At 39.3% G+C, this 72,089-nt stretch overlaps 2 protein-coding genes across 2 annotated transcripts; one reads left to right on the top strand and one right to left on the bottom strand.

Annotated features, from left to right (window-relative positions):
- Positions 1-13,038: 13,038 nt before the first annotated feature.
- On the bottom strand, positions 13,039-19,216 carry LOC124777732 (60S ribosomal protein L30). Its single transcript, XM_047253231.1, has 3 exons — positions 19,036-19,216; positions 18,805-18,950; positions 13,039-13,267 (listed from the first exon to the last, which is right to left on the bottom strand). Exons 1-3 carry the CDS (start codon positions 19,054-19,056, stop codon positions 13,090-13,092), a joined length of 345 nt encoding a protein of 114 aa, XP_047109187.1. The 5' UTR covers positions 19,057-19,216; the 3' UTR covers positions 13,039-13,089.
- A 246-nt stretch (positions 19,217-19,462) lies between these two features.
- LOC124777731 (YTH domain-containing family protein 3) lies at positions 19,463-71,790 on the top strand. The gene is made up of 5 exons (XM_047253230.1): positions 19,463-19,685; positions 19,823-19,847; positions 21,051-21,121; positions 22,739-24,517; positions 67,671-71,790. Exons 1-5 carry the CDS (start codon positions 19,662-19,664, stop codon positions 67,719-67,721), a joined length of 1,950 nt encoding a protein of 649 aa, XP_047109186.1. The 5' UTR covers positions 19,463-19,661; the 3' UTR covers positions 67,722-71,790.
- The last annotated feature ends 299 nt before the right edge of the window (positions 71,791-72,089 follow it).

Raw genomic sequence — 72,089 nt, 5'->3', positions numbered from 1 at the left:
GGTGCCACCCGACAAGGGGGTTATGGGCGTTGAAAATTTTAGGGAGTTGATCAATCAGTGCAACAAATGTGTTCAAGGGTACTGCACCATCTGGAGGAAGATATATGTTGCAGACAGTTACTTCCTGCGTGGTCAAAATCCTGACAGCCACAGCTTCAAGAGGGGTTTGAAGGGGCACAGGTTCATGGCATACTGAGTTTAAGACATAAACACAAACTCCACCTGACACTATTATAGTTGCTACGGTTCCTGTAATATCCCCTATAGCCGCAGAGCGCAGGGTCAGCATTGCCGGGAACCAGGTCTCCTGGACGGCAACACAGAAAGCAGGTGTAAAGCTTAACAGTTGCCATAGCTGGGCCAGGCGGTGGAAAAAACTGCTGCAATTCCACTGGATAACGACATCGTTCTGAGACTGGGAAGGCATGGAACACTCAGTGAGACAGTTAACACCTCAGGATCACCTGCTGCCACCGACTTATTGCCTGAGCATTCAAAATCCATTGTATCTGAGGGTCAGGTGAGATCTAGGTTCTCAGCGGACACCAGACTCTCCACCTCATCCTCAGACGCAGAGCTTGTAGGAAGCACTGGTGTGGTACCACCACAGTGCCTTGGCTCCTGGGGGTCTTTTGCTTTTTTGGTTTCTCTCGCTGCACCTTAGGTTTGTCCCACTGGGACGGCTTACCTGATCCAGTCTCAGGGACTGAGGAGGACCGTGAAGCCCTACGACCAGCTACCTGTGGTTGCTTCGGCCCCTGGTGGGTGTCAGCTGTACCACTGGTAAGAACCTGGGAAGGCAGTTACCCAAGGGGCCCCTTTCTATCAAGAGCAGCTGAAGAAGTTGTACGCTTCTCTGGTTGCAAAGTGGGGTTGGATGTCCCCGATGGTTGGGGGGGGTGGGGGTGTTGCTCCCAAAGTAGGTGGTGCAGGAGCAACAGGGAGGGTAGTGCCCCACAGTCAAGGGGGCAGGTGTAGTCTTACAGCTCAGAGCCGACCAGAAATCGCTGAACTGATTGGGCTATCATTGGTGTCGTAGCGGCGGCATAAGAGGTGGTCATTTGCACAGGATGGAGTCGTTCAAATTTCCTCTTAGCCTCAGTGTAGGTCAGTTGGTCCAGGATCTTGTACTCCATAATTTTTCTTTCTGTAAGATCCTGCAGTCTGGCGAGCAAGGGGAATGATGCTCTCAGCATTTAACACAGATAGGAGGCAGGGCACATGGAGTATTGAGATGAGAAGATCTGCTATATGGACATGTGATGCTGGAAGTCCCCAGGAAGACACAGTCAAACTTCCAGCATTTAAAACACCGCATTGTATGAGGGATGTATGGCTTGACATCATGGCGGTAGACTATTATCTTGACCCTTTCGGGTAAGATGAAGGCACTGGTGGCATCCTGATTATCCCTAGGACCCCGATGGACATGCTGGACAAAGTAAACACCTCGTCATTCTAAATTGGCACGCAGATCGTCAGACTGTAAAAGAATATCCCTGTGGAATATGAGACCCTGAACCGTATAGAAATGGAAACATCCCCAGCTTTTCGCAGGTGAGTAGTGCCCATGACTGGGCAGAGGATGCTGTTTTGATCAAGACTGACCCAGAACGAATTTTGGACAAGCCCACCACCTCCCCAAACTTGTCCTCTAAATGCTCAACAAAAAAAAAAAAAACTGATGCTTCATTGACAAAGGATTCCAAATCAGCTCTCAAACAGACAAGGTACCGGGGTGAATAAGCTTCACTGCAATCCTTAGCCTGGTGTTCCTCCCATGGAGTGTCCAGGGAGGGGAACTATTTGGGTCATACTTCTGCGCATTGAATTGAGACCTGGAACACTTAGAGACTGCTGGAGGTTGGCCAGCAGCAAGAGATGATGTACCATGCTTCATGGCATCTCATCCGCCCTGATGCCACCCACTACAACCAAGGCTCTCCCCAAGGGCACCACCCAGCCTCAGCGAGGGCCACCTGGCAGGACAGTCATTGCCAGGAGTCTCAATGCCCCAGGTTGATGGGCATCTACTCCTTGGCATACGTGTGGAGTTAACAGCACTGGCATCAGCAGAGCGATCCCTGTTTTGTCAGGGGGCTACAACCAACAGGGTACATAGCGGCCCCACCACAACAGAATGGCTACCGTACTGGATATGAGGTGCAATGAAGTCCATGGACAGTATCAGAGCATGATGGAAAACTCATTCAGGAAGGTGTCCTTGCCCAGGAGAGAGACAATGGGCGGGACTGCTATGCGACGATGAGAAAGTGGATTAAAGATCTCAATGCACGATGGACACTATGCACCATGTAAGGCGCCCTTACCCAATTGGCTCTCTGTTTGGGAAAATTTTGAAATATGTAGGTCAAACCATACAGAGGACCATCACATAAATGCTGAAACATCTGAGACTCCTTTAAGTCGCCTCTTATGACAGGCAGGAGTATCTCAGGCCTAAACCTACCCTCGGACCCACAGGATGGGGAGCTGGCAAAGGACAACTGATTTTCTGCGAGAGGCCTGGATGGCAGACTTCCACACACTCGTAGTCTCCTTATTGGGGCACAGTTTGTTGTGTGTACTGGTATGCCATTCCATCTCCCAAAGCCGAAAAACGCAGGTCAGGTTCACAGATGTCCATCTCCAGAAGCCGTTTGTGCGTAGCCTGTTTGGCCAGCTTTTGGAAAGTTTGTTGCCTGGGATGCCGACCTGTCCTGTGGTCCGCACAAACACCACTGAATGACAGGACCAGTCCAGGGCACAGATGGACTCCTGGATGGACGCCACCAAAGGATGACAAGGGTAGCACTGGTTGATTGCTTGTAGGCTGCTCGAGGAGTCAGTACACAGAAGAAATGATTCCTCAGGCCACAAACGGATATACTGTAGTGCATGAGAGATGGCCATCAGCTCTGCAGTGAATAGACTGCAGCCATTTGGTAACGAATGCTGTTCAATATGGCCTCTGAGGACAAAGGCAAAGCCAACATTACCATCTGCAATCGAGCCGTCAGTGTAAACCACTTCAGAGCCCCGGAACACTTCATGAATCGAGAGGAAGTGACAGCGGAGAGCCACAGGATTAATGGAGTCCTTAGGCCACGTAATATGTCCAGGCAAAGCTTCAGCCTACAGCTACACCACAGAGGTGTATGTGAATGGATCTCGAGGAGAGGTGGTGAAAGGAAGGACTCCAGTTTAGACAAGCGATCACACACGAATCTCAATCATTAGCCCTGACCTGGGCCGCCTATCCAGGAGGTGAACCGCCATGGTTGGCAAAAGAAGACAGTAACTAGGACGTTCAGGAGAGCTATAAAGCGAACGATGTTAACTGGCTAGCAGTTGTGCGCATCTGATCTTCAATTGAATCTTCTCCACCAGTACACTTTTCACTGGACTCATCCTAAAAGCTCCTCTCACTAGTCAAACTCCGCAATGGGTCAAGCAAATGCAATGCTGAGGGCGCCACTGAACCATACATCACACTCCCATAGTCAAGGTAGGATTGAACAAGGGCTCTATTGAGTTGCAACAGCGTGGAGCTATCTGCACCCAAGTTGGTGTTGCTCAGGCAGCAGGGGGCATTGAGATGCTACCAACATTTCCATTTAAGGTGATGAAGATGAGGAAGCAAAGTCAAACGAGCATTGAAAACCAGACCTAAGAATTGGTATATCTCCACTACAGTGAGTGGATCATCATTAAGGTAAAGTGCTGGTTCCGAATGAACGGTACCACGCCGACAATTGCATGACACACATCTTCACAGCTGAAAACTGGCAGTCATGGGCTAGAGCCCTGACTGTACTTTGTGGATGGCTCACTGTAGGCGACACTCAACACCAGAACTATAACAGCAGTACAAAATGCAGAAGTTGTCTGCATACAGAGAAGGTGAGACTGAGTGCTTGAAAGTTTCTGCTAGACTGTTAGTGGCCACTAAAAACACACACACACACACACACACACACACACACACACACACACACACACACACAAATACAGAGCCCTGCAGGACTGCATTCTCTTGGATACGGATGGAACTATGGGAGCACTAACTTGGACACGGAAATTATGGGGCGACACGAAGTTATGGATAAAAATAGGGAGCGGGCCCCGGAGACCCCACTCATACAATGTGGCAAGGATATATCACCAGGTCGTGTCATATGCTTTACGTAAGTCAAAAAAGATGGCAACCAGGTGTTGTTGTCTGGAAAAAGCTGTTTGGATGGCAGATTTGAGGTACACAAGATTATCAGTGGTAGAGCGACCATGCCGGAATCCACCCTGACACAGAGCCAGTATTCCATGTGACACCAAGACCTAATCCAACCGCCGACACAACATACATTCCAGCAGCTTACAAAGAATGTTGGTGAGGCTGATGGGCCAATAGCTATCCACACCAAGTGGGTTTTCACTGGGTTTGGGCACCGGAATGATTGTGCTCTCTCGCCATTGCGATGGAAATACGCCATTGCACCAGATCCAGTTGAAGATGACGAGGATATGTCTCTTAGATGCGAGATGTTTAATCATCTGGCTGTGGAGCTGATCAGGTCAAAGAGCTGTGTCAGGGCAATGTGCAAGGGCACTGACGAGCACCCATTCTGTAAATGGTGCATTATAGGATTCACTGTGGTGTGTAGTGAATGAGAGGACTTTGGGATGGCCTTACACTGGGACACCCTAAAGAGCGAGGGATCACGTTTTCCGCCACAGAAACAATTATTGTAGTCACCTGCTCAACCATCACATTGATGTTCCCGTGTGCGGGAGATTCAATGGTGACTGCAGAGGTGAAAGTTTCCCAGTGCAGCCTTGTTTAAAGCCCATCTGGACAGGCGTCCGTAGACTTGAAGCTGGGGCAGTGACAGGAAGACGGGGAAGTTGTCACTACCACACAGGTCATCATGTGCTCTCCAGTGGATATATGGGAGAAGTCCTGGGTTGCAAATTGATAAATCAGTGGACCAGTAACTACCATGAGCCACACTGAAATGTGTGGCGACCCCAATATTTAACAGGCAGAGATCGAGCCGAGACAGGTAAGTTTCGACATCTTTGCCTCGGCCAGTACACACTGCGCCATCCCACTACGGGTTATAGGCATTAAAATCTCCTGTAAGTAGGAAAGGTTTAGGGAGTTGATCAATCTGTGCAGCTGATACGTTAGGGGTACTGCACCATCTAGAGGAAGATACACATTGCAGACAGTTATTTCGACACTACAGACTGGGTTTAGGACAAAAGTGAACTCCACCTGGCACTTTATTATAGTTGCTACGGTTCCTGTAATATCCCTTATAGCCACGGAGGGCAGGGGTCAGCAGTGCTAGGAACCAGGTTTCCTGGAAGGCAATGCACATAGCAGGTGAAAAGTCTAACAGTTGCTGTAGCTCAGCCAGGTAGTGGAAAAAACCACCGCAATTCCACTGGAGGATAACATCGTCAGAATGGGAAGGCATGGAACATTCAATTAGGCAGTTTATGCCTCAGGGTCACCTGCTGCCACCGACGTTTTGCCTGAGCAGTCTATATCCAGTGCATCTGAGAGTCTGGCGAGATCTAGGTCCTCAGCAGACGCCAGAATCTCCACCCCATCCTCAGATGCAGAGCTTGTACGTAGCGGAGCCACTGCAGTTTCCTTGGTGTTAAGCGTCTTTTTAGATTTCTCTCGCTGCTCCTTGGGTTTCCCTGGCTGGGAGGACTTCACTGGCTCAGCCTCCAGGACTGAGGAAGAGCGTGAAGCCCTACAACCAGCTGTGTTTGAGCTCCTCAGCCACTGGTGGGTGTCATCTTTCACACTAGCAGAAACCTGGGTAGGAAGTGACCCAAGGGACCCCTTCCTAGTGAGAGCAACAGGGAGGGAAATGTCCCCCACCAACAAGGGGGCAGGTGTAGTCTTCCAGCTGAAAGGTGATGGGGGTTGGCAGAGCTGATGGTGCCGGAACTGTTGTAGCAGCGGCATAAGACAACGTCATACATACGTCTTGTACTCCATGCTTTTCCTTTCTTTCTGGAGAATCCTGCAGTCTGGCGAGCTATGTGAATGATGTTCTTCGCAGTTGACACTGATGGGAGGCAGGGCATATGGAGTATCAGGATGCGATGGACGTCCACAGTCTCGACAGGTTGGGCTGGAAGCACAGCGGAAAGTACAGTATCTGGGGAGGGATATATGGCTCAACGTCACAGTGGTAGACCATCACTTGACCTTCTCGGGCAATGTGTCACCCGCAAAGGCCAAGATGAAAGCACCGGTGGCAACCTGGTTATCCCTTGGACACCCCAAGGGATGCACCGGATGAAATTAACACTTCGCCGTTCTAAATTGGCACACAGCTTGTCGACAGACTGCAAAAGAAGGTCCCGGTGGAATATAATACCCTGGACCATATTTAAGGTCGTATGAGGGGTGATGATAACAAGTGAGTAATGCCCATGACTGGGCAGAGGATGCTGTTTTTATCAAAACTGACCCAGAGCAAATTTTGGACAAGCCCCCCAACCTCCCCAAACTTGTCCTCCAAGTGCTCCACAAAAAACGGAGGCTTAATGGACATGAAAGATTCCCCACCAACTCTCATATATACGAGGTACTGGGGCAAATAAGCTTCACTGCCATCCTTAGCCTGGCATTCCTCCCATGGTGTGGCCAGGGAGGGGAACAACTTTGGGTAATATTTCTTAGCATTAAAGTTAGACTTTGCTCACTTGGAGACCGCTGGCAGCAGCCCACCAGCAAGAGATGACGTACTACGCTTCATGGCGTGTCATCCACCCTGATGCCACCCACTCCGACCAGGGGCCCTCCCCACGGGCGCGACCCAGCCGCAGCAAGGTCCACTTGGCAGGATGGCCATTGCTGGGAGTCCGATGCCACAGGGTGATTGGCACCTACTCCTTGGTGTAAGTGGGGGGCGGGGGGGAGGGGGGGGGGGGGCGGTTAACGGCGCAGACATCAACAGTGTGATTCCTTCGTTGTCAGGGTGTTATGAGCAACAGGGTACACGGTGGCCCCACCACAATGGACTGGCTACCGGGTGCAGAAAGTGACACTGTGTAGTGCATGGTGGAAAATGCACCCAGAAAGGTGTCCACGCCCAAGACGGAGAATGGGAAAGACTGCAATGCGACGACGAGAAAGTGGGTTAAAGATCTCAATGCACGATGCACCATGTAAGGCGCCCTCTTTAAGTGGCTCGTTCTTCAGGAAAATTTTGAAAAATGGAATTCAAACCCTACAGGAGACCAGCACATAAAGGCCGAAAAATGTGAGAATTCTTTTAGTCACCTTACGACAGGCAGGAATACCTCGGACCTATTCTAACCCTGAGAGCCCAACTTTTAGAGCTGAATTTGAGGTCCCATGTCTGTGTGGCCATGTCCTTCATGGAACAAGGGGTAACAAGAACAGAACTTTATGTGGAAGACGGGAGAACACAGGGTTTGCGACTAGCCAATAACTTGTGAGTGACTAGGTAGGGCACTTTTTGCTGTACCTGGATCTCTTTGACAGCCCGCTCATCAAGATACATGGACAATCCCAAGGCGGCGGCCGCCGGCATGACCGCCATTGCAGCTCATACAGTGGGGAGGAGGAGGCAGACAATCGCCCTCATGCGCATCCCTAAGACAGGAAGAGATGTTCTAGTGTGGTTGAAACTGACACTGGTAGCAGCACATCAGGTTTGGATTGTACGGCTGGACTGTGATTATTTCACAGCCTGCTTTAATCCTGGATGGCAGCTCCACTATCAAAGGCAAGGAAAAGAGTGTGGGTGGGCACTAAGGAGCAACTGCCTTTTTCATCACTCGATGGATGGCAGTGATTGGATTTCAGCCTTGGTTAGACCGTCGAGCAGCCTAGTGTAAATAACACGACAGGAAGAACTCACAGTTCTATGGGCCTCGACATGAACAGGGTAGCCATGGCGAAGCTAGGTGGCAAGCAACAGTTCTGCCTGAGAATCAGAAGTAGTCTCCAAAAGCAAAGTGCAACTCCATAAACGAGAACAGGATTTCATAGGGCCAGCTGTTGCATCAACATCTTTCTGAATAATAAATGTACTGTGGCGAAGGACTAACTATCTTCAGTAAATGAGACCACGAGAACCCGTGGTGCAGTGGGAAGGGTCTTTGAATCATTAGCCTCATTACATTTACATTTCATAGATGTTGTTTGGGCAGATAATTGGCAAATCTCAAGATAATGCCTCGTGACTGCCAGCATCTCCGATTGTGCGCTTCTTCCATCTGGGAAGCCTCTTCACAAGGGGGCACATCTGCCTTAGGTTATTTTTCACACCTCAGGTCACACGTCCCGAACACCTGACAGAGGGACTATCGGCCATTTGTGAAGGTTGCACCTCAGGCAGTCACCCCTCCCTGGGCCTGGACTGTACTGTACCAGGGGGTACATGCGAACCCTACCTGTTGACCAGAGGCGGGGAATTATGTATTACCCAGTCACCTGTTACACAGCAGACACATGGGCCAGCCTTCAGGAGTGTACAGGGAGGAACAAGAAAAAAGAGGAACCTCAAATGCCAGAGTGGAGAAGGGAAAGAACGGAAAAGGGAAAGTGTGGTGAGACTGTTCGTCTGTCAGTGACAGATGATGCAGAACATTCCCAAAAACACCCCAGAAATGTTCCCCAAGGGAGGGGAAAAAGAATAGCAAGTGTATAGACATGCAACAAGGTAGGGTAAAGATGCAGCAAAGACTGGGGCACCCAAGCATGAACCTGCCAGAGTAGCAAGCCTCCTTGGGTTGGTGGTAGAATGTATGGGACTGGTCTTGCATGCAAGTCTATTACAGGGATATGAGCCATGAGGCAAAGGATTGGGAGCAGAAGTTGTGTGGTGGGAGGATGTATGAGACAGGTCTTGCATCTGGGTCTATTAAGGGGACAGGACCCATGACACAAGGGGTTGGGAGCAGGAGTTGTGTGCAGATGGACAGTAACTCCTCTTCCCAACCCCCTTCCCTCAGATCCCTGTAATAGACCTAGATGCAAGACCTGTCCCATACCATCACCACCACCTATTACAATCCGATGACAATGACTTATCCCACCACAGACAGGGCTACCTGTGAAAACAATAATGATCTACTAGCAAAGTTGTAACTACTGTGCTACACTCTACATGGGCATGACAATCAAGCTGTCTGGCCACATGAATGCGCACTGACAAACTGTGGCCAAGAAACAGGACCTTGCTGAGCACGCCTTCCAACACGATGGTCTTCATATCAATAACTATTCCAGTAATGCACCCAGTCTTCTTACTTCTCTCCTTTCCTGCTAATCCCCCTCCATCTAACCTCTCAACTGCACGTAGCTGTCCTACCCTCTCTGCACCTCATGCCTGCACACTCCCACTAGCAAACTTTACCATCCACAACCCTACCCTGCTATGCTTCCCCTCCTGGCACCAGCTTCTTCCTTACCCATACCTGGTTGCCTATCCCATCATATCTTGCTCTTTGTTCTCTGGTTTCAGCTGCCAGATACTGGTCATTTGCTTGAGAGTTTCCCTGACAGACACACGTATTTTCAACATAAATCTTGTTGGCTGAGAGCTTTATTTTTGCGAGTCTTCCTGTAGTGCCTATTTGCGACTCAGCATCTCCGCCGTATGGTGAGTAGCAACTATCCATTTCACAATATTATTACAAAGACTTATAATACAGACAGTATCCAGGATGCAAAAGTAGTTCTAAAAATGCTTAGGAATCTCAGTGATTAAAATTGTATCCACAGTGAAATAAATTGAGCAGATGAACTGGCTTTATTTATCCACCATACAATAGAAATGATTCCGATTGTTATGCTGCTCCTAGTGACAATAAAAGACTTGTCAGTTTCAATGACACCAGTAAAGAATTTCTTTTGTAACCAATGGAAGTACATGCCGTTTCAAAAGGGAACGGACAATTTTACACAGCTCGTGATACATGGTAACACTGGAAATGACAACGTACCAGAGCAATCAAAATCTAAAAAAATACCATGCAAGTAGATGAAAAGGAACTGAATACCACAAATGTTGGCAGTCAAGCAGAGCCTTTTCGTGTGGCTGAAGCACTCCCTTAAGAGGACCACACCCTGCGTATCTAACCCATGTTAAATTAGGCACGTATTTGACCCATTGCTGAAAAAAACTATTTGATGCAGGACCTTATATTTTCACTGTATGTTACTTGATGCTAATAGAGTCAAATGTACTAAAATCTACTTTATTCATTTTATAGTTTTTAAGAAAAAATATTTTTGTTAATAAATTTAAAAAAGTAAGTTTTTTCTGCAGAAAATATTTTTGTGAACTTCCTAATGGGGGAATATTAATGAATGTAGTACCAGAGGTGGCTTTTTATATTATGCAGAGAGTCTGAAAATTTCATTCATTTATCTATGATAGTTTCTGATATAAAGGGGCATGTGTACTGAAAATTTTAGTTTGCAGGAAACTGACTTTAAAGAAAACTTTTGAAATTTGTTACTTACAGTTACTTAAAACTGTCCTGCTGCATATGATGGCCCTTCTTTGGCCTCTAGCAGGTCTTCCAGCTTTTTTTTCACCTTCCTGGATGTTTGTCTTGCTTTCTTGTCCATATTAGATACAGAACTGTCTGCATCGGCTAACCTCATTTTATTGCAATGTTGCAACCCAGTGGTCATATTTTCACCAGGATTAATTCCCAGCTTTTTCAGTATCCATCACTTTCCAATATTACCACAGTTGAATGTAATAACAGCATCACGAACTCCTAGTTTCATTGTATGCATGCCTACAAATACAGTTTTAGGAAGGCGGTTCCAAGTTATGCTGTTGTAACATTCATTTCGGATCTGTGCCTGCCCACGCAGGCATTTCCTTACAAGGCCAGGATGAGCCAAGTCTCTGAAAATCGGTTTAATTGCTGTAATAACAGCAGCAGGAAGAGAATGCTGGTGAGATAAGATTTCCAGTTTCCAGAGCTCTATTGTATTTGCACCACGAATTTTCTCCATGGACACACTCCATGACGGATTATCATCAGTAGAGGACTTGTGGAAGAATATGGCCCAAACACCTCTCTTCATTGCCTCCAGATTCTCTTTATTTCTCCTAATTGCCTGCCCATAGTATACCTGCAAGTTTTCTGTAACAAATACTCGCAATCACACTTGAACAAAACTAACAGCGTGTTGTTTACAAACACCAGAAACAAAATACCGACCGTTGCATTCCAAGGATAGCCAACACACCTGGGAATAAAAAAAATCCCTAACGTGCAAGGTAGGGGATATAAAGATCTAAAATATGTGCAGAAAATCGGGTAACAAAAGTAGGCGTGGCACAAACACACATGGTAGGATATTGCTCTTTAAATGCTCGAAACAAAAATTTTTCAGCAAAATCCTTTTCAGAGTACTTAAATAAAACAATCTATCGAAATATTATGAAAATCTATTTTTTCGATCTGAACCACGGTGTGGTCCCCTTAAGATGCATGTAATCATGCCGCAACTAACCTTAGTACAGCTCTACAACACAGTGATGGGAGGTGGTGTTTTTGACAAACTGCAAAGTCTGCACAGGACCAGCATCCACCCCCAATATAATGGTAATTATCTCTTGTTAGAGTCTGCCTTGACAGTAGTCTTGTCAGTATTTGGATGCTGTACAAAAAACTGAAGAACATAAATCTGTTGGAGTTTTGACGAAGTATTGTACTAACTACTGAGATCTCCATAAATGGTTAAACCTCGAGGGCCCATGCTAAAATCCAGGAAAGGTGTACCATACAATATCTGCATGATAATGTTAGACACCTGGCAAAAAAATTCACACAAATGTAAAAATTGTGAAAAATTTCACTGTATAAAACTTAATGTTGGTCTTTTGCAATACCACAGGTACAAACTATGCAAAATACAGAAAACTTCGCTTATATGTGATGTTAAGCATCCTTCAGACTTCTTCAATACCATTAATGACTTGAATTATAAAGGGGGGAAAATAGTAACATCAGTTTTTATGACTAAAATGATTAACATTATTTCCTTAGTACACAGAGTTTTTGGCATTCATCAGTTGACATGATGTTGACTAATGCCCAAACCTGCAGCAATATACCTGAATAAAATCTTCAGGGGTTCCTAACAGTAATGTGGCTATATAAGATTTGCTGATTTAACAGGATAGCTTTTGTTACTAGTATGCATAATCATTTATTAGGTATGAACAATACAACAGTTTGCTAATGATGATGCTGCAATTCTTGCACTATTCCAGTGCATTTACTCAGTTTCTGTAACTACCAATGTTTCAGCTGAAATGATAACTACAATCACAGCGCAAGAATTTCCATGCAGGCTGTCTGCATCTACAGATCAAAATTGAGTTGACTGGGGCAAAAATGTGTTCAACAACTTTTCACATTAATAAAGTAAGGGAATGGGCAGCCAACAAATTCAAAAGAAAAATGAAAACTACCCCTTCAGCAAATAAAAATTATATGAATATCTAAGAGTCACACCTTGAAAATACTTGCTAGCTGCATCGCAAGCAGCAGTGTTCATTTTAAAACATGAGAAGTAGCACATTCACATCTCCTGTGTGTATTTTCTTTTAATAATGTGAATGTCTTCAAGCAATTATGTGACTACTGTCACTTTTTGTGAATGATTCAACATACATTCATTAAGAAAATATTCACAGCAGTTAACCTGTATCAAAACATGTCACCAATTTCATTTTAAAGATACTAATAATTATGGAAGTTTTATAGTATCAACTGGCAGCTTGAAACACACACACACACACACACACACACACACACACACACACACACTCTCTCTCTCTCTCTCTCTCTCAAACTGCCAGATCACTGTGTTCACTTCAAAATTACCACACTTTTAGTTCACCAGTGCTCATGCTATTGAAGTAAATGGTCATGGGTGACTTGCTGTATTCAGGAGTGCAAATGTGGTATCCAAGGCTGCCAGAGTAACAAAATTCACAAAGACATTTATAAGAACTTTAAATATTAAACACTTTATTCACACACAATTGCATTATAACATTACTGTCCATCAGCAGTTGGCATCGAACGAATGATATCCGAGTCTCCTGGGTCTGTGATGGATAGTGTGCAAACCCTGAAATATTTTCCACATGCTGTTCCAAGTTCAATGTTATTACCAGAATAGTGATGAACTCCAGTCTTTGCCAACATGGCATAGTATTCAATTTCTGATTTCCTGTAACAGAAAGAAATTGTCAAATTAAGGTGTACTAGTACAACGAAATACAAATGTCAATTGTTGTTTAAAATAGTTTATGTATCTCACACAATCTGCAAACTTCGGTCACAATAGTGTTTGTAAACTGAACAAAAATTTGTGCATACTTCTAGGTTATGTACTGGTACTGGTCACTTTAAAGAGTTCATTGTAGGCAATGTAAGATGCTAGTGTAAGACAATTATTACAGCAAAATAAAGGGGCAATGATAGCTCTGAACAAACTGTGGGCACTGGCTAAAGTACTACCATTGTTCACAGAGACATCACAACCCTGGATGGAAATAAAAGCAGTGCCTGAGAGAGAAATTTTTTCCACAATGCGCTCATGTCAGTTTAAATACAGACTAAACCTTCATGAATAATTACTGTTGGTGGATCTTTCCATATGTGACCACAATGTGTGTTTTAGAGCTCCTGGAATTACACATTCTGAGGACTACAAATTTATCAACATAGGCAATTCACACGATAGTCCCTAGTACAAGAGAAGCTCCCTGACAAAATGTGCTTGGCACGGCTGCCTTTTATGAACAATTACATAACATGATTTTGTTTGCATTTATATTGCAATTCCTCAGTGCTACCACTGTCGCAGGAGACAATTTTATTAGGCAGCATTAACAACAACCTTTGTAACATGTAAATGAAAGCTATAACTTGACTGTAGGGATGGAATGGTGAGCTGCACCAACTGGGTCGACTGAAGCGTCCGATCCCACCCGTCTGCTTTGACCCGTGACTTAAGGCTGTTGTGGCGTGTGACGTCATGATTGCGCGGAATTTAGTTTGTGAGAGTGGTGTATTTGTAGGTGTTGTTTTGATGCGATCGGTGGTGCTCTCTGGTGGTGTGTTAGGTGATGTTTTTGGTTTAGTTTGCGAGTGTGGCATCGTGTGTGAATTTTGGTAAATTGCTTTTTTTATGTCTTTGGCAGGTATGGATATAACCGACAGGGTCAACAGTTTTCGGTTGTCTGCTATGATGAGGGACAGTGTGTTGTCTCTAATAAAATTTCTTCAACTATTCGGATTTTTGGATGAAGTCGTGAAGTGTTCAGTATGTCGTGAAGAAATGAGGCTTACTTAAAGTTCCGGCGCCTTGGACCATGGGCGGCTGTGTGTGGAGATGTCGTAGCGATAACAGGTCAAGGGAAGTGTTCGGTCCCAATGTGTGGCTGTGAATGATGGCATTATTATCATGAGATATTTTTGAGCTATATAGGTCGAGGGAAGTGTTAGGTCCTAATTTATGGGATCGGGAGCTGCTGTTGAGCTATATAGGTCACGGGAAGTGTCCGACTCCAGATGATATTGTGTTTAGTGGTATTTGCGGAGTTTTATGATGTCGGTTTTTTCGTTGTTTTGCATGGTTTTATATAGGGGTGGGTGTCTAAATTTGTTTATATTTAGTTTTCCCCCACCCAAGAACCCCCTATTTCCCACACTTGTCCCATTAGTGTCAATAGGCTGTTTGTGGAACGTCTGTAACAGACGGGCGGGATCGGACACTTCCGTATTTCCCACAGACTCTAGCGCACTGAGAATTCCTCGAGCTTCTAGTTCTCAAGAAACAGTGTGGCGGCATATGATGATTGGTTTGTGGGGTGCTCAACTGCAGGGCCATCAGCACCCATACAAAGTCCCAATTTTTACACACAGTCCAGTCAAACAACTGTCACAAATTATGATAACACAAACACCTAGGCCCCAGAAAGATAAAATCCCCAACCCAGACGAGAATCGAACCTGTGATCCTGAGGCAGCAATGCTGGCCACTAAGACCACGAGCTGCAGATGTGGCAATGTATGTTGCTGCCTGCTAGTCAACTGCGTCAACATGCACTGCAGCACTGGCGTTATTTGACGCGAATGTTGACACTAGACAGACACACTTGTGCCCCACTGTGCTCATAACACTTACGCCTCAGGTTTCATTCGAGTAAAGCTGAGTTTCGAATCAGTAAGGCTACACCAAGACTAAAGTCGTAGAGCTGGCAATACTTTGTGGAGGATGGAGACAACTTTTGTTGCAATATCTGTTTTAAAAAGCTCTGTAATATATCAAAAAATAAAACAGGCATGATTGGACATCTTAAATTACACAATTTACTGAGCAACACACCGCGATGTCTACAGATATGGAGGTTAATTCTTCTTATATTGCGAGTCAGGCAAAATACCCAGGTATGCATATAATCCTTCAAACTGCACAGAAAGGGCATTCAGTACAAAAGTAAATCCTGAAGTAGTCCATCAAAATAAGATTTTTAAATCTAAGTCCATTAACATATCCCAAAATCAAAACTTTCCAAGCTTTTGCACAGTATGGTATGTAATTTTACTGGACTAGTTTTTGAGGGTGCAAACATCTCCTTGCAGGAGCACTAATCTAAATCTTATGTTTTGTTTCACGGAGGGGAGGTAAATGGTAGCAAGAACTAGATGCAGCACTCGTGGCCATCATCAATGATTTTCAACCACTTTGAATCATAGAGGACACATCCTGTTGCACTGTAGGACACAGAATAATAGATATGAAAAAATGCTGCCAAAGATACCATAAACTTTGAAGTGACAGACTACCTGTGTGTCTAATGATTTTTACTTGTATTGTGAAGCATATATAGCTATAACTGATCTTTTCATTAACAGTGACTGGTGCCTGAAAGCTTTTGCTCTAAAGGCATTCTGTTTCCCATAGATACATACAATGCTAAATATTAACGATGTGTTACATAAGTTTCAAAATGGTACATCAAAAACAAAGCTGTAAGCATCACAACTAATAAAGCCAGTAACAGTATCACAGCTGTACAGCTTATTACAGTGGCAGCATAGACATGCAACAGGTGTCTTGCTTAGTACACAATATCCATTTGGTCACAAAAAGTTCTTTGAACAGCAACAATAAGTTCCGCACCATGAAGGAAAACATCAGAAAAATGTCCAGTCATTTTAAAACAAGTTGCAATGCTAATGAGAAACACCATGAGATCCACGTTCTGCTGAAAAAACTTTTATATAGTTAATTCAGGAAACCTGAACTCCTTAGGACAGTACATTTCATATACTGCAATGCCTACTGGAGCAAAAGCAGTGCATCTGTAACCTGTTTAACATATTTTTAGTCAGGAGTTCAGAACCTCACAGCTGACAAAAGGTGAATTTTGAACAAATGGTTAAGTGTTACTGGAGCCTTTGGAATGGATAAGTCTCAACCTGAAACTATACCTCCCTTTCGAAAGCTATAATCAGACAGCTGATCCCAACCATATACAAAGGAAAGTGGGCTACCATGATAGCACAAAGAGTTACAGCAACATCTGGACAACTAACAACTTCACTACTATTAATAGAGACAGTGTATGAAGTTGCTGCCTTGCTTGATCTACTCATTCACCTGCTAATGACCTTAGCCACAAGTACCATTTTGAACAAAATGGCAGTAGCTCAAAATGGGCTTCTTTTGATGAAGTTTCCAATAAAACTCCAATGAAAGCGGCCATGATATATTCGACCTATAGGGTCCCAGTGAGCAAATATTTTCTAGACCAGAATTACTTAGCACTTTATTAATACATTCATTTCTAAACAAAAATTGACTGCACTATGGTAACAGGAAGGAAAGACGCATTCTGATTAACAGTTTGATTTCTTCAATTGGTAAACGGATGTAAGTAGTTTCTGGGTAGACAATGAAATCCCTATTTTATGTTTTCGAGCAGTCCAGATTTGAATAATGCAAAATTGATGTATGCAGAATCGAGAACAATGTTAAAAAATCCCCTAAATACAAGCACAAAGACTTACTTGACATTTATGATTAAAAGACTGCAACTGCCCCCAATACTTTGTATAAAATCTAAGTGAATGAAATTACATGTACACTACATGTTTGCACAATAACTTTTGGTAATGAATTTCATCAGATATGAAAAAATCGTAGATGCGTAACAGCAAGTAAAAAGTCACAAAAAATTGAAATTGGTATCTGGGTACAAGGTAATCTAGCTACTTTCTGATATGCTACAACCACAAATTGTATGTTTAAAACAAGGGTTTTTGGAGATCATCCTTTGTGCTCACCAACAAAAAAGCAAAGGCCAATGAAAGTGTTGAATTAAACCAAAAGCATCACGACAGCTGCATAGTTAAACCGTAAGCATAAATGCTGACACCTGCTCAATGGCTAACTTTGTTACCACTGCTGTTAATGTTTAAATGCTTTTCTCATGAGCCGCATTTCATATGCTTGCCACCTGAAAGTGTTATTTTAGGCTTGAGAGAAAGACGAGAAAAATGGATTTACTTCCACAGTTGACATTATGAGCTTGTAAGGAGTCAACTCAGTGAATTTCTGTACACTGTGTAGAATGCAAATTTGAAAGACAGTTCTGGCACTACAGTTTCGTTTTATGCCCTCTGTCACTGCTTCCAATCTTTACGATCCACAGTGTGTGCCGCAAAGTACGTATGTGCGTAGTATATGTAGTCATGACAGATTTAACACAGAAGTCTTTACTGGCTACTGGGCGACTTAACAAGTTGCCAGCCAATAACAGTTCACTAGCCAGGAAAGTGCAATGTTTCGACAATTATGACCAAGCATATTCTTCGAGATTCAGTGTTTGAATTTAAAAGGCTGATTATTGATATTCTTGCTGAATACAGTGCATCAGAATTACAAGCAAAGAGATGAGACAATCACATGTGGCACAAGGAAATGTGGCGACTGGGCTCCTTCGTCGCTTATTAGCTCAACTTTGCGTTGACTTGTTTTTCCATTAGCCCTACAACGTAGCAGTAGTTTTATCACAATTGTGTGGTGAAGCTAAATGTTACAATTTGTGCTGGCAACACAGATTACGCGTTGTCAGCATTTCCTCTGTTTAATTACGGAAACATTTGAACTTAAAACACAAATAAACCCTAGTTCTTTCATGTCTGACACTTTCCACAGTATAGACCCTGTTCATCTCAAATGAATAAATATGATTAATCGTGACAACAAGAGCGACAAAAAATTGCAAATTACATTTCATACACAAAGATTGCCGAATGTTGAACAGGAAAAATCATCGGGGATTAAGGAAGTACGTCCTCAACGTTATACTTTATTCCTTCTTCATAAACTTGAAGGTAGAACATACAGAGCAACATTTACAACTGAACTTCGCGAACTACGCTGTATAACTAATGAGATGCGGTTCCCACTATTGCCTAATGCACGTTTGGGCGAAAAATATTTTGCGCCTGCCCTCCCAGCCGAAATCATGGTTGTGGTGACCCTGATCTGAAGCAAAGACTGAGACCTGGGTAAAGTTCGAAGGACCGGTTATGTTTATATCCGCGCCATATTGAAAAGTACAAGCGGGGGGGGGGGGGGGGGGGGGGGGGGGTCAAATACATAACTTCTAGCGCACTTTAGGCATCAGAGTTCGCAAAGTCAGTTAATAGAAAGGCATTCGTATATATAATTGTTATAATTTCACTTACCGTAATGGTGGTGTATTGTTTGCAATTATTACCAACTTCGCCTTTCCCTGCCTCAGGGATTTCAGAGTTTGCTTCAGGCCAAGAACATATTTTCCCGACTTCATGACAAGAGCCAGGCGGGAGTTTATGCTCTCCATTGCCTTTTTCTAAAATACATAAGACATATTAAAAATTTACATTCTGGAATAAGACACATGTTTACACATGATACCACGTGTTAAAGAAATTTACCTGTTTCTTTTGCGCAACCATTGTGGCCGGTAGAAGAACGACTTTTTAAGTGCGAAATAGAAACTGTCTTTTCTGAAAAAACACAACCTCGATGCAATAAATAACTCCCTTATTCCTTCCACTGCACTGCGTCCACGTATTTCTCAACCTACACCATACCTCAAAAGACCACTTCAATGAACTTCAGAAATCAAAGAGCCTCATGGTATAGACTGCAAAGATATTACACTAAACAAAAAAGGGAAAAATAATTTAATAGAGGATGTTAATTTTGAGAATAAAAGCTACGATGAGAAAAGTGAGCACGTGTATCAATAGTTCTCCAGAAATATTTTCAAAAAAATGAAAATCAAAATTGGTGGAAATCCGAAGTGGATGACACCTATCTGGAACATATGACGTACTCAAATCTATATGCGCATGCGCACTTGCCCAACTTTTCGGAGTTAGGATCAGCCGCCATTGTTTCTTAATGAAGTGATTTGTGTGTGGAGTTTTGTATTATTTTAGGAAGTTGTTTGTATATTTTGTGCCAGAAAGACTTTTGACTAATTATCCCTTGTCGATTGACAGTTTTATTTTAAGGACTTTGCATCATTTAAAGAACAGAGTGCAGAAATTAGGTGATGTCAGCAGGCGTGTCAGATCAGGTAAAGGAAGAATTGCTATCCTAGGGCGTAGTAAATTGAGATGCAGTCTTTGAAAAGAGAATAAAGAGTGCGATAACTGTGCTGTAATTAATGCTTGTGTCCTCTTTCGTATGTTACCTGGACGTGAACCTGCGCAGCGGATGAAAGGACAAGGGAATCAAGGTAATACGAACAACTTGTCTTTTTTGCGTATTGTCATATGACATCCCATTGCTACACAATTCCTAGATCGAAGAGAGGTACAGACTTTGTTAACACAGTGTTAACATTTGTTCTGATAGTCTGTTGGGAAAAGTAGACTTGCATATGAATGTTGTTATGTCGTGTCGCCTCGTAAGCAGTTCAGTAAGAAGTGACGTGCAGTCTTGAGTGTTACTGGTCTACCAGTATTCATCTGTATCCAAGTGTCACTAATCTTAAACGTAAAAATTTTGACGTGTGTTGGCCTATAGAAATTTTTAGTAGGTATTATGTAAGTTTGAAGAAAACAGATATGATCTTAATTACACTAAGGGTGACATAAATTGTATGTTGATTGACTTTCCAGCTCGATATTGTGGTAAACAGGAACTACTCAATGTAAATTGGAGCCCATGGCTAGTTTTTCGTTAAGTCAGTATTTGTGATTATTTAGGTAATCAGATTTGTTGTTCCCATGATAGATACAGTTTACAAATTAATATGGCATAGGGAATATGTAGATTTTGATTGCGATTGTTTTGAAAACTCTGTACACTTTATTGCAGAAAACGGTTATGCATAATGAATGAGTCATTCAGCATGAGTGTGTTGTTTAGTCTGTCACAGTAGTTTGCTAATTTCGAAAGATTTTGTAAACGTGCAAGCATCTCTAAGCCTGAAGTAAAAGTGTAAACAACAGTATGTTGTGTGAAATAATTATTGATATTTGCGAGTATTATTGTATATACTATGTTCATCGTAAAGTTTGATAAACATGCTGTAATGTAAGTTCAGTGCCATACACAGGGAAATGTAATATCTTCTTTTAAATGGTTTGCATTTTATAGAAGTGAAATGATGAAAGAAGTTGCTTACTCTGATGTCAGTAGTAATTTTCATAATTTTGTGTACATATCTGGAATAAGGACAGCAGTTACATTCTAGACTAGGTTGTGGAAATAGCTAATGAAGTTATAGCCCGTGAAATTAATTACATAAACAAGCTGCACTATGTGATGGTAGGTGATGTTACATTGACAAACAAACAACCAAGATGACAATTAGATTAGATTAAAATGATTGCACTAATCTGGGACCATGAAGACTACTCTTAGGGCTGTCACTTTTCTCTACTTTATAATTTTGTTCACTGTTAATCTAAATACTTTTATTTTTTATTTTCAGTGTCAAATGGCCCAAAGGACCACGTGAATGAACATGAAGATTTTGATTCATGGCGAACCCAGCATCATCAGGTAACTTTTCCCATCCTTTAAGTGATATTGTATGATCTAGCCTGCCTTTTAGATTTACTCAAATTTTGTTGTAAACAACATTATAATTTATTGCATCCTTGTGTTGGTGAAGGCTGCCCATGTATGTTATTGACAATCCCAATAAGGATCAAATTTTGAAGTCTTAAAGACTGTATATAATTTTTATTTATTTATGTTTTGTGCTAATACCATTTGGGTACAACAGTGTGTAGGACATGTCAGATACAAAAATAATACATGCATATATAAAGTGTATACAAATTAGGATCAGATTAGTTAATGACAGGGCAAATGGTTGCCCATTTCCTTTTCAGTTTATAAAGCTTCACACATGGAATTTTAACTCCTTAAAGTGTAGTCTGAGGGAAGGAAGAGTGAAGAGAGATTTAAAATATGTTGCTGGCAGTTTATAGTCAATGTAATTGTGATCCGAAGGTAATAGGGCCCTCGGGTTTTAACCCATATTTGAGTATTTGTGAAGCATTAACCTTCAATATTGTTGTTTCATCTGTGTGCAACCACTCATTTTCATTATGTTAAATTTGATATGCATGGTTTGAAATGAAATGATACACTTGTAAACAGATTATTATAGTAATTTATACAAGGACCCATGTCAGCACTGTGGCACAAATGTGAAAACATGTACTTAAAAGTAGTTTAAGATAATTAATGTCCTGACATAGTCTGAAATGTAGTTTAGTTGTAGGCCTAGACATGACTTTATACAAACTACCCACTTCTTTAATGAAGTCTCTTATAGGACAGATTGAAAGTTATAAGTAGTGAATAAATGTGTGTGTGTGTGTGTGTGTGTGTGTGTGTGTGTGTTTGTGTGTGTGTGTGAGAAAATTATTTTGTATGTGTTCTTAGCTGGCAAACCAGTGAGTTCTGAAAATTTATAATAAATTTCCATGAATTTTGAGCACAAATTTTGAAAGCACCTACAAATCTATGGAAATTATCCTTCATATTTATTTTATTATTTTAATTTTTTTCAGCTATATTGACTGTGCTAGCTGTGAGATGAACATATGTTGTTATTGATGGTATTTTGTAATGGAATACGTTTAGGTTTTTTGTATAGCTTATTGCAACTACTGTCACACGGAAAAATGTTTTGGGCCATCATTCCTGATTATGGCAATTGTAATCGCTAGAGTTGAGCATTTTGAAGTACCTGCTGGCAAGGAACCATCTTTTTCTTTTCAATGATTTTGGTATTTTTATGCACCATATTCATAGCTTTTATTTTTCCACAGAATGCTAACTTCTTTGTTCAGCTCCTGTTAATACCGTGTATGTTTCTAGATTGCCTGGTAAGTGTTAATAGTTAAGTGCAGAATGTTATTCCCCCACTGAACTCAAATGCCCATTTCAAATTTTCTAGGTTCAGTGTACTGTGGAAACACATGTACAGTTCTATGCAATTTATGACAGAAGAATCCCTCTCTCTGGCCGCTAATTGATTATTTTAAATATATATTACCAGTATTAGTTAAATGCAATTGGTAAAGACACTATTTGTCTCTCTTATTTTATTTTATTGTAATTAATGTGTCTTCATTCTAGAGGAATACTTAATTTCTGTTTCAGGGTTACAACACCCCAATTTCAACTTCAATGGCATCGGACCCATACAACATGTCAAATTACTATGGAACATCGTTTCCATACCAAGCATTTGGAGTTGGGGATGGCACTTGGTCAAATGGAGGTGATCCTATGACTTTTTTGGGTGGTTATGGTGGACAGATGGGCCATGATTCGTACAGTATGGATGGCATGTTTGGTGGCGGCGGAGGTGGGTTTGGAACAGCCTTCGGGCAGCCTGCTGCAGCCGCAGCAGCTGCTGCCGCAGGGTTCAATTACTTTCATGGGAATGGAGACTTTTCAACGTGGGGCAGCTCTGCTGCACCTATTTCCCGCAAACCCCATTATGATGATTATTACAGGGGTGGAGACGGCATGTACACAACACCTGGAGTTGGTGGATCTGATGTAAAAGCTGTGGAACAGGGAATGCAAGGTCTAGGACTTTCAGATACTGGTAGTGGCAGTGGAAAAGTTTCTGATGGCAAGGACTTAAAACAGCAGAGCCCGTCTGATAAAAGTGGTAGTGTAGATATGGGAATGGGAGGAATGGTGACAGTACAGCAGAGTGTAGCACCAGCGCCCACAGTACAACCGAAGAAGATGACGTGGGCATCAATTGCAGGGCAGCCAGCCAAGCCTCAACCACAAGTTTCTTCAGGAGGAATGAAAAAGAAAGGCCCTGGTATGCCTCCACCACCAATGGTTCCAGGAAAGCATAACATGGACATCGGGACGTGGGAAGGGAAGAATGGTGGCAGCAGTAGTGCATTAGCTGGTGGACCCAAACAGCCAGTTGCTCCTCCTCCTACTGTGCGTTCAACATGGGGAGGACCAGTGCGAGGTGGAGGGCCTAGGGGGACTGCTGGTGGACCACCAGGAGCTGGTGTTGGCAGCTATCCTCCGACAGCTGGAGGACCACCACATCACCATCCTGGCCATCATCCTGGTCAGGTTGCTGTCTTGCCAGGACCTCACCATCCCCACCATCCTCATCATCCACAGCCCGGTACTGCGGCTGCTCCTCCACCCCATCACATTCAGCAGCAGCCTCCACCAAACCAACATCCTGGAGCTCTGGTGCCAGCGAATCCACTGCCATCGCATCCAGTGCTGGATGAACTGAGGATCAAAAACAACTACAACCCTCCAGATTTTGATCTCTCAGCCAAAGGAGCCCGTTTCTTTGTGATAAAATCATATTCAGAAGATGATATCCATCGTTCTATCAAGTACGAGATTTGGTGTTCTACTGAACATGGAAATAAGCGTCTAGACCAAGCATTTCGTGAACGTGAGGCAAAAGGTGGTGGACCAGTTTTTCTATTCTTCTCTGTCAATGGTTCTGGACATTTCTGTGGTATGGCACAGATGGTGTCACCTGTAGACTACAATTCTTCTAGCTCAGTGTGGTCTCAGGACAAGTGGAAGGGGCAGTTCCGTGTAAGGTGGATTTATGTGAAGGATGTGCCGAATGCTCAGCTGCGCCACATCAGACTGGAAAATAATGATAACAAATCTGTGACAAACTCGAGGGATACACAAGAAGTACCGTTTGAGAAAGGAAGGCATGTGTTGCGAATACTGCACAGTTTTCGTCATACTACGTCTATCTTTGATGACTTTGTGCATTATGAAAAACGGCAAGAGGAGGAGGATAACCGCAAAGTTGTGGCACAAGCAGCAGCTCAGGCTGCAGCTAATGCAGGAGAGAAGCAACAGGGACCTCCGCACAGCAGTGGGCCACAAGATCGTAGCAGTGGATTGCCACAGCAACAGAAGGTAAATATGTAACATAGTTTTCAGCACTATGGATAATTTCATGTGTGTGTGTGTGTGTGTGTGTGTGTGTGTGTGTGTGTGTGTGTGTGTGTGTGTGTGTGAGAGAGAGAGAGAGAGAGAGAGAGAGAGAGAGAAATGGTAACTGGAATATGTCTGTAGCATTCTCAGTAGTCACTGCAGTTTTGTTTATTCACTAACGATGGATAAGTTTTATAATTTTGTCTCTTATGTCAGTTGCAACCCAAATGCATATTGAGATGTGTTCAGTAACTATTGTGTTCTCAGCACTAGTAAATTAATGCAAAGTAGGAAGTAGTGGAGGATATGGTACAACCTCTCAACTATCAGAGTGACAGTATCAACAAGCTGTTGTTCATATGTGCTATGTAACCACTGTGGCATCATCTAATCGCGCATTCTAAAGTATTGAGACCCCAGCAGGAATTATGGGGCTTTGGGCTGAATGATCCCGTGTTTGAAGTTTTTAAATATATTGAAAACGTGATTTATATCTGACCTCAAAGGAAAACTAAGGATGTCAATGGAGATACTAAAACCACAGAATATAAAAAGTATACAAAATTGTTACTGGCATGGGACAATTACTGGCTACGCGACCTGGTATCAAACTATTGCCTTCCAAAATTTCTGCATGTGCCATTGGACAGCCAGGCTGTCACCTAACAGTCAAACTAGAGCTTCATAAAAAGAAAATGTCAGTGATGACGTTGCTGGTGGAAGCTGTCTGGCGGTATCATGGACTCACTCCACCCAGAAAATGAAATGTTATGGCTACCAGTATAGCACACGGTGCTGTAATTCAGTCATCTGTTTGCTACCTGCATACTTGAATAACTGTCCCAATAACTACATTTTGGATAACATGGTGTGGTATGCTCCTAACATTGTGTGAGGCAGTCAATATTGCCACTGTAATAAGCCTATACAAAACAATGTAATAGAATGAAGCAAAGTGAAAGACTGCTGTTTGGGTAGAACAGTAAAACCATCCATGTGGATTTATCCCAAGCAGCAGTGTTGTTATAATTGTTATATTTTCTTATGCATTGTAATTTGTGCTACAAAAAAAGATTAACAAATGATCATTGCTTCTGCTCCTGATTCTGACTTGAATACCCATTCCAAAGTCCTTACGTAATAAACACAAGCCTAGTTGACACCACTGGATTCAAAGATTTTGCTCTTTTTCTTTCTTTCTTTTTTTATGCAGCAACACTATGAAAACTACATTTATTTTGAGCTATAATGTATTTTGTGTTGCTGAAAAACAAAATACTTCTCTCTTCGAAATGGATTCATCTGAGTTCTTTGATATGCTACTCCTCAAATGTCTTATACACTAGAGTCTTGCTAATCCAGCCATTCCCAGCACATATGGGTGCCAGATTATTGAGTGTCTGAAATTTATTTTATCATTTATTTTGTTTATTTATTTTAAAACACGGGGGATATAGTGAAATGTACTTTATTAAACCGAAGGATACAATTTTGAAACATAGAGAATATACTCCATTAAATACAAAAATACATTAATTTTCTAAGAAAATTTAGTCCTTGAGTGTACAATATACTGTACATAATTGTGCTGTCATACCACCCCTATGAAACATTTCCCTAATTTTTAACTATCACAATGATGATACGCGACAGTGACATGCTTTATCATGCATCCGCTTTACGAGCATTACATCGGTACTGCATCTATCAGGTTGTTGCGTAATGTACTCCAGGAAGACCTCGGCATCTTCAGCACTAGCAGTGTGAGAAATCTTCATACACTCTCCTCCTGTGTCCTCTTCATCACTTTCATGTTTACTTTCTTGCATGCTTTTGATTATTTCTTCATCTGTTGAAGTTAGGTCCATGTAACAGTTTTCCTCATTCAGCCACTTAGTATCATCATCATCAATTTCTTCTGCCCCTGGAAGGTTGTGGAATGTGTCAGTGTACAAGGTAATTGATAATTCCGAATTGACTGGCTCATCTCTGTCACTTACTACTGGATTCAACTCAGCATCAATGGATGACCACAATTTTTTCAGCTCTTTGTTATCATAGCGCTCTCCACTTTGTCCCACGCTTTGGTTGCTTGGAAAATAACATCACATATGTTGATTGCTTTCCATGCCTTCAGCATAGCCTCGATAGTCGTTTTCACTTTTTGTCGGGCAAGGAGACAAAAAGTGAATGTCGATAATGACAATAACAAACAAACAAATTCCCTGGTTCATATGCAGAATTATGGCTGTCACATTGGGTCGGAGAAAGAGTGCTTGTATACCATCTGACTTCAGAGAAATTTCTTAAGGATGACTGGGAGCATTGTCAGTTATAAGGATAGCTTTCAGTGGAAGCTTCTTTAGCTCTTTTCTCACTGCTGGTACAAACATTTCTTGGAACCACTGAGAGAATATTTGTCTATCCATCCACACTATCTTCTGAGCGCAATATTGCACTGGTAGAATGTTTGTCACTCTGTTGAAAACAGCGTGGATGTTGGGATTTTCCAATCACCATAAGTAGTAGTTTATGACTCCCATTTGAATTACAACACGGCATTAATGGTATGCGCTGTTTCTGTTGCTTGTAACCACAAGCTTCCTTCTCATTGTTGGCAGCTAATGTTTTTGAAGGAAGCATCTTGTAAAAGAGTCCTATTTTATCAGCATTATACAAGGTATCAGTAGTTAAATCGTCTTCCTCTATTATCTTCCATATCTTGCTTACAAACTCATCAGAATCCTTATCGTTAGCTGAGCAACTTTTCCCAGTGACTGTCAGCTGCCGAATGCCGTATCGTTTTTTCCAGTTTGATAGCCAACCTTCTCTCACTGCAAAGAAGTTACTACCGCGAAGTTGTTTGTTAAATGCAGCTGCTTTTTCCTTTATAATCGGGCCACTGGCAGGAATTCCTTTAGTGCGTTGTTGTATGAACCATCTGTAAACAACTATGTCCAGTTCTTCACTCTCACTCAGTCGCATAACCTTCCGTTTTCCCACCTCACTATCCGTTTGTGTTGAGTACTGTCGAATAACATCATCTTTCTTTTTGATGTCGTAAATAGTTGCTTGTCCAGCATTGAACTCTGCAGCAATGGCTTTCTGCGAAGAACCTCAATTTAACTTTTCTAAAATTTTGAGTTTATGCCTGAGGTCTAGCATGTTGTGTTTCCTTTTAGAAGACATGATTCCGAACTGTAAATTTCAAATACAGTATATAAAGCATTGTTTAACTAAGCATTGTTGCACACGATAATTCATTGTGCACGTTTTTGGATGTGCGCCGGATTACTGAGAGGCCAGATTAGCGAGAGTCTAGTGTAGTATCACATTAACTGTTAGGTCTCATTATGAATATGAATGAAATTTGTAGACCTTTCTCCTGTGTATTTAATCAGTGGGAAAAGCATGGGGCTCATTCATTTGTCAAACACAGTGTTTGTCCAAAAGCTTTCTTTACAGTCGATATTTTGATGAGAAACTATAGTTGTCTGTGTAAGTTGATCCTTGACAGTTGCAGTGGAATGGACACGGCAGCTTCACGCACCTACCTCAGCCGATAATGTATCACAATATTGTAAATGTGTCTATGGCAGCACCTCAGTGTTCTCGCAGCTCTGTGAACAGCTATTGTTTTTGCTTGCAGCCATTTGGTTTTGCAGTTGAAAGTGCTGTGAGCTGTCGGGGAGCTTGTTAGGTTGTTTCGACTGTAGCTTCAGAATTCCATTGTCACTGATACAATCTAATGCTATGGCAGTTTTGTAAAGAGTCTTTGCTCACCATTATGCCTCTTGACAAAAACAGTTATGGTTCCTTGCATTGTATTGACTTGCAGCTAGAATTGTTAACAGGGTCATTCCATGCCAAGTGGTCTAAACCTTCCCACCATCATGTCTCCAATTTTCTTCAAATTTTATCTGTAGCACTAGTCAAGTGCTAAATTAAGTTTCTCAAGATTTCAAGCCTCTAGCTGCAATACTTGCTGATCTACACCCCCTTGTCTGAAGGGTAGTAAGTTCGCATGCGCGCGACATCAGACAAAATGCCATTTTTGGGGTCTCATAAAATTGAAACCAATTCATAAGAATGGTTAGTAAGATGAGACCCTGTACAGTTTTTTGTGCTGATTCAAACGAAATTAATTATAAGATTACTGATGCAAAATCCGGTCAAACAAGTCGACTCAAAGTGTACCCCTAATTCTGTCGTGACTTAATGCGACAAATTTTGACCAATATTCAGACTGCAATAATTTCCTTGCAGATAAAGATATGGACTTGAACTTTTTACCAAGTCTTATCTTTGTGCTGGACATAATACAGCTGGATTTCCAACTACCCAGGCTTTATAGTCGCCTTGCAAAATCTCTTCAAATTTGGCAGTGTCAGCGCAAATGGCTTTATTTACCAAAGTTCAAAGCCCATTACTACAAAATAGTCAGCCTGGATTTAATTGTGAATAGTATCATCTGAAAGAGAAACTCTTGCTCTACAAGATGGATATATTTTTCTTTTGCAACGCTTCCATTAAGTGCTTATTTACTCAGGTCAAAGTATCTTATATTTTGTGTGCGCAGTGCCCTGCGTTGGTCCATGATGGCTGAGCCATTACTGGTTATCACAATAAAACCAGCATCCCCATCGCCATAGGGGCCACGCCCGATAGCCATGCAGTAACAGCCACGGGTGGGTATCTTTACTGCAGGTTCCCAAGCCTGATTACAGGGTGTCTTTACCACAGGATCCCAAGCCTGATTGTGGGTTTCTTTATGCAGGTTCCCAAGCCTGTCTTCCTCAGTTACTTCATCATTCTGGAAGCATCGTTGATTTGCAAGAGAATGCTTTCAGGAAAACTGTATTGCCGACCAGATGATGTCACTGATGGAGCTGGAATAACACCAATGATAAGTTGTTCTGGAATCCAGCAAGTATCACGTCTTAAGGGCCAATAAAATGAACTTGCAGGACCATGAGGATGCATAAAGCTTATGAAAGCATCTTTCTGTTCGACTGAGATTTCAACGATGTTTCCAATCCACCATTTCTTTTCATAAATGCAAGCAACATACTGCCCAGGCTGAAGATCCATGACTTGAACTACTACTTCAGCAGCACTAATTTTGGCCAAAAAAGATGTCGCATCATTAGAAACTCTACTGACCTTAATTGTCGTCATATCAATGGGCAAAAAATGGTGGTTTTCTCTTGTGCCAGCTAGAGTGTGCCCTTGCAGGAATCTTTCTTCTTGAGAAGCTTTTTCTTCTTCAACTTCCTCTTTGCTGATGAAAAAGAATTTGATTCCATTGATATTATCATTGCAGAAGTTGAAAAGATCTTTGGGTGTTAGAATCTGGTTTTCATATGGACGTTGCAAACTTGCTCTTGCTGCCAACCGTTTTGTTGTGCCTCCAATGCCATCACAAGGCGACTTTCCATGGCTTGTTCCAAAGAAATTCCATTCTGCTGTTATTTCAAAATCTTCTTTGTGATAGCATAAGTTGAGAAAATTCTTGAAATTCTTATATTGTGCAGCTGAACCATCACTGAAGTAGTGGATGTGGCTTATTTTGGAAAATTGCATCTTCAGGTAATTGATTACTTTTCCAATGTAAACATGGACAGTAATCGTATCGTGTCGAAGGCAGTCACTAATAACACAAAGATTCACACATTGCACCTCTTCGTTTTCACAGTAGTAGACTACAAATGGATGAACTGTTGCTTGACTGTTTTCCCAGTGAAAGCCTTGCACTGCATCTTGAACAATAAATGAATAGTTTTCAGCAAAATCCATTAGTATTATGAATTCGCCTTCTTTCAAATCAGTTTTGAGAGCTTTCAGGTGCTGGCTTTGATGCTTGGCAGTGTAGTGATGACAAGACAGGTTCCAAATTTTTGCTGCAATATCTTCAACATACTCTTCTGTTGAAAGCTGCTTTGTTTCTAAAGTATCCCTGTCGGTATGAATCCATTGTTTGTACTCAATCAGTTCTTCAGGGTCATTATCTTCAAAATATGTTGCAATAACTGCTTCTACACCTTCTGGACCAGGGCAGTTTTCACAACGATGAAGCATACAATCCTTGTTTTCCAAGCTGCAAACAGCTTTGCTAAGAATTTCCTTGTAGTCTTCATTGATTGATGCACCAGTGAGCATAAGCTTGACATTTTGGTGTATTGTACAGACACAAACTGAGTGCATTCCAGCAGAGCCAACTGTAACACACCATTTTGGTCTAAGCTCGCAAAACTTTGAGAAGCCAATTTCTGGTCCATTTTGCTTCTGATAAGACACGTACATTTCCTTCAAATTGCAAAGCAACAACCGCTTTTGCTTGTACACCTTTGTTCCTGAAATTCTCACAGGCACACAGTCTTTCTTCCCTGGACAAAGTCTGCTGAATTCGTCATCTTGAAAAAAGTCATGTACTTTCTGGACAACTTCATCTGAAAGCTTCCTTCCTTGCCGATTTGCTGGAAAAGCTAGAACACCTTGCTCATTCTTCAGTTTTCTCGCTTGCTTTACCATTCTTTCTGATACTTTAAATGCTGTTGTCGTATCTTTAATTGTCCAGCTTCTTGGAACCAAGGTCAATATTTGAACTTTTGTCCTACGATTTGACACTTTACATTTTTCTTTCAACTCTTCTATAAGATTATCAAGATCTGCACAATTATTGCATGGGCGACTTTTACTTGAACTTGGCTGTTCATCGTAATTGATTCCTACAGCAGCAGCAATTTGATTCCCAATTAAACTTTGTGCATCCAAGATCTTTCTTTTTGCATAGCTTTGCTTATCTCTTTTACTTAGTTGTCTTCTTTTCAATGGTGAAGCACCAATAAATGATAAACTTTTGTTGATGGCTGGTTCAGTTTCATCCGTTGTGAAATCTTGTTCAGATTGGGTTGATAGTGATGATGAATCTTCTAGCTTTTGGTTCAGTGCCGACATGCAGCGAGGGCAAAGCTTCTGACCAGGTTTTATATCAATCACTTCTTTTTTCTTTAACAGGCAAAGTTTGGCAGCTGTTTCATTATCAAGCAGTCTAAGTCCAGCTTTTACATTGTGATTCCTCTTCTTGAATGGATTGCAACATTTCTTTTGCATCGCTTGATATTCATGTAGGAAGAGGGCTTCATGGTGGAAGCAAATGATGGAATTTTCGTCAAGTTTGGCTTCTGAACGCGAAACAAGCAATTTCTGGTCACATTCTGTGAAATCACTAAACGCTTTGAATCCAGTCTTCTTAGCATAGAAGATAACATGGCACTTTGATGCAGCAGCATCTTTTCCAATTGAACAGGGGGCCAACGATTCTTCTTCTTCATTAACTTCTGACATCTCTCACTGGCCAATCACTGAATAAAACACGAATGAAATATCCAATTATATCAGTAATTCTAAGCGACTATTAAGATTCAAATTCCTAGAAATGAAGAAAAATTAGTGCATCGCGCATACAAAATATAACAACTTTGATGTGAGTTAATGAGTACTTAATGGTCGCGTTGCAAAAAAAACAAATGTCAGTCTTGTAGAGCAAGAGTTTCTCTTTTAGGTGATACTATTCACAAGCAGATTCAGGCCAACTATTTTTTAGTAATTGGCTTGAAACTTTGGTAAATTTTACCGTTTGTGCTGACACTGCCTAATTTGAAGAGATACTGCAGGGCGACCATATGGCCTGGATCATTGCAAATCCGGCTGCATTATGTCTAGCACAAGCATGAAGCTTGGCCAAAAGTTCAAGTCCATATCTTCAACTGCAAGGAAATCATTGCAGTCTTAATATTGGTCAAAATTTGTCGCGTTGTGTCACGACAAATTTTGAAGTATACTTTGAGTCGAGTTATTTGACCGGGGTTTGCATGAGTAATGTTATACATAATTTCGTTGGAATCAGCAAAAAAAACTGTACAGGGTCGCATCTTACTAACCATTCTTATGAATTAGTTTCGATTTTATTAGACTCCAAATATGACATTTTTTTTATGTTGCATGCACACGGACTAAGTACACTTCAGACAAGGGGGTCTAGATCAGCAGCTATTGCAGCTAGAGGCCTGAAATCTTGGGAAACTTACTTCAACACTTGACTAAAGCTACAGTTAAAATTTGACGAAAATTGGAGACCATGATGGTGGGAACTTTTTTCAGTTTTAGACCACTTGGTGTGGAATGACCCAACATATTTGCCATACTCCTCTCAGTACTGCCTTAATCATGTAATCTTCTAGGACAGTGCAGCCAAGTTCGTAACTGTATTCACTCTACAGGAATATATTTTCCATTGTTGGAATATATCGTTAGAATATTATACAAAATTGATAACCAAACCTTCTGAATTTAGCTTTGGATTCTTATGCATTCCGTTGCGTGTACTGACGAATGGTATTTGTGTTTAATGGTAAGAGCAGATTTGAAATCAACTGTGACATTCTTGACCAAAATAATAATAGGAGATATAATTTCCATAGAGGCTGTGCCCTAGTCTAGGGTTCTGATAGGAGTTTGAGTGTAGCACAGTAGCCTTCAACTGGTTTCTGGCAGACATAGGACAGGATTTTTTAAATTCTGTGTATTTAAAAACAAAGTCAGAGTTTTCCTCATTAGTCAGTGGTATAATTTATCAGAATTTTCACTATCAGTAATGTTTATATTACACAGGTTTTAACTTTTCCAGAGGCATACACAGCTCATGGTGTGTTCTGAAATCAGTTAAGTTACAGATGGGCTTAGTATGAAATAGGAGATAACAATGGCATCTGAATAATCAAGAGCAATGTTAGTGACATTGTCAAAGCAGGTGTCATTTGCTAATACTAAGGCTACTGTTTAAGTTTTTATAAAATGATGCAATAAAAACTTGTTTTTTGTGCCTCCAAACATTAGTCTTTAAAATTTATACTCACTTTTCAAGTGTTCAAACCAGTCTGGGAAACTTTCTTCATTGTAGTTGTTGGTGCCTCAAAAACATGACTGCTTGCAATAAAAAAAATTTTCTACATGCTATTCAGCATTAACTTTCTTAAGCAGCTGTCTTGACGTACACTGGTATAGTGCAAGCAAAAAGAAGGGGGGTGGGCGGAGGCAGCCTATAATTTTCTTGAAAGTGTTTTGCGCTTGTTTGCTTCAATTCATATTGGAGGCAGTTTGTTTGTTACAATATTGCATATGGGTTTTGCATTCTTTTCATCAAATTTTGTTTACATTTCCTTACACCAATTGACATAAACTTGTTTTAGAGCTTTGGTCAAATAGTATAGAACAGACTTTTTCTCAGCTAAAGTACCTGTATGTACTGCAGAGATATGCTTAAGGGTGTCTCTGTCAGAGAGTAATTAATGTGCCAGTTGCCTGCAGCCGTGGTCCACAGCAGTGACCTTTCTTCAGAATAACGGCAGTTTTTTGTCAACATTAACAAAATTCATCATTGATAGAAGCAATAATGTAAACAGTCTTTTCTGAAAGTGAAGTGACTAATAAAGGTTGAATGAAGCAATTTAAGGCGTTGTTGTCAAGGTAGACCTTCACGAAAATTGTAAATTGCCCTCACTGTAAACAGACCACTTACCCCATGGCTTGAGCTATCATTGTTTTAACACTAACAAATTTTAAAACAATACTAATGTTAAAAGTCAAAAGTGCCATGTGCTAATATTTTGTAAAAAATTAAAAGACTACGCATGTATACCTAAAATCTTGATTTGTAATACGTTAAACAAAATAATGTGCTGTTGAGGGCTAGGAAGTCCATTAATTAACAATGTGATTAGGTTAGCACTGTTCATAATTGTTAATATATTTTATAGAAGGTGTCTGCAGAGTATGTATTTGCCTGTTAGTGTGTGACTTACACTACTTCCATGTATCTGAAGGCTCTCCTTCAAGGTGAAATTGGCAAAACTGAAAGTTGTGATTCAACCCATCGACTTTGACCTGTGACATCATCAAGATGGCAGATGCCACTATTTCAAGCATATACAATGCAACCACCACGATGCCACTTGTTACACACATGAACAAACATAAATAATTATCCAGAATGAAATTTTCACTCTGCAGCAGTGTGTGCTGATATGAAACGAGGTACTGACGGGAGTAAAGCTGTGAGGACGGGTCGTGAGTCATGCTTGGGCAGCTCAGTCAGTAGAGTACTTGCCCGCAAAAGGCAAAGGTCTGGAGTTCGAGTCTCGGTCCTGCACATAGTTTTAATCTGCCAGGAAGTTTCATAAATAATAATATTTAACTTGAACGATATAATTGAACTAATGGGACAACTGTGGGAAGTAGGGAATTTTGATCAGGTCAAACTAAATATATGGCAGTAAGAATAACAACATGATTTCAAAACCAATATTAATCCAAATATGAAGCGCAAAAAATTCTCAACATTCAACATGATAAAGTGCAGAAACCAAAATCATTGGTATCATAAATTTCACTTGACGTATCTAGCTCAATCGAATCCCTTAATACCAAGAAACCCACACACAACTTGAAAACCCAGTACCACTAATTTCACTTGACCTTTGTAGTTGATACGAAGTTCTCAATATGAACCCACACACAACTCCAAAACCCACTAATGCAAATTTCTATTGACCTATATGCCAGCTAAAACAAAGCCCGCAGTTCCAAAACCCAACATACTCAAATAGCCAAATCTGCTACCCAAGCCGTCACTTACCCTATCTATCTCGAAAGAAGTCCACAGTACAAGAAGCAATACCCATTCACAATATTGAAAACTTAACCTAAAAAATAATGGTAAACCAATATCTGTGATATCGACCAACCAAACTCCTGTGCAGTTTTCAGACACAAGCAGTAAAAACCCTACAATTCATGAAAACCTGCATGAAAGGATGGTGGTACAACCTCACATACGTCCTTCCAGATTAGGGTTTTTCAGGATTTCCCTAAATTGCTTGAGGCAAATGCTAGTCGGTCCACATAACTGTAGGAACTTGATTGTAGACAACATCTCACAGCCTATTGCAACAAGCCATGACCAACTCATAAATTTCTGTCTCTTATTCATGACTAACAGTAAAAAGAAAAATAGAATTAAATCTCTGACCATAAGAAACATGGCACTAATAATTCCAGATACAAACACAAATCTATCAGTGACAATTCACAAGATCAAAGTAACTTCTAGAAATCGGCACAAACTCTTCCAGTAACAATCTGATGCACACAACTTACAGTGTCAAATGGCTTATTAACGCATCTAACAACAAACTTTAAAATGTAAACATCCAGTGCAAGAGAGTGCCACCAAATGCTATGACATGCCATCTGCAAACATGACCAGACACAAAAATGCCATGCCACCATTACGTTGCAACATAACACAGTTAGTGTCACGGATCAAAGTAGACGTGCAGAATAACATCTTTCAGTTGATGCGTGAGATTTATGGAATACAATGTGGGAATGAATGAATTTACTGAAACAATCAGACAGGCTGTTAATCACATGTAAACCTATATATTAGAACTTCACTGAGAAATAAGATTTGTAGACATTGTGAAAGTTACCATGAATGCAGACAATAGAAAGATGAATCCGCAAATAGTAAATTAATAAAAAAGCTATTTAAAACGTTTGATGCTCTGTATGTTAGTCTCAGTATATTTCAGTTAAGTCGTTATTCTAGAGAACACCTCAATTATGGTGGCAGTTTTTCTACTTTTGGATAACATTACTAACGTTTCCCCTTTCTCCCTCCCTCTTCATTTTTCATGAAATTTTGTTCTCATTTTGCCTATGTTTGTGTTCCATAAATTTGTTCATCTGTTTAAAATCATCTTGTTTCCTTGTTTTGATGTGCAGTAACTGGAAGATTAAGTAATTTGTTTATGCCACAGTGTAAATTAATTCTGTTGCTTCTCTTGTGTTGTTTGTTGTAAGATATGTTTCTCATATCTATGTAATTTGTTTATACCACATTGTAAATTAGTTATATTTCTTCTCTTATGGTCTATTGTGTATTGTAAGATATGTTTCTCATATCTAGACAGGTCAGCAAATCTTAGATCATCACACAGTATAAATTTTCTTTATTTCTTGTTATGTTGTATGTATTTCTTAGCATAAAAGAGCGCATGCTATGATGGTGGCTTTTTCATTGTGTGTTGCGGTTCATAACTGTTTGCACAGAGAATGATGAAAGGTGAACATGATGAATTATAAATTGTACGATTAGACAAGATGACAGAACCAGTGAGAAAATGATGTTCAATAAATATTGTCAAAATGTAGAAGACATGAAATTATGTGGTAGCATGACAGAATATATTGTGCAGAATGCTGTTGTATAAAACAGATTATTCCATAAATTTTAAACTTTACACTCGGGTGCTTGCCTAACCACCACCATGTAAATTGGGAAATTCTGAAAATACCCCACAAAATTTTTGAAACAATCGTGGGGCTGCACTACAGATGCAGCCCATCATATCATCCAGTTTTTCTTCTGTCACATTTGTTGGGTTTGCCAACTCACAGCCAAACTAAATTTGATTGGAGTATGAAACAGTATCCCAAGAAATCATGTCATATTTCAGGAAACAGGAAATAAAGTGCAAAACCCAGTAAACAATGTTATAATGAGTAAAAGCAAGATCAGTTATTGTTGGTTTCATGCTTTGCATGTTGAAAATAAAAGTAATAATTTCATATATTCCACCAAATCAAATCAGTAGATTCAGCCTTTCTCACTGGCTGTTGGACATTGTCATCTGATTGGCTGTGGCCAACAATGGCACGTAGCAGAACAACCACTGACACCATAAGTTCACTTAGCCTATTTTATGATTCCAGTTCTGCTTTAACATATTGTGCTAGTTAATATTGATTCCGATCTGTGTCACATTTTGATTGAATCAAATGAAGAATTTCCTTACACTGGAATTTTTTTTCCGTTTTTCTTTTGTGTGACTTATGCAGTGTATTCTTTCATGATACAACTGGCACATTAGAAGTGTAGGCTAGATCACAGTGTTCATTTGTTAAATGTTAATGTTAGCCAACAGTATGTGTATGAATGCTTCAATCTGTATTTTTTTCACTTTAATGTTTAAAATTGGTATAACTCATTATCTAGCTTCCAATAAGTATACATCAGGAATCAGTTTTTTACTTCCCTTATCAAAAGGAAAAATGCTCTCAAAGTGTGTGTGTGTGTGTGTGTGTGTGTGTGTGAGAGAGAGAGAGAGAGAGAGAGAGAGAGAGAGAGAGGGGGGGGGGATTTCTGACTAGTATTTACTTTCGGGATGACAATGTTTGTTATTGCCGATATCTATACAGGGTGATGCATGATAAGTCACCTGATTTGTTTCATGAGTAACACATTTGTTGTTGACAAGATTTGTAATTTATTGATGTAGAAGTAAAGAATACAGCTTGGAAATACAACGTAATGAATCACTAGTTCAATATGATTGCCGTTTTGGTTTACAACTTCTTCAAGTGGCACATGTGCATTTGTAATGACTCTTCAGCACAAATCTTCTGGAATGGTGTGGCATAACTCTCACAGTGACGGCCCTAAGTTGCACTGCATTTTCTGGTTTTCTGTGGTATGCCTTTTCTTTAAGGAACTCCCAAAGGAAGAAGTCACATGGGTTAACATCTGGCCTGTGGGGGAGGGGGGGGGGCACATTCCTCCTCCTGCATAACGTTCTGCAAATCTGTTTGACAATCCCCTAAGGCAAAGTCTTTCATGTAGGAAATCAAGCACAACATTGGCACTATGGGGGGGTGCTCCATCCTGCATGAACAATTGTCTCGGCAATGGAAGGCATGAGGCCACGAATTGAGGAAAAAACTGGTTTTGCAGCATGTGTAAAGAGCGTTCACCAGTTGCCACAGCATCGAAAAAGAATGGACTGATGATTCCACAGCTTGACATCGCGACCGACACGCACACTTTCTCCCCGTAGGTCTCTTTCATGTGGATTATTTTCAGAGCTTCTCGTGCCCAGAATTGAATAATCTGTTTGTTCACAGCACCTTTTATGTAAAAATAAGCTTTGTCAGAAAACCATGGGTTGTTTAGCACTGACTCTTGAAATCAATTATTCAAAATGACAGTCATAATCGCATTATTTATTTTGCCACCAACTGGTTTCAACCCGCAGTGGGGTCATCTTCAGGGCAATTTACACTTAGTAAGTAATTGTGTACGTAATCTACAAGCAAATAGTCAAATTTACGTAAATAAACAGATTTTTATACCCATTTGGTCGCTTGCTGGACTCGTCACCCTGCCTGTGCACGGTTGGTAACTATGCATGCTTGGTTCTCTGCTTGAGCTTAAATAACTGCCAACAACACATGGTCAGACGGTAACGCCCTCCACGGTGACCAATGGTTACATGCTTAAGCGAGAAATTGTAAATTTTAAAGTTTGTTCAAGTTGTAAAATAAAACATAATAAATAATAATTATAACTAATTAAATCTCTAGAAATTTACAATTATTTAAAATTCAGGTAACTGTTGTCCCATTCATTTTTCACGTCATTTGTGGATAGAGTAGAGCCCTCTATCCTTTGTGGTAGGGACGCCGTTGCCATGGGCGATAGTATATATCAAGCGACCCCTAGCCTGTGTGGTTGGGACGCTGTCGTCATGGTAGCCACTTCGTATAAGTTGTCTGCATCTTTGCATGGCATTTGTTGTTATGGTAACGGCATACCATAATGATTCTTCCTCCATGTTGTCAATCCATTTGGTCTTCTGCTGCTGCGTCATCTTTGCACAGCATACGTTATCGTCGTGTGTTCTGGCTGCTATCAATAAAAGTTGTTCCTAGTAATTACTAAAAAACTTTAAAATCAGTTTATTCGCTGTTATAAAATTAACATATTAGAAAAAAGAAGTATATCAAGTGCCCCTTAGCCTATTTGGCTAGGTTTCTGTCATCATAGTAGCCTCCCCGTACACATCTGCTGCAGCACGGCATTCAATATAGAGCGTTGGTGAACCACAATCCTCCCTTCATTACATTATATTACAACTGGAACAAACTTTAAAATTTTAAATTTATGATTTCTCACTTAAACATATAACCATTGGTCACCGTGGAGGGCGTTAACCATCTGCCCACGTGTCGTTGGCCGTTATTTAAGCTCATGCAGAGAACCAACCATGCATAGTTACCAAACGTGCGCAGGCAGGGTGACGACTCCAGCAAGCGACCAGATGGGTATAAAAAATCTGTTTATTTATGTAACTTTGACTAATTGCTTGTAGATTACGTACATGATTACTTACTAAGTGTAAATTGCCCTGAAGATGACTCCATCGCGGGTTGAAACTGGTTGGCGGCAAAATAAATAATGCAATTAAGACTGTCATTTTGAATAATTGATTATAAGTAAATTAATCCCTGTTATCTCCACACAACTGTGTTGTCTAAAAAAACTGCCTCTTGGTCTTGCTTGATTGCCCACCTTGCAAACTGCAGTCTCTGCTCCTTCTCTTTTGCAGTAAGCCTATGTGCCACAGTAATCTTGTATGGATACAAGTGAAGGTTGGATTGAATAATTTTGTCTACAGAACAGTGTGAAATTCCCAATTCGGGACTGGCTCTTCTTGTTGATTTACTCGGACTATGGGTCAAAACCACTCAAACTGCTTCAATGTTTTGCGGCAAACATACGGTACATGCATGTGGCCACTGACACTTCAACACAGATCCAATATCCTCAAATTTCTGATGTAATCTGCATATTGTCTGTGGGCTGGAAGCCCACCGTGTGCCAAAATGAGCATGAAACCTTCCCTGTGTCAATGTATTGCTGTTTGTCGCCATGAACAGTAAGACAATCTTCATCTTTTGCGTGGCAATCTGAAATGGCGGTCTCACAACGGAAGCAATGAATGCAGAACGACACCTGGCATAATTTCCATGAACTACACAAAGTTGAGCGCATAATTTGAAAGCTATTGCCCCAATAGTATACTTGTAGGGTCAAAATTCAAATGGGTGACTTATCGTGCGCCACACTGTATTTTTCAGAACCATTTAGTTCCTTCCTTTGGGAGGGGAGAGGGATGGGGTGAGACTCACGACCTTTAAGACGATGAGGGGAGACAAACAGTTTACCCCCTGAAGATAAGTGCTGAGCAACAATTCTCTCTCTGAATTTTTGCTCTATACCTTTATTGTGGTTTGTGTAACAACAAAAAACTATTACAGTAATTTGTTCATTTAAGGTGTTTCTATTTTGACTGTACATACTTTGTAGTTAGCTGTAATGTTGCCCATCATTTCTCCTTGATACGCACTTTGTGTATTGGTGATGTGGTCACTTTCTCCTGTTTAAATAAACTGAGGATTGTCTTCCATGGTGCATGTGTGCAGTAATTTATCTGTAATACAAAACAGCCACCTGTCCTGTCAAAGTGATTTTGTTGTTTCGTATTGTGACAACCAGCCATGTGAATACTTTTTTCTGATCCACTCCACACCAAGTTAACCAGTGGTCCCTTGTGATCTCCAATCTAACTGAAATTTTGCACAAATGTTCCTAGTAAATGAATCTTAAATTCTACAAAATTTGATACAAAATATTAAATGTTGTAGGAAGCTTGCAATATAGGTCTGTAAAATGTTGTGCGAGTTCCACAACAATTGTGGCTGTGGGACCACTAAAGGACACTAAAAATACTTAGATTGTCCAAAAATTGTGAGTGTCATAAAATGGTTGAAAAATTTTTGTGATGAATTTTTTCCCAGTCCTCAGCTCATGCAGAAGAAAAACAGTGAATGACTAGCATTGAAATTTTAAGAGTGTGAAGATCACAGAAGGGTTGTGCATCTCATTTACATTTCTACAACTTTCATATTGTAAGCTATCTTTAATTTGACAGAAGTTAGTATAGACTGCACAACATTTCGTGGCCCTGCACTGAAAGCCTCTTAAAACCTTGAACTTTTTGCATCTTGTGGTAAAATTTTGCAGAGTTAAAGTTATACTCTATAGGGTTAAAGTTATACTCTATAGGGTTCATCTGTGAAAAATTTATTTCTGTGGAATGACTCGTCTACATTTTATTTGCTAGATTTACTCAGCTGTGTATTTCGGAATTGTTATCATCTAGTGTAAAGCTATAGTATGCAAATCAATTATTTCGCTGAAAACTAATTTGGGTTCATATTACTATATTGCAGCAATTCACTTGTTGGATTTTCTGCACTGTGTTAATAAAAGTGTATTTCTTTTCTGTTTGCTTCAGTTACAGGGCCATTTTTGTTTTTATTATTATTTTTTAAACAAGGTGGATGGATAAATAGTACTAGGACAGCTCTAACATGGTAAGAAAATGAAAATTAGTTTTCAGTGAATAACGGTGATGCTGTGGGATATATGGATGATGATGATGATGATGATACGTTTGATAATCCCTTAAAGTAGAGATAACATACTCCACAGAGGTTGTAACAAACAAAAACTCCTAAGAGTATGCGCGTACAGATGGTGACTCTATGTGTCTGCTATATAGCAACTGTAATTATTATTTTCCACTGATTGCCATTGCCATGTTGCTGTTGTCTACATTTTCATTTCAGAAATTTAATTTTATTAATTTTTTTAAATTGAATTGGCTTATACAGTGTATATTTATCTGATGATGAAGCCTTTCCAGATTATCAGCTGAGTCAAGATATCGTTCTGCGACAACATTTTGACAAGTTTGCTACTGATCATCTTCAGGCAATGTGTTGGGTTCGTGTCCACTTAGTAATGTTACAGACACTGGACCACAGGCTCCTCTGCCTTGTCCGCAACAGCTAGGTCTGTCAAGTGCATCCTGATCAATTTCAACATCATTTCTCCCTTCACACAGGTACTGCTAGAGAACTCTGTGACATTACTAGGGACCTACTATGACGAAACCACTGTGAAACTGTTCCACCAAACATTCAGTCTGGGGGAAACAACACAACAGTTAGGAGTTGCTATGGGACTGGCCCTCGTGCCAGTGATCACGAACTTGTATGTGGAACACTTCGAGGAAAGGGCTCACAGAACCGTGCGTCTGAAACCAAAGGCGCTCGACAGATACATGGATGACGCATTCATGGTGTTGTCACATTGCAAAGGAAACCTGCAGGAATTTTTTGACTATCTTAACAGCATACTGACAATATAAAGTACACTGTGGAGGTAGAAAAAACGGATTTCTGCCTTTCCTTGATGTCCTGATAAGAAAACTGATGGTATGTTAGGACATTTTGTCTGCAGAAAAAGACACAAATTGGCTTGTACCTAATGCCGGTATTTGTTTCCATGCAGCACAACGAACATCTGAATATCTGTGCTCATGACTGTGTACAGAACACGAGACATATACGACAAGGAGAGTCTGCCCAACAGTTGCAGCATCTGAGGGAACACTTTCCCGGGAATGGCTTCCCGGAGAAACGGAAAAGACATGCTCTTCAGCCGAGCGAAAAAAAGGAAGATGATGTTCCAGAAATAGACATTAAAGTGCCTTGCATTCCTTCCGTATGCCCATGGCCGAGATCACCAGGATGTTGGAAAGAAAAACATTAAAACCATTTACTGCTTATCGGCTAAAATCAAAAATACTCTTGGCTCAGTGTAAGACAAACTAGGATTACGGCCACTGGGAGTCCATAGAATGAGTTGCAAATGCGCAAACAGTATATCAGCCAAATGCAGTGGTGTATTTTGCAGCAGTGCTCAGAACATGTGGGAAATGTTCACTTCAAGCAATTAGACAAATGTGTAGTGGCAGAGCTCAGCCTCAACAAAAGTCATACCATATTTTATGGACTAAGACACACCTTAATTTTTAAGCAATTTAAAAAATTAATGTTTTTGTATCAGATTGCAAAGCCGGACTAAAGAAATTGTTAGTTTATAAAACCAAATTGACCTTTAAAATCCCTGAAAATTGTCATCTGAACTTTCTTCTTCTTCTTCTTCTTCTTCTTCTTCTTCTTCTTCTCCCTCTTCGTCATTGTCATTGCCCTCTTCATGTATAAGATGGTCCTTACTGCCATCGAGAGCATTACTTACGCCACACTTCTTGAAGAATTTAAGAATAATGTATTCTCTCACTCTAGGCCATGACTTGTATCCACTGACATGCTTGTTTTATTGTAGGTCATATTAAAGCTCTCTTCGAGATGAATTCATGTTGGGTTTCATCCATCATCCATTTGTTCCATTCCTCTCTCATCTACACTTCAAACAGTTTATTTATTAAGACATCAAGAGGTTGCTATTGTGAAGCAAGTCGTCCCGGATTAGCAGCAAACTCTGTATTTTCCTGTCTCAATTTCTTTTCACAGATTTTTTCAAATGACTAATAAACTTATCTAACACAAGAAGAAAACTCTTCTTTCATAAAGCACCTTCCTTCTCTCCAACACCCTGTTAATACATAATTTCATACTAACCTCCAGCCCTTGTCATGTAAGTGAGCACCACCATCTGGCAGTATTTCAGAAGGTTGTGGCATTGTTTTGTGCTTGAAAAATTATCATTGGATTAAGTTTAGTACCATCAGCATAACATGAAAAGACAACAGAGGAGTCCATTTTTTTTCATCTCTACTTGATTGTAAAGTTACAGTTTCAGCACCATTTGTGGCAACAGTTCTGCTATTCGGCATGGCGAACATCAGAGGAGCTTCATCCATATTCACTACTTGGCTTATTTCCACACTGTTTTTCTTTCATTGTTGAATAATAAAACTATGGAAAAATAATACTTTCTCTTCATACTCATGTGGCATTTTCTGAGATACTTTGGTTTTGGTTTGCATTCCAGGTCCATGATGCTTCATAAACCTGTAGCAACAGCCAACTCCACCCTTGAAGTCTCTCTTGTAGTGCTAGCTTCCGAGCATGTATTTGAATCATGTATGAATTCCAATGCAATTTTGATAGTGTCTTTGAATTCATTTTAGTACGTCATCTTCTAGTGTGGTTTTGGCCATTTTGCATTCAGTGCCCGATTTGCACAGTTAAGGTTCCTCATTTTTTTGTTATTCTTTATTATCCTGCCAATCGCAAAGGTTTTTGCTGTTGCTGAAGGGCCGACATGCTGCGCAGCTGCTCTGTTTCCATATTGTTCTGCATATGCTATTACTTTCAATTTATAGCTCGCATCATATACCTTTTATTTTTTCCCATTACGAAACTAGGTATTAACAAAAATATTGTACTGTTACTGATAACACAGATCACTTTCATTTCAAGTTAACTGGCACTGTAGACTGCAATGATGAATCGTAGTCTGGACAGTGTTCTGGGTTGGTGTAAGTAAGGTGGGAAGGAGAAAGTGTTAGTGAGCTTGTGAAACGCTGCAACTCATGTTAGTTGCATTGGTGCACAGCTACTGCCAATTGAATCCGTGTTGTCAGTTTGAAATATGCGGCATCGAATATGTGGGTATTTTTAAGACTGATGGGAATTTTAAATCAAACACTGGACATTTTTATATTATTAATTTCGTGTATAATGTACACCTGAATTTTAGAAGCAATTTTTCGAAGAAAAAAGTGCATCTTATACTCCGTAAAATATGGTATGTTTGATTTTGAATAGAAAGAGTATTGCGCCAGTCGAATTTGTTCTCTGACATGATCATCAAAGAGGCGATGGAGATATGGGCCCTAGGTAATCTTGTCAACCGTGATAGCTGTTTACATATCAGGTCTGCATCGGATGTAGCTCTAGCGAGAATGCGTAAAGAGTGCTCTGTTATGAAAATGTTGAAGGCTGTGGATGGAATAGACAGGCAACACCAGGACATAATGTCAGGACACTCCACCACGTCGTGAGTCCCCACCACCACCTTTTGTGACACCCCTATTGGAGGCATGCAGTTGGTCCAGCTATTGCAGACTAGGCAGAGGAGCCTGCGGTCAGTCAAGCGTTGATAAGAATATGAACTGGACACGAACCTGACACTTTATCAGAAGATGGTGAGCAGGAAACGTGTCAAAACATTGCCACAAAATGACACTTTGACTCGGCTGATAACCCGAGAAGACTTCATCATCGAATTTCGCTGAGAAAACCTGCCTAACCGTATATTTATCTTCCAAGTGCATGTCGTCTCTTCTAGAAGTCCTCTTGTCACTTCATTTATAAGACATTTTCACGTCACTCTCTTCTGTTATAATTTTCATATTTCATAAGGTAACTACTGTGGAACATCATTATGGATTCGGCTAGAACTGTAGATTTCCTATGAGACCTGCGAGTAATATTTGTCCTAACTTGTTTGTTTACTGAATGTTTCTTTTCTTATTTGTTTACTGAACTGTTGCCAACCTAGTATATATATCTCCATCTTCCTTGTCTTGCCTTTCTCTGACTGGGTGCATGTGTGGTGGTAAGGTAGGGGAGATGTGTTTATACGTACAGATTTGACATTATGTTGGGAGAGATGGGTTGTGTATAGGTGGGGAGAGGATTGTAGAACATTGAATGTGGACCTGGATTTAATATCCATCATGTAACAAGGAATGGATAAAAGCTGGTGTTCAGACAGTTGGATATTTGGCTTAGAACCTGATTTGGGCAGGGGGGGGGGGGGGGGCAATCAGGGAAGAGTGAGTGAAAGGGGGAGTTGTATAGCTTTATTGTGTAGGTCATCTGTTAGGCTGTTAGTCTACTGTTTTAAACTACAGAGTGTTCAAAAAGTCTCTTCGCAATGCCGTATATTGTTAGCTGTGCATGCCGTATGATTGTTACTTCCCTTAAAGTGGACTCTCCCAACATTCCACTGTTTTTTTTTTTTTTTATCTCAGCCAGCATCAGTAGTATCGTTGGTGTGTGTCGTTACATTTTGACGTGAATGTTGAAGTTTAGTTCCTTTGTTCGTTTGTTTCGTATTTGTCACTGTTAAAATGCTAACCATTGAAGAATGTGTGTTTTTAGTTGGTGATAAATACAGTTTCAGTTCTTCAAACATTTAATTCAGTTTTCCCAGAGAGAACACTCCCACATCATGATACTGTGCGAGGTTTGATTAACAAATTTCGAAGTACGGGTTCAGTGACGTGCAGCAAGAAGTGGTCATCCTAGTGTTTTGTCCGAGGATAAACCACTCGATATTTCTGATAAAATGTCCATGAGTCCGAACAAGTCAGTAAGAAAACTTGCCCAGGAAATCGATGTTAGTGTTGGAACGGCCCACACGGCTGTAAGGAAAAAATTAGAACTTTTCCCATACAAACTGACAGTTGTGCAAGAACTGAAAAATACTGATCATGGCAAGAGACTGCATTATTGTCAAAAATTTCGTTCAATAAAATGGAATGGATGTAGGGATATTCTTAATGAAACGTTTTTCACTGATGAAGCGTGGTTGCATTTATTTCATTTCAATATCACTGCTTGCTAATGTTTTTGGTGATTGCATATTTCATAGGGACTTTGGCCTCCATGATCGCCTGACCTAACACCGCCTGACTTTTTTTCCTGTGGTGCAGCGAAAGCAACTGTCTATAAAAACTGTCCAAAATCCATCGATGAATTGAAAACTGCAATATCCACTTTCACTGCTTCTGTTACAGAAGAAATGTTACAGCTTGTGTTTGGAAACATGATTAGATTAATTGAATTGTGTATTCAACAACAGAAGGGGGGGGATGGGGCACTTTAGACATTTAATGTGAAAATTTGTAAGTAAAAATGAATATTCAATAAATTAATTACTTGTATTTCACTGAGTTTCATTTCGGTATATTCGCTGCGGCATATGGCAGGCGGGGCTAACAATCATACGGCAATGCGGAGAGACTTTTTGAACACCCCATATTTTGTTTTCTTTTCACACTGTTTTGTTGAAAACTGTTTTTAGGCTACGGCTATGTACAAAATCCTGTCTAATTATTTTGCAGTGTTGACTGCTTGAGCTAACATAATAGTGAACAGTATAGAAAGTACTTTCTTGATGTATCCACATAGTTAAAGCAACATACAGCAGCCGTCTGAAGGTGAGCCTGTCAGCTTGAAACCGGTAATGGCACTATTTGCATGAGTAAATAGCATTGTTAACAGTGGCTGGTTGCTGTTGTCTACTTTGCAAGACTAATCCTACGTTTTCTTTTCAGATTTAGTTTCCTGTATTTGATAATTTTCTTGCATGTTAAGATGATGTCTTTCTTTGTTTATTCTGATAATTTTCTTGTCATCTTCTCAGAGGCTGGCTTGTGATTACGTTGATGTGGAACGCATCTTTGGATAGAATTTTACGTGTTATATGTTATGTTTATGCTTGGACTTTTTAAAGTGTTCGTGAGAGTTTGTGTTTGTATGGCGTTGTGTAAGCAGGATGCAGACAGTCTCAGAACTATGTGTAATATATATTGTTTCTGATAAGAAGTAGTGAAACTGCTCTTATTACCAAGAAACTATTGCTGGTGACATATTTGTGTTTCACAATTTAAGGTCTGTCCTAAAACGAGTAAGACCTGTGCATTGAATTTGTGTGTTCACCAAGTACGTTTAATTTGTAGTGTTCAACCTTTAAAAGTAAAACTCACTTGAGTTCACACAAACAGCTTTATATTTCCATGCATTGTTCAAAATATTTTTGCATGCCTTTTAATTACCTTGAGGCTGAGCGCAAGAACCTGAAAATTTCTGCTGTAAACTGTTTGTCTACTGTTACTGAATTGATGTATAAAAGACACTTTTCACAATGTAAGGCACGGTTGAAGATCATAAAACAGATGAGGACCAGTAAACCATGACAAATAGTTCCTTAATAATGCAATTTTTTTTTCCAGGTAGTATGTAGCCATAGTTTTGAAGTTGCATGCGTGCGCGTACACACACACACACACACACACACACACACACACACACACACACACACACAAGAACTGCAGAAGAAGGTCTTTACAGGAATTATTTAGTTGTTATTGTTGTGGTCTTCAGTCCTGAGACTGGTTTGATGCAGCTCTCCATGCAACCCTATCCTGTGCAAGCTTCATCTCCCAGTGCCTACTGCAACCTACATCCTTCTGAATCTGCTTAGTGTATTCATCTCTTGGTATCCCTCTACAATTTTTACCCTCCACGCTGCCCTCCAACGCTAAATTTGTGATCCCTTGATGCCTCAAAACATGTCCCTTCTTTTTGTCAAGTTGTGCCACATACTCCTCCCCAATTCTATTCAATACTTCATCATTAGTTATGTGATCTACCCATCTAATCTTCAGCATTCTTCTGTAGCACCACATTTCGAAAACTTCTATTCTCTTCTTGTCCAAACTATTTATAGTCCATGTTTCACTTCCATACATGGCTACACTCCATACAAATACTTTCAGATACGACTTCCTGACACTTAAATCTATACTCGATGTTAACAAATTTCTCTTCTTCAGAAACGCTTTCCTTGCCATTGCCAGTCTACATTTTATATCCTCTCTACTTCGACCATCATCAGTTATTTTGCTCCCCAAATAGCAAAACTCCTCTACTACTTTAAGTGTCTCATTTCCTAATCTAATTCCCTTGGCATCACCTGACTTAATTCGTCTACGTTCCATTATCCTCGTTTTGCTTTTGTTGATGTTCATCTTATATCCTCCTTTCAAGACACTGTCCATTCCATTCAACTGCTGTTCCAAGTCCTTTGCTGTCTCTGATAGAATTACAATTTCATCGGCAAACCTCAAAGTTTTTATTTCTTCTCCGTGGATTTTAATACCTACTCCGAATTGTTCTTTAGTTTTCTTTACTGCTTGCTCAATATACAGATTGAATAGCATCGGGGAGAGGCTGCAGCCCTGTCTCACCCCCTTCCCAACCGCTGTTTCCCTTTCATGTCTCTCGACTCTCATAACTGCCATCTGGTTTCTGTACAAATTGTAAATAGTCTTTCGCTCCCTGTATTTTTCCCCTGCCACCTTTAGAATTTGAATGAGAGTATTCCAGTCAACATTGTCAAAAGCTTTCTCTAAGTCTACAAATGCTAGAAACGTAGTTTTGCCTTTCTTTAATCTTTTAAGATAAGTCGTAAGGTCAGTATTGCCTCACGTGTTCCAATATTTCTACGGAATCCAAAATGATCTTCCCCGAGGTCGGCTTCTACCAGTTTTTCCATTCGCCTGTAAAGAATTCGTGTTAGTATTTTGCAGCTGTGACTCATTAAACTGATAGTTCGGTAATTTTCACATCTGTCAACACCGGCTTTCTTTGGGATTAGAATTATTATATTCTTCTTGAAGTCTGAGGGTATTTCGCCTGTCTCATACATCTTGCTCACCAGATGGTAGAGTTTTGTCAGGACTGGCTCTCCCAAGGCCATCAGTAGTTCTAATGGAATGTTGTCTGCTCTCGGGGCCTTGTTTCGACTCAGTCTTTCAGTGCTCTGTCAAATTCTTCACGCAGTATTGTATCTCCCATTTCATCTTCATCTACATCCTCTTCCATTTCCATAATATTGTCCTCAAGTACATCGCTCTTGTATAGACCCTCTATATACTCCTTCCACCTTTCTACTTTCCCTTTTTTGTTTAGAACTGGGTTTCCATCTGAGTCCTTGATATTCATACAAGTGGTTCTCTTTTCTTCAAAGGTCTCTTTAATTTTCCTGTAGGCAGTATCTATCTTACCCCTAGTGAGATTATTTAGTACCACAACAGAAATGAGATTACAGTCAATTTCACTCGTTGCACTTCCTGTCAATCTCATTTTTTAGATGTCTGTATTCCCTCTTGCCTTTTAAATTTGCTGTGCATCTGAATTTTTTCCTTTCACAGTTACATTCGGTATCTTGAGGGCTATCCAAGGATTTCCATTGGGTTTTATCTTTTTGCTTATTTGCTCTGCTTGTATTTCAGTTTTCTCTCTCAAAGCTGTCCATTCATTTTCAGTCAAGTATCACCTAATGCCCCCTTTGAAGTTTGTAGCAACCACAGGTTCCTTGAGTTTACCCAGGTCCCGTCTCCTGTATTTCCTAAATTTCTGCAGTATTAATCTGCAGGCTCTGACCAATAAATTATGGTCAGGGTTGACGTATTCCCATGCAAGTGTTTTGTAATTTAAAATCTGTCCAGAATTTAACACTATCTCCAGATCTCTTCTGCATATACAACTTTCTTTCACAGTTCATAGAAGATTAAATTGTGCTCTGTGCAGAATTCTATCAGGTGACTTTCCCTTTCATTCATTTCTCCTGGTCCACGTTCTTCTATTTCTGGACTGCACATTTAGAAATTCTGAAGGTAAAAGGGGTAAAATACAGAGAGCGAAAGGTACTGAAATCGGACTGGAGTTAAGAGAGGCAAAGGACACAAAAGGGGAGCAGTTGTTTAGAAGTGAGTGAGACAAGGTTCAAGTCTTCCCCATATTATTCAATCTGTATATTTCATGAGCAGTGAAGGAAACAAAGGAGAAATTTGGAAAGGAAATTAACATTCAGAGAGAGGAACTAAAAATGTAGTGAAGTTTCCTAATAACATTGTAATTCAGTCAGAGATGGGAAACAAAGAATGTATAGGATCAGTTGAAGGGAACGAAAAAGTCTAGAAAAGAGGTTAGTAAGATGAACATCAAACTAAGTAAAACGTGGGTAACAAAATGTATTGATTTAAATCAAGTGATACTGATAGAATTAGATTAGGAAATGACACTTTAACCCTTTGTGGTTGCCTGGGTTTTCGTAATGTTAATAGTCGCGCGGGGTGTTGCTAACACCCCAAATAAAAGTGGCTACAATGACAGTGTTGTGCAGCATATCACTGATATGAAAATGTTTAATTCACAAATGGCTATTTAGAATGTTATCTCCCGGTAAATTATCATTTTATTTAATATTACTTTAGTATTAAATTGGATTATTTGAAACATATGCAATAATTCCCATTTCGTTGCAATATTTTGTTTAATTATTTATTTCTGTTATTCTTCATACTGTATTACATGTATAAGACATTACACATATAATTAAACATTTGTTCAGTCAACTCATACAAACATTTTATGAAATCAGTCACTATCACTGGCTGCAAGGGGTGTGTTATTGTAACACTTTTCACACACATTTCTCGTGTGCTGTACACTCATAACTTCCAAACATCGAGCACAGTGCAATTTAATTTTTATATCTTTACTCAGCGGATGAAACATGCAGCACCTGGGCTTAAGTATTCGTTGTTCAGAAGGTGGTGCATTGTTGATGTCTTCAATTCCCGCCATTTTTGCGGCATTCTGTCTAACTTGTTGAGGCAGGGAGTGAGTGGCTGCTCTCTTGCACACTATAGGATTTACTAATGACCTTCCGACATCACATAAATACATTCTTCAGGAAATCCTCTCATTGTTATTATTTGCGTATATGATGAAGGTGTTAATGCAAGCAATATCAGTCATTCAGAAAAATAGGGCAACTGGCCAGCATCTACTTTTTCTTGAGGTTGAATAAGTAGCGCACATTTCATCTAGTGTATCCACAGCTGTTTTGGTCTTATTGTATAGTGTTATAATTTCTGGTTTCTTTTCCTCTGCAGTATTAGTGTCGATGGCACTGTCATGATGCAAAGATGAAAGGAGAATAACGTTTTTGTCCTTCTTTGGCATATATGAAACTATGATTATATCCTTTCTGAATCCAAAAAGACTGCTTCTAAGTTCACGACCTCTCGTGCAAACGAAGTCTGGAAGCTCCCTCTTATTCTTTCTAAAAGTTCCTACTACTGTAAGTTTATTTTTTGAGGAGCTCTTCAGCCAGTGGTATGGAACAAAACCAGTTGTCTAGTGTCACATTGCATTCTGTACCTTCGATAGGCCATGCAAGTCTATTTACTACCTCCTTAGACGAGTTTGGCAGTGCAAAGGGACCTTCTGGCTGTTTCCCAACATAGATTTCCATCCCCAAAATATACCATGTTCTTCCGTCACATAAGGTGAAAATTTTCAAACCATATTTCGCAGGCTTGCTTGGTATATACTGTCAGAAACTGCATTTGCCTCTAAATGTAACTAGTTGTTCATCCACTGCCGTATATTCAGACACAGTATAATTATGGACACAGTTTGACATGAATAATTCAAATACTTTTCTGAACGCAGCTAGGCGATCAAGTTCTCTATGCTGTGGTCTGTTTCAAATATCATCGAATCTCAAACAACGCAATAAGAAATGAAAGCGCCATAAACTCATTGTTGCATGAAATATTGCAATTCCAAAACCATTTGTGTCCCAAAAGTCTCCCAGATTTTGGTGTCCTGCCCTGTAATCCCAGATCACCTAAGAAACAGATTGCCCAATAGCTTGGTCTAGCGGGCAACCCTTGTCAGGGAACAGCCACCAGGCGGCAACAGCGTCACACCCTTACTTGTGGCACCAACCACTAGATGGCACTCCGTTCTATGAAATATGTGGCAACATCGTCCGAACGCATGCAGCGTTCCATTTGGCGTCTGTGAAGTACAGCTGTTTCTGACATACCGGTGGCAGTGGATCGAGTCGTCATGCTGAGGGCCTGCAAGTATATCCACTGTGGAAGGAGTAGACGGACAAATCCTGAACTAAAAATGTTCAAATTTCCCGTCAAAGATAAAGAAAGGTTATGGGAGTGGATTTTAAATTCGGGTAAATCAATAAATTTGTTACGAGTAAGAATTAATAAAGAGCCCTAAGCATTCGATCCTATCTAAATTTTGTCGATCTTATATTCTGATATAACGTGGCAGCCCTTCCTGTACAAGAATCATATCATACAATTTTTAAATGCGATTTGCACTTTTTTAAACTGTTTATTCACTTCACTATTGTAATTTTGGCTGTAGGGGCATTTTTGTGTGCAATGTGAAAACTGAAACCAATATAAGATATGGATAACAAAATGCAAAGCATGGTGTGGTAACATTTGGTAAACAATTTAAGAAGCATTACCTTACAAGACCTTTCCCTTGGTACTTGAAAATCGCTCTAAAGCTGAAATCGCAACAGTGAAATAAATGAATAATAGCCGTCATCTAACTGCTAGGTCATCAGTCCCTCTAAATCCTGGTATATACTAGAGCGAACGAAGTGAACGAGTGTAAAACCTCGTTTACAATGCAGCAAACGAGTATTCATAGATAATTCGCCAATGTTCACTGCCCTTCGTTTATACTTGTGAACAAGCGTTTATACTGGAATGAAGGGAGGAGAATAGAACGACCATAACATGCAAACTATAGACGCTGCCTATTTTAATTTTTTTTTATCTGTGCGCTAATAATCCTCACACAGCTTTCACTCGAAAACAACACTGCTTATAGTAACAGGTCTGCGCGAGTGCGGATATCCCCAGTAATAACTGTGTAAATTTTTAACATAATTATGGTTTGCCGTCTGTGGCTCTTCAATGTTGATACCGCCAAAATATGCTCCAGAAACACGCTTTAACTTGTATATTACCGCGTTTGCAGCCCCCTTTCAACAACAAGCCAAAATTCATCGTTTTGTGCCACTCTTACATCATTTACGACCAGTTACATGCGAAGTAAAAGAATTTAAATTTGAAATGACTATCACTGAAATATGTCCAGCATTAATTCGCATAATAACGGAGTGCGGATTTTGAAAACTTTCTAGTGTTAACCTGCACGTGGAGATCTTTTTTACCACCATAATCCGTATGAGAAGAGCTGTATAGCAAAGAGGAAATAGACGGCATGGAAGGCGAGTGTAAAACCTATGTGTCTGCAATACAGTTTGCATTTATACAGTAACTCGCGAGAAATGTTTGTGTGTTACTTTTCATTTATTTCATTTTGCATATGATTGTGAGAAATAAACTTGGTTTGTAGAATTACAGGAGCTAATCTACATTCTTAGATTGAAAACTCGGGAAAAACCACAGCCGATCATGAGCTACAGTCAGCAGTGTGATGAATGCATTTCGCGCGCAGCGCTCTAGCCGAACGCAAATCAGCGTCATTCACGTCACCGAAGATACAGCGTTGCCAATTCCGCGACATGGACAGGTCAGTTAGCATTGTAGCGTCGGCTGCGACATCTGTTGACCGACGGTAAAACTATTTTTTCGGTTGCCTGTTCTGCCGTAAGGGCGGTCAATCTGTCTCTTACGTGATCTGGGCTGTAATGCCCAGCCAATATCAAAAGACCCAGACGAGATTTGATTTCTTCCTCATTTGTTGGTTTGGCATCATTGTCTCTTGTGAAATTTGATGCAATGTGTTGTATGTAAATATTTGTGCACGGTGTAATAGTTCTAATTATTATGTCATTTATAAATATCGAAAAACAGTCCACAGCAGTTTTCGCAGATTTTGCGATAGCTTTCAAACCAGGGAGATGAATAATAAGGTCTACGCTTCTAGTTTTTACGTTATGACTAGGACAATTTTTCATCCATTTTGTAACCTTATCCTTTCCAATAAAAAAAATCATGCTTGCTTTCATTATCTGCTACACTTACTTGCGGTTCCAGTTCCAGGTTGTCTTCATCCTCTGTTTCCGTGTCACTATGATGAGAGAGAACTTCACAGCTGTCTGTTTCCTCCTCCAAAAGTTTCGTCTAAGACCTCTTCCAGAAGCTTCCACACTCTTTCTTGTTCTATTTCGTAACAGTCCATAGCTGTTTTAACTGCAGAGAGCGACAAAATACATGCAGTTGCTGCGGAACACAACTGTACGCTTTCTTGCAGCACTGCAACATAAAGAGTCGCGCGGGGTGCCAACAACTCCCCAAGGCACATTGATCCATGTTTTCTTGGAACTTGCGCCTCCATAGTAGATTCTGTTGTTACTCAAAGCTTTCATATTACGTCCTACGTTATACTCCTATCCCTTGTGTAATAATCCATCAATAAGGATGATTGGGGTGTTCTGAACAACCCGCGCTACCGCTTAAGGGTTAAAAATAGTACCTGAGTTTTCTTTTGTGGAACAAAATGGCTGATAGTGGTTGGAGTAGAGAGGATATAAAACGGAGACTGGCAACAGCAAAAATCGCATATGTGAAAAAGAGAAATTTGTTAATATCGATTATAAATTTAAATGTTAAGAAATCTTTTTTTTTTCTGAATGTATTTGTGTAGTGTGCAGAGTGTAGCATTGTACAGGAGAAAAACATGGATTATGAAGCTTTTGAAATGTGGCACCACAGAAGAATGCAGAAAACTGGATGGGTAAATCAGAGGATAACTGATGAAGAGGTACGGAATCAAATTGGGGAGAAAATAAATTATGGCACAACTTGAATAAAGAAGTGATCAGTTGATAGGATACATCCTGAGACATCAAGGAATAATCAGTTTGGTAATGGAGGTAGGGGTGAGCACTTGAAAAAGATGAGTGTCAGTAAAGCTCCATATGAGCTCTAATTTCTTTGATTTCCTCATAATGATAATTTTGTGTGAGGTATGTGAGAGTAATTAATATTTGCGTGATTCTTCTTGAGACATATACTTCAGAAATTTAAACAGTAAATATTTCCGTGATGCACAGCACTTGTCTTTGAGCGCCTACCACTGTAGTAGCGTCTCTGTAACACTCATGCGCCAAGGAAACCGTCCCGTGACTCTTTGTTGGGTCTTTTCTATATTCCTATTAATCTTACTTGGTGAGGGTCCCAGACTGGTGACCAGTAGTCAGGAAACAGTTTAATGGGTGTTTTATAAGTCACTTCTTTCATGGATAAAATGAATTTGCTAATGATTCTGCCAATGAATGCCAGCCAGGCACCTAATTTCCATACTTTGTTTTATTTGGTCATTACACGTTTGGTCACTGGATAGTTGCTCTTAGGTATTGTACTGTAGTGTGTTTTCACCAGCAGCATAAGAAATTAATCTCTTCACCTATTTACACGCAATACATTTCATTTATTTACATTCAGGATCAACTGGCAGTCCCTGCAATTAATGTTGTGTGGGTTTTTGTGTATTTCGCTGTAGTCTTCTGATTTTTGCAGCCTTCTTATAGACAACAGCATAATTCTTGAGTAGCCTTATGGAGTCTCTATTACTGTCCACTATATCAGTGGCCATCAGACTTTTTTGCTCAGAAACCAATACTGACATGGTGTGGAGGGACTTTGGGCCAAATATGTATCGATCTTATTATTAATTGGTAACCTATATAAATTAGTGTGGTATGAACCTCCAATAGACTACTGATAGTAAGGGTGTGATAAGTCGGCGGCCAGCCCCCAAGTACTGATCATTAAAAGCCAGAAACATTTGAAACATTTTGTGTCAACTGTTCTGTTTAAAATTGCTGTGACCCTAATGCTGTGGCACTATAATTACCTGATGAAGTATTGTTGCATTGTCTGAGTGAGTGGATGATTAGTTGATTAATAATGGCAATTTTAATTATATTTAAATGCTTTAATTTATGCAGTATGCGTCAATTCATATGAAGTGGTCCAGTATGGTTGCTTGACCATTTTTAAATATTTTAATTTTTTTACTATGTGATTGCCCTACATTTGAGAAGTGCAAAACAGTTTTTTAAAATAATTTGTCTTGCACCTTTACTGGATGGCAGCCATTTTTATTTGTAGGTGCGCGACGACTTTTCAGTCTGGAGACATTAGTGAAAATTTGAATATCTGTGCACTGGGTTAAGTTACAACATTGCAGTTGACATTATTGTTTTTAGAAAAGTGTCCTCTACAACATTGTCTGTTACACAAACTAACCTAAATTAAAAAATAACCAGTCAAAAAGACCTCCAAAGTTTGGTGTCCAAATTTTAAAAAATCCACTTTTTAGGCCCAAAAATAACAAACAAGGAGTGATTTAAGAGAGCCTGTTTTTTCCTATACTTAGATATCATACACTACTAGCCTCATATAGAGCAAGAACACTTCCAAATGTTTCCTTAATTTTGTATGAATTTTTGAAATTTGAAAATTTTCATTTTTTGTAAAGTTTGGGGTTAGTTATCTCAGGTGGGACTGAATATAAAAATATGATTTTTGCACAGTTTATACACCTATATGATAGCAGTGTACTGTAAAAATTTCAACATTGGCATCTGACTGTGAACAAAGATAAGAAGTTTTGAAAATGAGGAAATATTTCATGTTACTCTACAACTGATCTTATGGCTGTTACCTATTTAAATGGTTTATTGTTTCATTGTAGTAAAATTTAATTGTGACATGTATTTAGTTAACACTGTCACCCAATATTCATGTAGTTTATTTATTTTTAACAGTGCAATATTAAACAATAGGAGCTTCACGTTTGTTCTTTGGTAATAAAATTGCCCATTTACGTTTAGGTTTATTGTCATTAAAGAAGTACATTATTGCTGGGTGTGGCATTGTAGAAGTACATTATTACACGGTGTGGCATTGTTGTAGTCAGTCTGTTCTGGAATTAGAGTGGATGTACATACTCCATCGAAAGTGTAGAATGTGTTATGTGCTTTGTTCTGTGTGTAATTTGTAATTAATTTTCAGAGATTAACTGGAATGCAATAACGTGGATGAATAGTGCTCTGTTGGACGGATAGCAAGTGTAGTGTGTCACAAAACAGTTTACAGTTAAGTTTAAAAAAACTTGAAAAATGTCAGTGACTTTGATGAAGTTGGACAAACTTTGTTTAAATTTCGAGTAAGTTCTTCTGTAACATCAGAGTGAGAGTATCATGAGAAGAAATATATTCTGAAGTACAATCACATTTTTGGAAGAAAGTGCTGTGATCCACTTAAAGTTCATAAAAAGCCTATTACTAAAGGTCTGAGGGAAATAAAACTTGAACATTTGTCCTTGTTATGTGAGAGTGAAACAGCTTCCCAAGTGAAACGTAATGTGATTCCTGGAAATTCCCTGTGCCCACATTGTTACTCAAAGATATTTGTTGTGAATCCAGAACCAGAATCATGTAACCTTGTTAATGACATTTATATTCCTAATGAGGAAGCTGTTAGTATATTGGATTTTGCTTGTTCAAAAATAATAAAATTAAGCCGCGGAAAAAGAAAAGCAGCTATTGAAAATAAGGTACAACAAATTTCAGACAAATTAGAAGAGACTTGGAATCCTGCTTTAATAATACAGATACCAACGTTGTCTCTAAAGAAGAAGAAAATATACCACCTGCATCATCTGACACTTGAGTATTTGAGCTTAATGAGAAATTAAAAATTAAATGTTCAGTACCATCTAAAGAGGAAAAAGTTAAAATTTTAACTTTGCTCCCTGACTTATGGTCAAGAGAAAAAATAGTTCATGAATCAATGTTTCTCATCGGTTGGTTAAACTAACCTGAAAATTAGTGAAAGCAAGGCATTCTTCCAGTTTTAGGAAAGAAGAAACGAGTAGGTATAAGTGAAGAAACAATTAAAAATATCCAGCAGTTTTTTAAGAGGACAAAAACAGTAGAATGTGCCCAGGTTGCAAAGGTAGCAAAAGAGTTGTTCAAATGGAGTTAAAGTAACAAAGCAGAAACAACTATTGCTGTCAAATTTAAACGAACTTTATGTAGCTTTCAAAAATTCTCATCCTGAATGCAAAATTGGAAGGTCAAAATTTTGTGACCTCCACCCTATGTGGTGTATTTTGGCTGGATCATCAGGGACACACTCCGTATGTGTTTGTTTATATAATCAAATAAAATGTCAAACTGATGATTATGGGTGCAAAACTCAGTGATCTCAAACATTTATGATTGCATGGAGAATTTGTGTAATAAATGCCCTGGCAAGGAAACCGTTATTGAATTGTTTCATGAATATGATGAGGAAATGCCAGACAGTATTACCTTCAAACAGTGGGTCACAACTGACAGGGCAGAAATGATAACAGTGGTTAAGTCTCAGAAAGCGTACTTGGAATCTTTAATTGATAACTTACAAAATCTCAAAAGTCACCACTATGTTTCTAAAATCCAAAGCAAGTTTTTGAAGGACAAAAAAGCACAGCTTCATGAAACTGAATGCATACTGCTAGCTGATTTTGCAGGAAATTTTACATTTGTGATTCAGGATGCAATACAAGGGTACCACTGGGTCAGTGACCAGGCAACAGTGCATCCATTTATTCTCTACTTTAAAAATGAGAAAGGTGAAATTTGCAGTTCTTCAATTTGCATTCTAAGTGACTGCTTGGCTCTACATGTGTTTCAAAGGTATGTAATAAATTACATAAAAGAAAATTTTCCCAAGATTGAGAAGCTGGTATACTTTTCAGATGGAAATGGTAGTCAGCATAAGAACATTTAGAATTTTTCTAATCTGTGCAACCACAAAGTAGACTTTCGGTTGGAGGCAGAATGTCTCTTTTTGCTATGGTTAAAATGCATGTGATGGAGTGGGAGGTACAACAAAGTGTGAAGTAAGTAAAGCCAGCCAACAGAGACCAACCACAGACAAAATTCTCACAGTACAGGACATTTATGTCTTTCGCAAGGATAATATTAAAGGCATTGCCCATTTTCTGATCAAGAAAGAAAAAGTGGCTCTGCATATGAAAAAAAAAAAAAAAAAAAAAACCACTTCAAACCAGGTTTGAAAACTGTACGTCAATAAAAGGAACAAGGCATTTCCACATTTTCCTTGGCATTGCAGAAAACTTAGTTCGATGCTATGTAACATCAGAAACTGAAATTTATGAGGATCTTTGTGTCAGTAAAATTACATCTCTGTCTTCAACCTTGAATGACATAATTGCATGTGTGTGATGGACAGTAGTGGCAAGCAGAGGTTGAAATAATAAGTTTGGAAAACAATGATGTTTTTGTGCATTTTTACCACCCTGCTGGCCCAAGAACATCATTCAAGAAATCTACTAGTGACAAGGTTTGGATACCAAACTTTAAGGAAACTTACAGCACTTGAACTTACTGCAGCAACTGGGATGTCTTATTCTATATCACAGAAGCTGTCTGAAGAAATAAGTATTCTTAACATTCACCACCAGGCTTAGGAACAGTGCATCTTGAAGAATGTTAATTGAAAATTTATTTTAAGTATGGCAAATGTTAATTTCAGTGATATAATTCAATACCTTACTTCAATAATAATTGATTATATCCCGCCAATATCACACATGAATAGGCAACAGCCATAAGATCAGTTGTACAGTAAGTGAATTATCTCCTCATTTTCAAAAATTCATAACTTTGTTCACAGTCAGATATCAATGTTCAAATTTTTACAGTACATTGCTATCATATAGGTGTACAGACTGTGGAAAAATCATATTTTTATATTCAGTCCCACCTGAGATAACTAACCCCAAACTTTACAAAAAATGAAAATTTTCAAATTTCAAAAATTCATAAAAAATAAAGGAAACATTTGTAAGTGTTTTTGCTCTAAATGAGGCTAGTAGTGTATGATATCTAACTATATGAATGAAATAGGCTCTCATGAATCACTCCTTGTTTGTTATTTTTGGGCCTAAAAAGTGGATTTTTGAAAATTTGGATACCAAACTTTGGATGTAATTTTGACTGGTTATTTTTGAATTTAGGGTATTTTGTATAATAGACAATGTTGTAGAGGACACTTTTCTAAAAACAATCATGTCAATTGCAAATGTTTTAACTTAACCCAGTGCAGAGATATTCATATTTTTGCTTACATCTCTAATCTGAAACATCGTGTGCACTTACAAGTGAAAATAGCCACCATTCAGTAAAGGTGAAAGGTAAAATTTCTTTCTCCAAATAGGCCTAAATACTGCGTTTGAAGACTGTCTCTGTAATGCGCATTATAAATCCATGTTACTTCCGTGTCAAAGTTTCTATCATAGTATGCCTACGCCTGTTTTTTGTCAATATTGGAAGACAAATAATAAAATATTCCCCCTCACATCCTCTTAATCCCACAGTGACCAAGCTACTTGCTCCTCTGCCCCTGAAGTAAGTGGCCAACTTATCTCACGATGCAACTTGCCAGTGTCAGTTAAAATTAAACACACATTAAAATATTATTTTCTCTGTAGATATATTTATTTATTACTGAGCAGGAAAACTACTCTTAGAAGCTCTTAAAGTTAGATGATATTGTTGGATTAGGCTGTTAGTCACTAGATGAATAGTATTAAAAAATACAGAACAGGGAATAGAGGAATATATATTGATGGGGATATCAGCAAACTCATTGTTGTCAAGTATTGAAATATTTTACTTGTAGGGAAATATTCACTGTATTGCCATGGTCGCTTTCCATGCAGAGGTAGCAGAGCTGCCTCCAAGTAGCTTTGAATGAAAGGAGGTTGCCAAATTGAATCTTTGAACTATTGAACTATTGAGAGAGAAAAACAGACTTTTTTTGAGTTCAGTTCCTGCTCTCCCACAAAGTTCAGACCTGTCATAAATATTCAGAATCTCTGGTTTGATCATGCAAGCTCAAAAATAAACATTGCTGTAGCTTTGTGCAGTATACAGTTTATCATTTCTGAGTGGGTGTCCAAAAAAATTCTGAGACAGCAGTTGGATAAATACATTACTGAATTAGCCAGAGGTTCGTTGCTTGTTTTGAGAGATCGTCTAGAGAGATTATCTATGTCCCTTGAGACAAGAAAATTCACCAAAAAGAACTTACTTCTCATATACTAGACCACCTCTGAAATGCAGTACATGAAAAATATTCCAGGGCAGGTGAAGTGATGTGTGTTCATCATTGTGAGAATTATGTTATGATGTGTGGGGTAGAAGCACTTGAAGTTCTGCAGTTACAGTCTGTGTTGAAGTTACATTTGCTGGATTTAATATATATTCGTTATTATGTAAAAATAGGTTTTATGTTGCACACATCATGCCATTTTAAATCTTGATTTTGTTTTTTAGTTGTTTGAATAATGCAGTAGATTGCAGTTGTTCTATGTTAATATTTACCAAAACCCGATTAGTGAATAACTGATAAGCAGATAAAAAGATCCATGACATTCAGAAGAAAACTCTCCCCTCATCTTTTGACAAAGTTCTCATGCACAGATATGTCCCTGTACACATATTGGAAACAGTAGGAATTTTAATCATATAAACTGTCTGTTTAGTGGTTTTCATGTGGTAACACAAGGAATTTAAATGCTTATCATCACTGGTGCTTCTGCAAAGACAAACTGTATTCCCAGAAACTGTGAAGATAATCTGTGAATTGAGTTTGGAACCTGAAAAGCTATAATAATTTGACTGTATGTCACTAAATGAAAGGTAATTAAAATAAGCTCATAAAGGTGGCATTGCCATCAAAAGTTTGTCATAAAATCACTAAACATCTGTTTCACCCTTTCACAATCTTGGATTAAGCTCCAAAGTCACTACTTAATGTCAATAGTTTATGTGAAATCTTGATGTGGGAGGGTATTAGCTGTTTTTATACTAGTCCACATAGTTGGAGATCGCCAAAGTACTACAATTCGAAGTTGAAAGCCAAAGGACGATTCTGCATTCATTGTTTCATTTGTGATCCCTGGATTCTCTTTTAATGAACTGGGTTACACTGTTGCCAATAATTATATTAACTTTGGTATGGAAATTGGAGAGGTAGTGTAAGAACAAAAAAAAAATTTGACATTGAAATAAGTGTTAACTATGAGAAACTCAATTTTAAAATTCGAAATTTGGAAGTAAATTTCAGTAATGAAAAATATCAACACTTACAGAGTTATATTAACTTGGTGGAAGAGGTATATCTACTATGAAGATAGTTCCTGTGCTGTTAGTTGTTATGTACCTGTAATTTCAAATGCAGTATCAATTTTTTAGCATTTAGGAAAGCATCAGGTATTGTTTTTGGATGAAAAGGTAAGACACTGTTGAAGAGGAATCAGTGTAATGACTAAATATTAAGGAAGGAATGAATGTTTGATCTTTATCATTTTTCATTGTTACTGCTGACTGCAGAGTTAGGAATAGGAGAAATGTGATTGAGGGAATTGAACTTTTTGAGCATTTGCTAATGTGCTTATGATCACCATGCGAAAATTTATTGAAGATGATCTGAAAGGTGTTTGGACCCTCACTTCATCTCATAATTTCCTGTTAAGTGGTCAATGCGTTTTTAGGTGTTAAATCTCCATTCATTTAGATCTCGTGAGAAACTTGACAATAAAAAGGAAGGTGGCCTAGGCTAATGTATTGGTGGGGTAATAAGGGTCACATACATGATTTTCTTGACTAAAGGGCAGCTTTTTCCACATGATATTGAACATTGTTATAAAAGCTTGACTTACTGATGATTCCTTGCTAATGGAAAGTGTGTGGTCACTAAAATGTTTCCAGAACGAAAGTCAGAAGATGAGCTAATGGCAGAAGTTGGGCTGAGGACGGGTCGCATATCATTCTTTCTTCTGACCTTAAATTTTTTGTTGTACTTTTCACTCAAATTTGTTATGGCAATAATGTAATAGTTGAGGATTTTGTAAAACTATGGCAACAAAAGTCCTTTAATTATATTCTGAAGTTTGTATAATAAAGGAAAAAAAAAACTACTGTTAGATAGAGGGAGATTTGAGCAGTAGGTAGCCATGCAACCAAGAAAAGTACCATCCCCCACCCCCACCAAAAAGAAAAGAAAAGAGGCAAGGAAACAAAAGTATATGGCAGAGGAGACAGTATTACATAGTGCAGGAGGTAAGTACAGGACAAAAACCAGCAGAAATCGAGTAGAGCAAGAATAGACAACTGAGACATGTTGGAGGGGCTGTGTTCTCTTTTGTACGATACGGAAATGTAGTATTTAGGGGAAAGGTGAAGGGGCCAGATCGAACAGACTGTGAAGTAGCCATTGAAATTGGCCATGTTGTGTAGCATATTATTCTCTGTGTGAGTGATCAGACCTGCTGTTGATCACAGTTTGACATGTTCTATTCACGCTCTTGGGCCGATGGTTGGTGACTATGTGCACACCAAACTTTTGCAGTGCATGTAGTAAAGCTTGTATATGACATCACTGTTTTCATGATTGGCCGTTGAACATTAAATTACTATATTGCATGTTTTAGTTCGGGAATCTTGCCTTCCAACAATTTCAGTAGCACTTTAAATACCACATTAAAAATATCTATTGACCACTCACTTTTTCTGCATCAAAATAACACTACTCTTGACACCATAGCAATCCACATAGGAGAGGTTGAGGAAAGTAAAGTGAAGCTAAATTGTAAGTGAGGAATTCCTTGAAGATATAAAAGGTTAGTTAGAATGGAATGGGAGAGAATCAAAGTTTGATGATGTTTGTGTGAAGTGAAAGAGATTATGTGCATTGTGAACTTGTTTTAGTCAGTACGATGGGTATCAAAGAAGTTGCCCTCACTCCTTGTATGTATAGCAAACTGTAACTTCTTATAAAAAGGAAGATGTCCACAGAACAGCCATAGCACACTTGCATGCCAAAATTATATTCATCTAATTCATGTGCCATCTAAAATCCCAAAACCCTCATTTAGTCCAGTTCAAGGAATGTCCTTGATCTGGACACAGGACCAACACACTTTCTGCTTACTCCTATTCCTCCATTATCACATCAATATCCCTCCAACACATCTGCCTAGGATCTGTATCTGATTGGATTGATACAGGAAAGAGAAGATCTGAAGACCAAATGGCTCTGAGCACTATGGGACTTAACATCTATGGTCATCAGTCGATCTGAAGACCAGCATGTTTCATTACAGGTTTGTTTAGTAAGGGTGCAAGTGTCACGGAGATGTTCATGATGTAATTTACTGTTAAAATTCTGAGAACATTTGTCCCTAAAAGAGTCAACCAATTTCTTGCTTCCTTTTATGTATACCTCACAAAAAAGAGCTGGAAGACAAAATTAGAGAGATTTAAGCTCACATGGAGGCTTGGCAAAATTATTATTATTATTATTATTATTGTTGTTGTTGTTGTACTGAAGGAACATTAAAGGTTTGCTTTTATGAAATTTGTGTGATAGAAAATGAATGCACTGTGTTTTGCTACAGTTCAGAAAAAAATTGTTTTTTGTGTAAACAAATAACTGATCTTGCATAATTATTGTGATACTTTCTAAATTGTTTACATTAGAGTGTGTGTTATCCTTGTATATCAATATCAAGAAAAGAAAAGTTGCTGCTCACCTTATAGTGGAGGTGCTCAGTCGCAGCTAGGCACAACAGAAAGACTTGCCACATCATAACCTTTCGGCCTACAAGACCATTGTTGAACACACACACACACACACACACACACACACACACACACACACACACACACACTCTCACACTCACACTCATACACAACCACAACTCACACACATAACTGCAGCCTCTGGCAGCTGAAGCCACACTGTGAGCAATGGCAGCAGTGCATGATGGGAGCGGCAACTGGATGGACGTGAGGAGGCTGTGGTGGGGAGGAGAAGGGATAGCAGGGTAGGGGTGGGAGAAGGGAAGTACTGCTGGGGAGTGCGCAAGGAAGAGGTAGAGAGAGAGTAGGGCAGCTAGGTGCATTTGGGAGGTTAGAGGACAGTAGAAGGGTGGGTGGGGGAGGGGTTAGCGGAAAAGGAGAGAAGTGAAAAGACTGGATGCAGTGGTAGAATGAGGGCTGTATATTGCTGGAATGGAAACAGGGAAGGGGCTGGATGAGTAAGAAAAATGACTAATGAAGGTTTAGGCCTGGAGGGGTATGGAAACGTAGGATTATATTGCAGGAAGAGTTCTCACCTGTGCAATTCAAAAAAGCTGGTGTCGGTGGGAAGGATCCATATGATACAGGCTGTGAAGCAGTCATGGAAATGAAGGATGTCGTGTTGGGCAGCGTGTTCAGCAACAGGATAGTCCTGATGCCGCTCCCATCATGCACTGCTGCTGTTGCCCACAGTGTGGCTTCAGCTGCTGGAGGCTGCAGGTGTGTGTGTGTGTGTGTGTGTGTGTGTGTGTGTGTGTGTGTTTTCGAAAAAGGCCTTGTAGGCCAAAAGCGTATACTGTGACAGTCCTTTTGTTGTGCCTATCTGTAACTCAGCATCTCCGCTATATGGTGAGTAGCAACTTTCCTTTACATAATATTGTTACATTCCATCCTAGATATTCTGTTTTATTTTATATATAAACTCAAACAGTGAAGATGATTCAATTTTTGCCTTCTCTGTTTGCTAGATAAGAAAGGATGTGTGATCCATATTGGTCAATGTGTGCAAAGTTATTGCTTGATCTAAACAATAAAATATTTTTTTGGTAAATTAAAGAAGATAACTATTGTTCAGTACTTCTTATTTAGACCTGGAGTAGCCTCACACATGCTCAAAAGAACAATTGTTCTCTGCACAGAGCAGGCTGCTCAGCATTCAGGACATTCGTACCTAAAAGCACACGGCCCCTCTGTATCCTATCACCTTTTCCAAATTTTGCATCATTCCAGAACTCTTAGCAGGTTGGATTAAGAGAAAAAGATCCAGTGATGAGTGGTGCATTTTGGAATGGAATCATTTTGCTGGCGTGAGAGCATTATGGTGATACTCGACAAATTCCAGTGGCAAACAGTACAAGAAAGGCATTGTGCATCAGGGAAAGGTTTGCTGTTGAAATCCTGAGAGTGTATGTTCTAGGAGAGTTAGGCAACACATTACCTCCATCCACATACATCTCACAAAATGACCACAACAAGAAAACTTGAGAAATTGGTGCTAATATGGAAGTTTACAATCAGTCATTCTTGCCATGCACCGTTTTTGAATGGAACAAGGAAGAGACAGTAGTGCCAGAAGTGCTACACACTGTCAGTTGGCTTGCAGAGTGTACCTGGAGATGGGAACTGTTCCTCCAATGCATCCCTCAGTTCCACAATATCTAAAGCCTCATTTCTGTTACTCTCTTCCCTGAACATACTTCTTCATGATTTCTTGTCCCATGTCTTCATGCTTCGCCACTATTCTGATTGTTTTATAGTCATATGTATTCATTCACTCTACTATTTTTGCCCTCACATTATCCTCCCTTCCATCCCCCCCCCCCTCTCTCTCTCCCCCTCCCTCCCTCCCCCCCCCTCCCTCCCTCCCTCCCTCCCTCCCTCCCTCCCTCCCTCCATCCCTCCCACACTTGTGTGTGTGGGGGGGGGGGGGGGCGTGCGCGCAGTTGTTATTGTCATATTAATGCGTTAAAATTTTTGTTTACTGTGTGTTCTTCATAATTCAACTAATGGACTGCTTGGTTATGTGTGTTTTAGGATCGAGATGGAGGGAACAGAGGAAGAAGTGGAAGAGGGGGCCGAAATTAATGAACCATATATATACCCCAAATGTAGCTTCTATTATAAAGCATTATTACATAACCCTCTTGGTTTACACGTCTCAACTAGAGGTGAAATTTTTTCTCCACTTATGTTATGCTAGATGAGAATTGTATATGGATGTCTTTGTGTGTAGGATTCAAACAAAAACTAAAGCCTAAAAAAGTTAATTCATTGCATTTGCATATTTATACATGTTTACAGCGACTTTAATTTTTATTTACATAAAATTTATCTGATGTTAAGAACTGAAGTGAAAAGAATCAAACTAATTCAAGTAAATACAATAGTTATTTCCCTTACAACAGTACTATTCTGAGACTGGTAAATTGCTGCCCTTCAGCAGATCATGTTAAATGGGCAGAGGGTATTATTTTGATTCTTTAACTACTTCATATTTTCATTTTGCTCATTTTTTTTGCAATAGCAATGTAAAATTGTTGAAATTGTTTGACTGCCTTCATTATTTTTCTCAAGCATTTATGTTTCTCCTAGTCAAGCCCATTAAAACTGTAGAAAATTGGAGTACCTGTATTTAATACAGTGAATACCCAAAATTTTATTTTTGAAGAGCTGTTCTAATACCAAATACTTTCAAAGTGTTGCATAGTTTGTTAAAACTTTCTCCTTTCAGATTTTTTAATTAAACAATGAACTGACTTTGGCTAGGACTTCTTGGGAAAAATAAGAGAAGGAGAATGAATTGTTACATTTACCAGGCAACCTACATTGAATTGTCATACTTAAAGTTCCCTTCAGGTGATTAAGATGTGGCCCTATCTTTAATTTGACCTAGTGCACTTTGATGTCTTAGAGCAACCATTGTCATTTGGAAATTGTTAAAATGGTAATTCGTGTAAATGATGAAAAACTTCATATAAATGGTGACAAACAAAACAAAAAAAAATTAAATGTACTGGTATTCTGTGTTAATGCTTTTTGGGAATGTCTTTGTTCTATATTTAATGGAGAAGAATCAAAACACTAAATTCTCTTAAGATCTATTAGCTGAACAGAAAACTTACACAAATGGGACTAAAGCCTCCCATGTTTCACCGATCTGTGTATTAGAATAATACAGCATTTGATGTGATGTATTTGAAAAATTATACATGTGTATTATGAATTTTGTCATATTTGATGTGTATATGTCCCCAAAAACCAGTGACGTAAAAATTCTTGATCCATGTGCTAAGCATTTTTTTTCTTTTTTTTTTTTCTTTTTGGGTTTGCAGTTGTATTGGAAATGATTCTGATATTTGGTTTAGTTGATTTCTGCTTGATCAAGAAGCCTGAAGAGAATCCTCTAAATTGTATGTTTCTTTTGGAATGTTGTAGAATCTTCTGAGGATTATGAGTAGTAGCTCTTGAATGGATCTAACTCCAAATTTGCAGATATCTGTGGTTAAAGCATATATGAATTCCATATTTGCTTTAGACCTTTTCCAATTTGCTGGTAGTTGATTATTGTGTTGATTCTTTGTCCCTTTTCTCTCCTTGGTATAAGTGGCTGCCATTGAAAAATTAGTTACGTTATGCAAAAATAAATTTCTGTTTGCTGTAGCTCAGTAGAAATGCGTGCTAAGTGTGTGCTGTATCAAAATGTGCTGAAATTGTCACAGGTGAAGTTTTAAGTAACCCTTTAATTTCTGCGCTTTTCTGCTTCGTACTATTCATGTGCCCTTCGCATAATTACAACCATGTTGTGTATTTGTGAACTATATAATATATGCATATATATTTAAAAGTAATTGTTTTCATGGTTGGTTGGAAACTTTTTAACAGTAATATAATGATGCAGTAACGTTGAAGGAATTATCTGGGAGTAATTTCTTTTTATATGGGAAGGAGAATTACTTGTGGTTATGGTCTATATAAAGAAGAATAATGAGCTCATTGATAGATGAAAGCCAATCTTTAAAAAGTTGCTGTGAATAAAATTACAGTGGAAGTACATACTGAATTATTTTCTCATCTGTTTTATTAACTGTTTGTGTTACGTATATTTCTTTTCTTGCATCTAAGGTAGATCATTTGGTCCCACTTGTCTGGATCATAAAAAGTTAAAACTGAAGTGACTGTTGTACTGCTGGAACAAAACAGCTGAAAAAGTGCAAGGTGGAACTTCCATGTGTTGATGTGGAGTGATTTCTGTGGCAATTCGTGCGTTGGATGAGGACATAGTGCAGTGAATGAAAACGTTTTTGTGTGCTGGATTATTTAAGCAGTCCGTGTATTTAATTCCTTTCTTTATAGAACAGTGACACAGTGACAGATAGGACCTTTTGTGAGATTTCTGAAGTTAGTGAAGGCAGAAGATTGTGTCATAGTGAAGGAACTTAAAATTGATTGTAACTGAAAACAGCTTAGTGCATCATTTTCTTTCACAGCAGCACACTTTCTCAAATTAACTTGCTTTAATAGCCAGAAATGTCATGTGGACTTTATGACCCTAAAACTGGAAAAAGTGATGCGATGAGAACATTGAATGTCCTTTTTAAGCATTTTTCAAGGAGAAACAGTCTGCTAGAAATGAAAATATAGAACAGTTTGACAAATGACTGCTATTAGAAATCTATTTAAAAATATATACTTGTAAAAATTATTACAAGAACTTGAAGAATGTTACTGTTGAACCATGTGCTTAGTGCTGTTTCCTCATTTAATTATGTGCGTACTTTTTTACTCAAGTTATATTTTTCCCCTCCCTGCCACCAAATATAAAATGTGGACTTTAATTAAACTTAATTTTTATACTTTTTGTTGTATGTTGTGGGATTGAGTCAGAAATGTAGTGAATATGATGATGCTGTTGAATGCTTTTGGACTCTTGAAATATATAAGACTGCAATAAATTTTAAACTTTGTTTGAATCGATAAACAATAGGTTGTCAGAAAGAGAATTTAATATCAGTGTTGGATTTGCTAACAATCTCATTTTGATGCATATGTGGGCTTTCAGAAGTCTGTTAAATGAGAATGTAAACTGAAAAACTGGACATAAAATGTTAGAAGCTTCAAGTGACTTTAAAAAAAGGCCATTGTTTATGAGCATTGAACTGAGGTGTGTGATTGATAGTGTGTGTGGTGTGTTTCCCCAACCAGATTTTATCTCCTCTTGTTACCATTGATAGCATTAAAAATGCAAATACATCAATAGATTGCATGCTTGTTTGATGATTTCCAAAAATTTGTGATATTTCTACATTGCAGCTGCTGATTTAAATGTAACAGTAATCTTGGAACTGTTAATATGTTTGTAATCAGATTATGCATTATTTTTTAAATTTAATTTTAAAATGATGAATTATTATGAAAACAAGAGAGGAGATATTGTATTTTCATGATTGAAATTGCCTAGTCATGGTATTTGTGCGTGGAAAGGCCTGGATGTAACATTGTACTATCAACAGATGGATTTGAAACCCTGAATACTTTTTTCTTTGTGTGTCTGCTGAGAGAACTTTGCCCATTTTATTTATTTTGTTTTCTGGTATTGACAATAAGTGCCACAGTAGTTACAATTGTGAAGTAAAGTAGCACAGACCTTTTGGGCGTATTCCATAAGCTTTTTCTTTCCCTATCTGAAAAGTATTGCTAAAAGTCAGTCCTTGTTTTTCTAGATTCAGTTGCTTCTAACTGAAATCTTTCTTTTGCATGAGTCACGTACTGATACATATATTACACACTGCTGGTCAAACGTAGACTGACTAACTTAAAGAAAGCTGTTTTATTTGGTTGGCAGGGTACCATTGAGTGTGATGAATTGACTTGTAAATTTGAAGTTGTGTGTAACACTTAAAGGAATGAAAGGTGTGGAAAATTTCTGTCTGGACTTGCTTAATTCAGGTTTTAAGTATGTATGCCCTCTTACATATGTGTGAGGGCGAAGGTTTGAGTCCTTCTTCTTCGGTAACTAGTGTGGCATACAGTTAGTCATATCCATGTAAGACTAAAAACTAAGATAGCAAAGGCAGAAATGGGCAAAGTTAAAGGGATCCGACTAGTGGGAATTATTGTTGATAGATAAATAAAAGCATCAGTTAAAACAAAAAAATCTGTATTTTCTATTTTCTTTGTTTGTTTGTTTTGTGTGTGTGTGTGTGTGTGTGTGTGTGTGTGTGTGTGTGTGTGTGTGAGAGAGAGAGAGAGAGAGAGAGAGAGAGAGAGAGAGAGAGAGAGAGCGCACCCAATTCCATTAATGAGTGTTCTAACTTTTTTAAAGGTAATACCAGAAAGAAAATATTAATTTTCATACTCTTTATTCTCATAGTCTTGTGTTTGCAGATGGTGCAGTTTCTTTTATTGTGTCAAATGTTTGGTGAAAGAAGAGATATCCATATTCTCTGAGCTGAA

The sequence above is a fragment of the Schistocerca piceifrons genome, chromosome 2 (genome assembly GCF_021461385.2).
Source record: "Schistocerca piceifrons isolate TAMUIC-IGC-003096 chromosome 2, iqSchPice1.1, whole genome shotgun sequence".
NCBI classification, from domain to species: domain Eukaryota; kingdom Metazoa; phylum Arthropoda; class Insecta; order Orthoptera; family Acrididae; genus Schistocerca; species Schistocerca piceifrons.
This window is presented reverse-complemented; position numbering and strand designations above follow the sequence as displayed.

Bases quoted from the DNA above. Each gene is read 5' to 3' on its own strand.
- LOC124777731 (XM_047253230.1), top strand. From the start codon at position 19,662: ATGTCAGCAGGCGTGTCAGATCAG. The intron at 19,848-21,050 runs GTAATACGAACA...TTTTATTTTCAG, and splicing joins GAAAGGACAAGGGAATCAAG to TGTCAAATGGCCCAAAGGAC. The intron at 24,518-67,670 runs GTAAATATGTAA...TGTGTGTTTTAG, and splicing joins GATTGCCACAGCAACAGAAG to GATCGAGATGGAGGGAACAG.
- LOC124777732 (XM_047253231.1), bottom strand. From the start codon at position 19,056: ATGGTTGCGCAAAAGAAACAG. The intron at 18,951-19,035 runs GTAAATTTCTTT...TATGTATTTTAG, and splicing joins TGGTTGCGCAAAAGAAACAG to AAAAAGGCAATGGAGAGCAT. The intron at 13,268-18,804 runs GTAAGTGAAATT...TTTCTGTTACAG, and splicing joins AACAATACACCACCATTACG to GAAATCAGAAATTGAATACT.